The 53,599-nt window shown below is 33.0% G+C and overlaps 2 protein-coding genes across 2 annotated transcripts; both read left to right on the top strand.

Annotated features, from left to right (window-relative positions):
* The first annotated feature begins 8,505 nt into the window (after window positions 1-8,505).
* On the top strand, window positions 8,506-14,349 carry LOC134280662 (ficolin-1-like). Its single transcript, XM_062763103.1, has 3 exons — window positions 8,506-8,623; window positions 10,333-10,497; window positions 14,065-14,349. Exons 1-3 carry the CDS (start codon window positions 8,506-8,508, stop codon window positions 14,310-14,312), a joined length of 531 nt encoding a protein of 176 aa, XP_062619087.1. The 3' UTR covers window positions 14,313-14,349.
* An 18,651-nt stretch (window positions 14,350-33,000) lies between these two features.
* On the top strand, window positions 33,001-43,041 carry LOC134280654 (uncharacterized). The gene is made up of 3 exons (XM_062763095.1): window positions 33,001-33,181; window positions 41,883-42,111; window positions 42,343-43,041. Exons 1-3 carry the CDS (start codon window positions 33,125-33,127, stop codon window positions 42,585-42,587), a joined length of 531 nt encoding a protein of 176 aa, XP_062619079.1. The 5' UTR covers window positions 33,001-33,124; the 3' UTR covers window positions 42,588-43,041.
* The last annotated feature ends 10,558 nt before the right edge of the window (window positions 43,042-53,599 follow it).

The raw sequence follows: 53,599 nt of genomic DNA, 5'->3' as shown, positions 1-53,599 counted from the left end.
GACCTAGCATATTGTTTTATTATCCCCAACCCATATAAATAGAGTGTCATTTTTATGGACCAAAAAATCTTATGTTGTGAAAAACTATAATGAAAACTATACGATTCATTTGGGGATGGGAATCGAAATGTGTGCATTTTGTTTGTTCACACTATTATAATTGACGTAGAGATAAAGAAGTTATCATCTATGAAATATGTAAAAAAAAAAAAAAAAAATTAATAATAAAATTATGTGCGTATCTTCTATTTAAGCTTTGATGAAATATTTAAGAGGCTAGAAGATTGATTGATTGATATGGCAAGTAAATCTTGCTTGCATTTTTCCCCAAAATTCAAAATAATAAACAAACAAACTAAAAACCTCAATTATTTTGAAAAATAATATTTTTTAATAAAATGCTATAAATAATAAACACCTAAGGAGCTTCATCAAAATTTTATTCCAGCTTTTTCTCACTTCAAGTTATCCTCTGTTTCTTGATTTCTTTGTGTACATGTAATAGCGACACATGTACAGATCGAGATTTCCCTTTTTTTTAATATCGATTGAGAGTTCTGGAACTTGACATTTGAATTGTGATTACATTCAAGACAAGATTTTGCCTTATGTAAAAATCTCAAGAATTTTTTTTTTACAAATTCCTTATAAAACTCCGGATAATTGAACAAAGTTCAGACTCAATCACCACTTAAAAAAATACCGGTGTTATGATTCTTTCTTTTAATTTGTGAAAGATGTTTTCGTTTGATATGTTTAACTTCATACTATCATTGTATTTTAAACAAAGATGATTTTTAAAAAAGCATCATTGTTAGTGATTAATAAAAATTAAAAAAAAATATTGAAGCTGAAAAACATTTATAATTATTGCAACTTATGAAGTAACGTAAATAGGTTTGATTGTTCCTTTCTCTTCAAGTGCAAAAGAAAAATATTCTAATTCAGATTCTCTCTTTTGAACCAATAATTCAAACATAATTTAAAGTCCTACATGCTAAAAGAACGCCGACTTTTGAGTTAAACGAAATGATTAATGATTTGAAACGCATGATTTTGAAGTGTAATGAAAAATAGCGTTCGCTTCGTGATCAGGAGGCCCGGGTTCGATTCTCGTTCCCGGCGCCGCGTCAAACCTAAGACGTAAAAATAGGTGGTGACTGTTCCTTCGCCAAGCGCTCGGCATCAGAGGTGAAAGTCACGGGTCTTTCGGATATGACCTTAAAAACGTAGGTCCCGTATCACGGTAGGCGCTGGCACGATAAAGAACCCTCACTGCTCAATGGCCCTGAGTGCCGAGTATAGGTCTAAATTTGAAGCCCTTCACCGGCATACAGTGACGTCCCGATATGAGTGAAAAATTCTCGAGAGGGACGTTAAACAATATACAATCAATTAATGTATTGAAAATTAACACTTTCCACGAAATTTTACTATAGACTTTGTTGTAATAACAAAACAATTAAGCAATATCTGGCAATTAAAAATTCAGTCTTTTCATGAATATTGATGAAGGAAGTGCGTAAATAGTAGGCCTCTATAAACACACGCATGTCCACGGGAATTCAGTTATTAACATGAATTTCTCCAATTTTTTTTAGATTGAAATTACTTATTTCTTCTTTTCCATATCAAAAGTTTTATTTTTAAAGTTTGATCCAATAGATAGTTTATACTCTATTGCTGCAGGTGAGATATGTTTTTCTCACACTCTAGGATTAGCTTTTCTGTTTATAACTCTCCTCTGGAGATTCAATTTTTTTTATAGCACAAGCATTCAATTTTCGAGTAAATCTTTCAAGTTAAAATTCAGCACATTATATGTAAACTGTAATGTTTTTTTTAGGTTTTCCATCATATAAATAAAATTTTAATTTCCTTCCAAACATACTTTTTTTTTATCAAAATTGTGCTCAAAAAATCATTTGTAAAATAAAAATCAGCATTTATAAATGCATTCAGTTTTCTTTCTCTCAAGAAATTACTTTTCCTACTCTATTTCCGTGAAAGACAGGATGGAGGTTAAAGAATGTTTCTAAGGTTTAAGCTTCCTAAGGCATTCAAATGACAACTTTTAAGATTATATTTAGTCTATGATGTTTTAAGTAATGCAAAAAAACAAACGATTCTGAACAAGTTGATGTTTAACCTTAATATTTGTTTCTAACAAAAAAAAAATAACAAAACCTATTCTTTTCGTATTTTTACGTTGATTCATTAAAACAATTTCCTGTGATTTACTGTGTTTTTTTCAGCTGGTGGAAAGTAGTAGGTACTTATGTATGTATTGTGCTTGTTTGCATGTTTTGTTATTTTATGATCATCATCTCTATTTCTTATGATAAAAAAAACTGCTGAAATCAGTATTGAACCCATCCGACCAAAAAAAAAAAAGAAAAGAAATTTTATCTTACCTCATCAAGATTCATCTAATTCTCATTTCTTTCTAAGACCAATAGGTTAATTTCAAATATAATGGGCAAAGAAAATAGGGAATTGCAGTTACAATTGTAGGACTATGATCAGTGAATGATAAAACAGTGCAAGTTGTTTTTTATTTGTTTTTTTAATTACTGTTATTTTCCAGAGAGCACAAAAAACTATTTATAAATGAAACAATTAGGATGTTGTCATTTTTTAAGTTATTATTCAGAATATTTCCGAGAAAAAAGAGAGTAATTTCGACGAAAAACTCATTTACAGTATATTGACCGATACGGTTTTTTCCGTAATGTATTTTCGTAGCAATATATAGCCTTGAACACAGGGTGCAAGTAGATTAAAAAACCAACGAATGTAAAACCTTTTAGAAATTCCTTTTTTCAAACCAGATAACGTATCAAAAAAGCAAACCCCTTTGTTGTTTATTTTTTTTTAAAACAATCGTTTTTTCTCTAAATGAGCAAATGAATAATTATATATCCGTTCAACAAAATGATTATTCTTTAAACAGAATATGTAATAGAAAAAGCGCTAAGGGATTTAATTTGTTGATATCAAATAATTTAAATTAGAGGGATTTCAATAACCATGTTTAAAGTCAATAATTATAAAGTTTTTTTTCCCTCTTTGCAGAAACACTTTTGTGAATAGAACATATAATTGGGTCACGTTTTGACTGATAAAATGTGTATACTTTTTTTAGACCATTACTTTTATAGCACACTTTGATAACTAATTATTCCGCCCTCCTTAATATAATTTAAGGCAGACGGAGGACGTCGCGCTTAGAGCATCTGATTACACAATTAAATTTTCCAATTATCTCTGTTTTAATTTATGCTCTGGTCACAAATTTGTTTTCTTAAAACGTTGACTCTTTCTTATTTTTCATAAAGGTATTATCGACTATCTATATGTAAAGCATATTTTTGGGTTGTCTTAGGGGAAAGAAGATGTTTTTGTAGATAATCAATTTTCATGACGTGACATGGGACCCAAAAGAGCGCTGTAGAAAAAAGATCTTGCTATTGATCAAAAAGTCTAAATAGGCAGAATCTCCATGAAATTGGGCATTTTAGAAATTGCAATACAAGCTTATGCATCAAAATGCATTTAATGGCAATTACAACTTTGCTGCTGACTATTGCATGCAGTCAAGGAGATTACATAGAGTCTCATTTCGAATTTGCTGGCCATGTTCCCACACCAGTCGATGCTGATGCTGCTAGTAAGGAGAGGACTTTAAGTCACTGCTTTTCCTCATGTGTACAGAACAGCAATTGTTATTTTTTCGACTTTTGTCACAACAGTGTTACTGAGACTTGCTACACGTACGAAAGGAACAGAACAAATGTCATTGGGGCAGGTGGTGGGTCATGCAAACGCTATAAACTGGTGAGATTAAATTGTATTTAATTTACTGAATATTATATATCATATCATTATACAAGAGTTCTTATCTGTCTTTTTATGGTTTTCAAAATGTTGTTAATTTTTTTGTACATGGAAAATAATTATTTGATTTAATATTTAAAAAATTATTTAGATACAATTGTGCGAGAAAGACTTTACAAAACCTTGCAGATGTCCTGAAGATCGTGGCGGAGAAAGATGTCAATACAAATATGGTAAGATTTTAACTAAAGGCTTATTTTAATATGTAATATATTATAAATATAACATCCAAACAAAAAGGCTAGATTTATTTATTGAATATTTTGTATTTAAAAGATTGCAGTGGAAATCTTGTACACCTTGCGACAACTTCATATTCAGTTCTTCGAGAGTTTTCAAATGGATATACACATGAACTATTTTGCGACATGGTAACGGATGGTGGAAGTTGGATAGTAAGTTATCGTTTTACATGCCTTTTTTGTCCCTGTCAAACTCATTTAACATTAATTTTTTTTAATTAAGCTACAATTAAAGGCAAGACATGTGTAAAAAAAATTTTACATGCAAGCATTTGCTAAGCATTAAATACACTATATGAAGTGCAGACGTGTACCAAAATGGAAGATAATTTTATTTTTTCCCTATATATTTCATTTAAAATAACATTTTGTAAAATCACTGGTATAAAAATATTTCTTGACAGATTTTATTACAAATTTCTTGATAATCCACGAAATTGTTGTAGTTAATAAAAACAATAGTTCCACGTGATCACTATTAATATTTTAAATTATTGAAATTTAAAAGCGACATGAAGTTTTAAGTTGCATAATGTCACAATGAAATACATATAGTCAACGTTGATGTTGAATTTTAAGACTGATGTTAAGTGATGATTTTTTTTCCCTTAAAACTAAATATGTAATTATCTTTTAAAGAAATTCTGGTTTAAGTATCGAAATAAATAATACAATCGGACGAAAATTGACCATTTGCCAGTGATTTTACAAAATGCTGCTTTCAATGAAATATACCAGTATAGAGAAAAACTAAAATTATCTCCTCTTTTGTCACAAAACTGTATATGGAGATAATGAACAATATCCATCAAACAATACAAAATAGTAGCAGTGTAAACATGGACCTTCAAAACATCAGTGGTTGGGTCAGGTGCCGCGGATGAGTGAGCATCCCCTGCCGACTAGTAACACCAGGTGTGTGCTCCTTGTCTTGATCGGGAAATAACGAAAAAATCCGACGACAATTCAGTGTGTATATAATGGGCTAACAAGTAGTTTAAAAAACTTCAGACAGCATTTGATTCAATGATAAATCGTATTTGCTAACAAGGATATTATATCGACCATAGAGCTTACGAAATGATGACTTTAAACGAGACTTCTAATATTCTTGTTTTTTCATCAACTTGTTTGTCAATAATTTACATCGTTATAGAAATTTTACGTATATTATGTAGAGCATGCTCTTGTTTACCTCATGTATATATTCCTTTTTAAAATTAATTTTAATTCATATATCATATATATGGATGTATACGAATTTCCAAATGGTATGACTTTTTCTTTCTTTTCCTGACATTAATACTTGACATAATAGTATGTTCCATAACTGTATCCTACTAAAACTGTCAAATTCAAGTTTAATTTTCAACATGACTGATAAACAGTCAACATGTTTCTTTCTTTCAAAACTAACATTGTACATGTGAATATCAAGCAGTGCATCATGTATTTGAAATATCTGATAATAACAAACATCTATCCTGTTCAAAATCCATTCCAATTTTACTCAACAATTTGATAGATAAAAACCCACAGAACATTAAAAGTATCAGAGGTGGAATCAAGTATCGCGGAGAAGTAAGCATCGCTGTCGATCAGTTGAACCCTTCTTGAGCTCTTTGTATTCAGTCGTTTGATAATACTTTTTGTAATTTATAATACATACAATAGTCATATTCTGATCTATTATAATTGAAAACGAAAACAATTATTTAGCATTCCATTGAGCGGCAGGTTCCATTTGCAAAAAGACCATTGTACTTACTATATAATTATATTTTAACTGTCGACTTCCGGTGACAGTTTTATCTTTTGTAAAACTTCATTCTTTGTCATTTCTCGATTATTGATACGTGTTGAAGAACAAATTCGATGTGATATCGACGATATCGACACTATTATGTCGATATGATATCGATATCTATCCTGACTAGAACCATGGATTAGTAATACTAGATACAATTTATGAGATTCAGTGCGATGTCGATGTCATCGATATCGACAATACTATGTCGATATGGAATCGATATCAATCCTGATTTGTAAAATTATTTTTAAAAATGGGATACAACATAATAATACATGGTCAAAAGCAAAGTCGGTATAAATTCATTTTGACATACTGTTTTTAATTAACAAGTATAATACAAATAAGGACTCAATGTAAGTCAATATGCATTTATAATGATCCAGGATGACAGACATTGACCATGGAGTATATCGACCGAGGGCGCTAGACCAATGTCGATATTCTACATGTATCTGAGGTCAATATCTGTCATCCTAGGTCATTATAAATGTATATTGACCGTGAAATGAGTCCATATCTATTATATTACATAATTTCCTGAATCTATTTATGTACATCTTCCTTGTGTTTACAGAGATAATGATGTGCTGTTGTTGTAAAGCATAAATAAGTTGAATGTAAATGTTTCATAATTTATTGAATGTTACCCACAGGCACTTGTTTCGATAATAAATATTAAACCCTTTATAACACAAGGTATCTAACTCGAAAAAACACAGATTACCCCTTCCTCCAGAATCGCACTCATTTCCACTTGCGGAGGAAATGCACTGACAAAATGTTAATACCTAGGTCTTCTACGATTATTTATCTACACAGCCATGCATGGCATGCTTGTGATGCTTGTCTATATGTTCTTAAGTCTCCGTAAACAGCGTCAAAACTCTGCTCGCCGAGTCGAAAAGAAGAATTCAACCATGAAATGGTATGTGCTAAGTATTTCGCAAAATGTTAACAGATATCCTTGTTAATCGTTTTGCATTCTCAGTCTCAGAATTCCTCGCTATATCCTTTAAATCTTCCTCACTACAGCTAGCAATTGCCAACTTTTGTATCCATGTTTGACTGAAGCTAAAGTGAAAACGAGACTACTCGCGCGAGTCATTATTTGCTTCCAGTGGTCATTATAAAAAATATAAATTACATCGTATTAACGGATTTCACAAAGTGATGTAATATTAAGTAATAATTTAGCAAACTATCAAAAGTTATCTGTCGATATCGTAACTACATCATGTCTTGGACATAACTCATCGAATCAATGGAGAGACATTTGTAGGTGAAAATGCTATATTAATACATATATATATTATATAATAGATAGAAGAAGCTCATTATAACATAAAGCTTAAACCATCATGTTTATAATAACGCTTAGTTGTAACTTTTTTATCAGGGTTTTATGTAAAGACAACAAATATTATAATAAAATTGAATTGAAATTAGTCATGCTTACATAAATATTCAAAAAATATTTCATCCACAATATAAGAAGAGAGTATAATCCTCGACATTGACAGACCAGCTTGGGAATTTAAAACGACAACTTTTCGGTTTGATGTTAAATCCCTGTCATACCGGTCTGTGTCCTCACGGCGATCGCACGGCATCCATAATCAAAGTACTGATACAGTACTGAAAGACGGGGTCAAAATAATTTTCATGCTAGATTTCACAAATGTTATATAATTTGAGTTTTGATATTTTCTTTATTAACAAACTAAAAACAAAACTATGAATAATATAAATTCGCTTTTTCCATTTAATTTGAAGTAGAATTTTCAATAATTGCTAAGTCTAGAAACCTTTTTGAATTTTCCGAATTTCACCTGGTCCAAATTAATATTTTCCGGAAGTAAACAATGAATGATGCGTACGCAGTCGTAATACTACGCAGGAGAGTACTTTTGTTTACTTGTTTCTTTTACAATTAATATTTTGATTTTAAATTTACTAAATGCTTCACTAATTTGATTTGAAAAAAAGTTCATATCACTTTCTTCAGTTTAATACAGAATGTTTATATTTCTGCACTCTTTCATATAGCGTAGATTTAATTCATGTTATCACCACGGCTTCATTTCTGAGGGGCTCTGACAGTAAACTAATAGACGGGGTCACGTGACCCCGTCTAAAAATTGCAAAAAGCCGAGGTGGTCGCAGTAGAGTCTTCTACAGCGCCGTGACAACGCGGCGAAATCCACTGAACGCGGTAGGATCTCCTAGAACGCCAGGGGACGGCGATCACTTTGGGCTTTTTAAGAAAATTTATTTTTTTTTCAAAGTGCGTTGGCTTGGTCCCAAATTTAACGCACTTTGAAAAACTTTTTTCAAAGTGCGTAATTTTTCAAAGTGCGTTGTAACACATGTGATGAAAACGACCTCAACTTGAATTTTCAACACTCAACATACGACATGTTTTATTTTTATCACAACACACTCTAAAATCACTTAAATAAAAAAAGGTTAAACTGAAAACTCAGATTTTCATATTTAATCTGAATATGCGTTTCTTTTTTGTTGAGTATATATGATATTAAAATGTTCTTAAACATGAAGTTGATTGTTTCCTTGAAGATCTTTCAAAAACGTATGGACGGAAGTGTTGATTTCTACAGGAACTGGAATGACTATACCAATGGGTTTGGGAACATGAATGAATATTATAAAGGTACAGATATATATATATATATATATATATATGGGAAATTTAAGGAAGAAATATGAATTTTCAAAACTATGTAACTTTGAATTTGGATTTTTTTCTTCAAAGGTTTGCTAATCACTATAAAAATGAACTTAAGGAGTTTTCAATAATTGTTGTCACCATTCTTTATTTCCAAAGCCCTTTATTCAGGCTGATGAATGACTAAAGCTATAAAATCTTTAAATTTATTCTTTTAAAAAAATAATCGAAAATGCATCAAACAGAAGCAATATTTTACTAAAAACAAGTATTCCGTTTGAAAAACTATTTGACGTGAGAACATAGAGTCAGCATCAGGAAATGTCTTGAAATAAGTAAAATTTGTAAACATTCATTTTTATTTTGATAAACATAAACTTATATTTTTTTTTCAATTTGAGCTAATTTTAAATATTTGTTTTATGAGTATGTGTACACGTACGGACAAGTTGCAAGAAAATAAAATTTTAGAAGCACATTTTGTAAACGTTTTTTTTTTCTTATTTACAGGATTAGTTATCATGTTTCGGAATATTCGTGGCGATTTTCGTGGCAAGATTAGGGCTAACAAAATATGTTAATGACCTAGGTACGCTTTTGGCGTCATCGAAAGTAGATGGAGACAATGAAATTTCATGTAATTGTATGGCTAAGTGATGTAACAAGCATTTTCTAAAAATTCGAATATTATTATATATCTATACACTGAGTAAATACATGTAGTGTCTCATTAAACATTCGAATCATCTATTTTTCTATTTATATCTTCAAACTATTCCTTTATTAATACAACTGATTACAATTATTCTTTTGCTGCTACAGGTATCTTCGTTTTATTTGTTTATTCTATAGAAAGGCAGAGTAGATTTTGTGCTTATATACGTTTCGTTGTGTACTTCATGAGTATTCTACAAGGAAAAGAAAGTATGATAGAAATAACTTTTTTTCATTTGTCTTATTTGAAAATAATTTGATTGGATACAAGATTTAGTTTATTTCGTATAACATATGTTTTCTACGACACATTGAATTACGTCAACGAGGAATTAAACTCCGCATGACTTTTAAAATATGCTCAATTAGTGAAGCCGTTTTTGAATTTAAAATAAAAGTCCTACAGTCTACACTGAATGATGAAAAATTCAATTATAAGGAATAAATTCAAAAGCACCCGAAGGTTTACTGGTATAATTATTTAATTATAGGAAATGCTCTTATGTATACATGTATTCTGCAAATTTCCATCTTACGATAGGTAGGGGTGGTTCAAAATTTATCTGTTTTCCTCCAAAATCGGAGGATAAACTTACCCATAATGCAATGTGATTTTTCTAATATATGGTACAACTGGACGCCATATTTAAATACCACCGAAAAGAAGACTACTTATTAGACCAGGAAACATAATAAAATATGATCTTGATTTTATTTGCGAGAATTGTAAATCAAATTAATTATCTCCTCGCAAAGGAGTTTGAGAAGTTACAGTAACGCAATATTGTAGGTGACTGAGTATGTGTTGTTCGAAATGAAAGTGTTGTTATTTGCGTCAGTATCATTATCAAATACTGCCTTGATTTATTGATTTACTCTTTGCAAGATACGTTCCGCTTTTCGGTGCTCTTGTTTGACATAAAATCTTTATATTAAATTCATGGTTATATTTTAATTTTCATATTTACGCTTATTCTCAGGAAATCAGGCACTGTATGAAATTGTAAAAGATGGAAATTTTGAGCTAAGAATCGACATGGAAGACAAAATAGGGGAATGGCGATACGCAAAGTATTCTCATTTCTCCATTGGCGGTCCTGATACAAACTACACTCTGAGTGTCTCTGGATATACGGGGAATGCTGGTGAGTTTACAAGTATAAAGTACACCAGAATGTAAAAGATCTCTTAAACTATTGTTATTATGATATTATAATAATATTTATGTTTTATATATTTTGTTGACCTAATTTTAATTCTAAAACTGGAGGTACTGTGAGAAATGAGCTCACTAAATGATACCCCCGCCTCCCATATGTATAAAATAGCATTGTCTATGTTTTGCTATGGTAAACCCAAAATATGTATCGGATCAAAAAGTAAAATAGGAGGTCACAATGGCAATATGTAATAAAGATTCGTGAAAATTTTATCAAATTTCATTATGTGGTATGAGAGGCGTTGCGGATAAGAGATTGGTACCCCAAAGTGTAACATACAGACGGACGGACGTACAGCTAGACAGACGGACGGGCGGACAGACATACTGAATACTATATACCCTCCCGCTTTTCAAGCGGGGATATAATGATGCTCAATGCACCCAAGAAAGTGTATGTTGAGGAATATCTAGAGCAAATCTACAGTTTAAAAAGCACAAACCTGGTCTCAAGAAGATAAGTACAGTCTAGAATCAAAATTTAGATTTTGAGTATCTCAATTTTTATTTATAAAGCATGTTTAAAAGGTTCCAAGCTTGCGAAGGATAATGAAAATTGTTATACCCCCCGCTTCAAAAACGGGAGGGTATATAGTAATCGGAATGTCCGTCCGTCTTTCCGTTTGTCAATCTGTCTGATACGCTTTGGTGTACGCATTTCTTATCCGCAACCTTTCTTTATACCACTGAGTTAAATTTGATGAAACTTTCACAGTATCTTTACTACATATTGCAATTTTGACCTCCTTTTTTACTTTTTGATCCGAAACATACTTTTGTTTTCCCATAGCAAAACATGAACACTGCCAGTATATTCATATGGGAGGCGGGGGGGGTATCATTTAGTTAGCTCATTGCTCACAAAACATCTTGTTTAATTTTATATTTTTTTTTTTTTTAAATTATACAAATGTGATTTTTGAAGTGAAACATATGGAGATACCGAAAAGTATTCAAAATCAAAGTCCATAAAACAATACAAAATAGGAACAGAGCGAACAGGGACCTCCAAACATCAGAGGTAGGATCAGGTGCCATAGAGGAGTGAGTATCCCCTGCCGAACAGTCACACCTACCCTGTGCTCCTTGATCGGGAAATAACGAAAAAAATCCTTCGTCGATTCTGTGTATAAATGATTGACTAACAATGAGCATGAAAAATGTCAATAAGCATTTCACACATTGATAAACTGTATTTGCTGACAAGGTCATTTCTTTCGATGACTGCTGATATTTTTTGTTTCATCGACTTGTTTGTCAAAATTTTACTTCGTTTTAAAAAATTTTCATACGTAGAGCATGCTCTTGCATATCGAATCGATTGAGATACATAAACTCCGTATGCAGATGATGAAGCAAAACTGTTTTCAGTTTATGGTATTGAAGCCTGACTATATGCTATTTGCAGTAAATAAAAGTGACGATAAAGAAGAGTATTTGATTAAAAATAAAACATGAACAATGTAAAAATGTGAAAAAGACGTAAAATAAAGGCCCCTAGCAATTCAAGAGGTAGGAGCAAGTGTATGGAGGAAGTAAATATCGCCTGTCGACAGGTCACACTTGCCCTTTGCACCTTGTCATGATCGAGCAAACTGAAAAATCCGTGGACAATTCTATGTGAAAGTCGACTCAATAATTTGCACGAAAAATGTCAGTCAACATTTAAATTAACAATAAATTGTATTTGCAGGTATTGAAACATTGTATCGAACATAAAATTTGCAAAAGGTTGTATTTATACGGGATTATTGATATTCCTGAATTATAAACTTATTTGTCAGAAGATTGCAAGGCTGTAGAAATTGTTCGTAAGTAAATCATACTTTATGTATCTAAGTGTCGTTATAGTTGAGAAAAAATAAACTTAAGAAAAAATATTCCAAATCCCTTTGATAATGATATATTTCCAAAAAAAAAAGAAGAAGAAGAAAAGCTGATGGTTAAACGGTTTTTGTCGTTAAAGGTTGCCATTTTTATGCTTTTTCTGTAAAGCATGTAACAAACATTTTCGGGACTTGCATTGTTACCTAGTAGTTCTATCAGATATATTGTATCCAGATATATAATTGATATTTTACTGATTATAGACGACAATTAGGAGTCAATTAACAACCATGCTGTATAACGAAAGATATAAATTTGATATTTCCATCCGTACCGCGAATTTCCCTCATTCGTGCTGTAACATTCCATAATCACTTTCTTATGGTGTTTATGCTTTCAGGATTTCGTTAATACACTGACCTTTTTGCATATAATTATTCATTGTGTAAGCCAATGAAGAAAACTTATTTATTTCAAAGTTCCTAATTTTATTACTCATGGTCGAACATCTTAATATACCATTGTATTTCCGTTCAAATTTTATTACTTAGTATCGATGGGCTTGATTGGTCTATTCGGATTAATTTCATTATAAAATGATTTACCAAATTATAGGGCATTTGAACAACAACAAAATCAAATTTGTTTTAACAAGATAATTATAGTTTATTAAATTAAAGTCCTTTTTCCAATTATAAATTCACCGAATTTAAGTCACATATAATATATATTCTAATTTAATAAACCTTAATATCATTTTACTTTTATTACTTATAACTAAATATGATTATGATATTAATATTGTCTAAGTTTAAAATGTTCAGATAAAATGTCCGTTCTAAACACTATAGGTTTATTATTGGCTTGTATTTTGACTTACTTATATTATAATCATTTTATACTTTGTTATGTTAATGTTTTATATTAAATAATTTTACAACTGAGTATTCCGTCTACACTTAACAGAGCTTCTTAATGTTCACTTTAATAAATGTATTTATTTAAAAAAAAAACTACTTTATAGAATGGCATGATATTTTCAAATTATAACAACAAATGAGTCTTCACAAATTGTTGAAATAAAAATATGGTAATGAGTTGAAATTTTTGGCAAGCCCCCCCCCCCTCCCCACAATTTAAACGGTTTGGAAAGGTCTATGCAGTAGGCGTGGCAGCAGATGGTTCAATTTCCTATTCAGGGGTACATGATATCCAACAGTAAAGGATGTCTTGTAGTAATTAGAGCGAGTGGGGGTCTTACTCCTTAGAGATTATTTTGTGTGAATTTTCCTTTTAAGGGTACATCATTTCCTTGACTTAAATTCTGACGAGGTACTTACATGAAATTTACGAAACATCGAACCGAAATATGCATCATTAACCATGAATGAAAGAAATCATTTATTGTATGCATTTATTCTTCAAAACGTAAAAAATGTTAGGTTAGCATAAAAATATATATCAATGCATAAGGTTCACTGCGAGTGTAAACATTTGACAGGGAATGCTTTTTCCTCCTTGGCACCTGATACTACATTTGGAATTGACAAGGATTTGCCATTTTCATTTTTGTATTGTTTGTGAGTTTTATGACATTGATGAATGATAGTCATCTTTACCTTTGCGTTTTTTAACGATTGTGATCGTATTCTGCTATCAATTGTAGGCGACAGCTTGAGTTTTCACAATGGCTTTCAGTTTTCTACATACGACAGGGATAACGACCAACATGCAGGTGTTAATTGTGCAGAGTTTTGTCATGGTGCTTGGTGGTATTACGCATGCTCTCACAGTAATCTAAATGGCGATTACGGAAATGATTTGTATGCAAAAGGTTTAAACTGGTATCATTGGCATGATTTCGACTATTCACTTAAATCATCACAGATGATGGTAAGGATAAAAAGAACGTGATTAAAATTCAGTGTTTAAAAAGAAAACAGAAAGGTACATGTGGAACAATGGTACTTGTACGTAAATAATTGAAACTGATTTACATATTAGATATGCTATATTTTATTTGCATTGTTTACGTATGCCACGTTGAAAGGGTATAAACACAATTTCAACAGATTTTTTTTTACCAATTATAATGTTTACAATTTTTAGATAAGAAAATTCTAATGATCAGCAACAAAATTTGTTGTTTATAAAGGAGATACAGATCTGAAAATTCTTCATGATGTAAACTAGGCTCGTGTTTATGACAAAACGAGATTCAGCAAATCACTAGAAACTGTCTAATCATATTCAGAATTAAATTTTTGATGAAAAAAAAAATTTGCTTTGAACGAACATATATTAGTATATATAACCTATGTAAACAAAACATGGCACAGGCCTTGTTTACATAACAATTGAAAGTTGGGAGCTCTAAATCTGTCTTGTATCTCAACACTTGACATACAAATTTTGATGATCATTAGAAATACCTAAGTTAAATTTTGGAAAAAATAAAATTTGGAAATTTCTTGTTGAAACTGTGTCTTGCCCCTTTCAAGGTATTTTCCTCCTAAGTGAATTAAAATGTGCATGCATTAGGAAAATAAATTTCACAGGGACATCTTAATCGAATATGCAGATGTTTTAATCGAACGACAGTTAATTACGCAAGTAAATGTTTTTGTGAGTCAAAGTCAGATTTTGTCATTGTACAATACCTATATAAGACTATTTTTTACACTCTTAGTCATAAGAATCTACTAAAAGATGAAATGATTGTATGTTGTTTTATGTCCGATTAGAGAATAATTGGCACAAGTAAAAACACTACCAAATACCTGAAGGGCTTAACATTTAGACCTTTACTCGGCACTGGGGCGATTGAGCAGTAAGGGTTTCTTTTTCATGCCATCAGCTTCCGAAAGGGGGCATCGGTCTTTTAAGATCCCATCCGAAGAACCCAATACTCTCACTTTTATTTGCCAAGCGCTAAAAGATAAAAAAAAATTCCAAGTATTTTCATCGACTTAGGTCGATCACAACTGTGAGTCGAACCCGAGACCTTACGATCACTCAGTAACACCAGTTGAAGAACGCTATATACATATGTTTGAGACTCAATATGAGTGAAAAATTCTCGAACAGGACGTAAAACAATACACAATCAATCAATCAATCAATCTACGCGTACAAAAACAACAAATGCCCAAGAAAAATCAACAAGAGAGGGAAGGGCTTTAATGGTCAACCGAGTACAACAATTATAGAGTACCATGTTTGAATCATGATGAAGCTATGAATTTAAGGAAAATTTTAAACTACAAATCATCATTTACCTATCGAAACTGGAAAATGGTAGATCAAACTCTTGTGTATTGAAACAACTGAGAGATATAAACCCATCAGGTGCTAAAGGTATACTGCTGCAAAAAGTAAGGGACGTTGACGATTGAAAAGTTAAAGTCATAAAGTCATAGAGCAAACTCTGCTTATTGTTGTTCTGTTGCATTATTTTTGACACAAATGACAGAGGAAAGGCCGACTGGGATACGTATATAGCTGACTGTCTTTAAAAGAGAATATAATCGATAAAAATGAACTAGCATACCTGTTTATTTAACTGAATTCCATATGAATTTCACAAAATATTCACGATATTTGCTTTTGAACTCCATTTACGTATCTTAGTACATGCCGTCTTACCCAAATTCTCTTTACACGACATTATAAATTCCAAAGTTACTTGATGTACACATATGACGTCATCGGTGGTAGATTTTAACCAAAATGACAGAATACGGCATAACAAAATAAAAACATTTCATTTTTGTTATTGTTTACACGATTTATCATTTTTTAGAGTTAAATTTCATCTCTAAATACCAATACTACGAAAACTTGTGTTCTACTATGACGTCATAATGAAGCATTGCTTTAGTCAAGTAAAATATTTTGTATGCTTCCTTATCCCCCTGCGAAAAAAGGAAAGAAAATTGATCGTTCTGGATTCGATCCCGGTTCCTCTCACTCTTGACGTGAGACACATACCATTACACCACGGAACCGCACTTAACAGGCGGAAATTATATGCAAACATGAGATCACAATCATGTTTATATTCACGTCCTTGGGAATTTTGGTACAAAATTTCATGTATATATTCACTCCCTAGGGACTTTTGGCATAATATTTCATTACAAAAGCTAAAGATCTTCTTGAAATATCTCCTGGAAACGATAGTGTTACACACAGACAGAGTGTATAAATGTACGGCCTTGAACTTTGACCTTTTGACCTCAAAATCAATAGGGGTCTTCTTTAGGCCACTTGAGTTGTTATGCAATATTCTATTGCGAAAAGCTCACCGGATCCTCGAGATATCGCGCGGAAATGAAAGTGTTTTAACATGAAGAATTTATTGATTTATGGACTTGACCTTTGACCTTTTGACCTCAAAATCAATAGGGTTTTTTTTAGGCTATAGGAAGTTGCTATACAAAATTTCATTGCAAAGGCTTAAAGGGTTTTTGAGATATCATGATTAAACGAAAGCGTTATAGACAGACAGAAAGACGGACAGCTAGATGGACGGACGGACAGACCCAAATTAAAATCCCCCACTTTCAGTGAAATCGGGGGACAATAATCAAGTAACAACGGAGCATTCCGCAGTTTTTTTTTTCTTGTTTTGTTTTTTGGTTATTTTACGTCCTTCAATATAAAGAAAGAAGCAAACGCTGCAGACACTTTTCCTTGTATAAAATGTAGATTTAGAAATGCCGTAGACAAATTATTATATTGTATTTCAACATCAAAACATTAATTTCATTAGTTACATCAGTTTTGTATAATTCTAAATGCATGTTCACAAATTTCAGTCGGGTGAAAAAAAAGAAATTTTAAAGCCACATGTATTAAATCCTTATCTTTTTAGATTTATTGACAGCAAGTTGTGCAATCATTTAAATTGAATTAAATTTCCTAAGTAGTATATTTTATATTTATTTAAGATTTGGTAGCGTGTAACAGGTTACGAGATCATGTTTTTGCCTATTTACTCTGTGAAGCCATAATAAAACAAGCATTCTGAGAGTATTGCATAAGCAATACATGTCCCCTACCGGGTTCCCCTTTTTCTTCAGGATGTCATTTTATAATGTGCAAAAGTCATATCCAAGGTAAAACTGAAAGATTTTCAAGTTGTAAATGCCTTAAAACTAATAAAATAATCCTCATTAAGAGACAATTCAACTCATTTCTCCATCGTCTTTTTCCTCGCTTCATATTTTTGTCGACAATCGGAAGTTAGCGCAGTTCGAACCCGATCTTAATTAAGCGATTATGAAAAATATTCAAAATGCCATAATTCTGTCAAAAATCAATGAAGCGAAGCGAAATTCAAACTTGATCTGTAACTCATTAAGATACACTTACATACCAAAATTCAGCTCAATATCTGCAGGCGTTTAGAAAAAAAGTGTGGAAAACCAAGTGGGACAGACAGACGGACAGACAGACAGACAGACGGACGGACGGACGCAGAGGAAACCTATAGTCCCCCCCCCCCCCGGTTTCACCGGTAGGGGACTAATAATCTCCCACGGAGAAAAATGAAGTTCTATATCGCTCTAAAGATTATTTTAATTGCTTAAGTAAATAAAACAGGAAATATTCCCACTCAAGAAAATGCAATATTAAACGCAAAAGACGTTTAATACAGCTCGAGCCATTGCTCCCTGCCTTAAAACTGTCTGCAATTGCATAATATAATGATAATATAGAGGCACATTTAACTTCGTTTTTACTTGATACCTTTTGTTCTTTCTGTGATACGATTCTTTTGATTGCTTCAATTAATATTTTGTTCGGTTGAGTATATCGGAAAGACTCTAATTTTTGTATTCTCTGGTTTAACCCCTACATAACGATATTATGTCCATGCAAACAAATTTTCATGAAGGGTTCCAATAAATGTCTTCCAAGCCTCTTTCGTTACACTTCAGAGAAATAGCTATATATATTTACAGCAGAGAAGGAGAAAGAGGTTAGGGTAAGGCTTAGTTTATTGAAAGGTAAATAATAAATAAATTCTTTCCATGACTAAAATATGATTTTTTTTTTTCAAAGTGCGTTAAGTCTCTTAACGCACTTTGAAAATTTTTTTCAAAGTGCGTTGATTTTGTCCCAATTCTAACGCACTTTGAATTTTTTTTCAAAGTGCGTAATTTTTTCAAAGTGCGTTGCCACATAGCGTGCTTCATAAAATACGCCTGCGTGACAAGTCTTTTTGATTTAGACATCAATGAATCACACAAACTTAAAACATTCCTTAATTAAAGACGAACGGACGAAAACAGATAGCAATAGCTCACCTTAGTGATTCAGGTGGCCTAAACAAATCCTCATTTATAGCCTCGTATTCCGTTTTTACTTTATTTTGTTCATGTATGAGTTTTTTCAATACTTTTCAAACATTTAGCTAAAGCTATATATGTTATTTTCCCTGTAGAGTGTAGATTTCAATAAAGCCGTCTGAAAACCATCATTCTTCACTTTACTATATAAAAGCAAAATGAAATGTTAGCAGTGAAAACGGCGAAACACGAATTTTCATGTAGAACAGTTCTAGCATTGCTGTTAATAAGAGTTGTTGATCCAGAGGAATACGGAATAGAAATATTAAAAATGAAATATATGAAGAAAACGAACAGTTTTTGAGCTCAAAATTCCAAAAACCGAAACAAAATAGAAGCGGAGTAAACACGGTCCTCCAAAACTTCAGAGGTGAGATCAAGTGCCGGGGAGGAGTCAGAATCCCCTGCCGACCGGACATACCCGCTGTGTGCTTCTTGTCATAATCGGCACTGAACGGAAAATCTGTCTTCAATTTAGTTTGAAAATAATGCCCTTGCAACTAGTATGAAAAACGTCAGTAAGCATTTGGCAAAATGATAATTTGTATTTGTTGACAAAATCATCGTATCGACCATATAGAGCTTATGAAATCATGACTTTAAACGAGACTGCTGATATTCTTGTGAAATCAACTTATTATGTCAATTTGTCAATAATTTACCTCTTTTAAGAAATTGTACGTACGTAGATCAAACTCTTGTGTATTGAAACAACTGAGAGATATAAACCCATCAGGTGCTAAAGGTATATTGCTGCAAAAAGTAAGGGACGTTGACGATTGAAAAGTTAAAGTCATAAAGTCATAGAGCTTGTTTATTTATTATATTATCTTAACGTAAAAGTAAAATATCCAATATGAAACAGATGAGTCAGATTCTCTTGTATGTTTTATTTAATATATCATATCGACATAAGAAGGGATATAACAATTGTTAAGTGAAAATACTAGTAAGTACCGTAAATCTGGAAATTTTTACGTCGATTTACTTTTGCGAATTTGGGTCAAAAAGCTGTTGATTAATTTTTACGCTTCAAATTTTTGCGAATTGTCACTGGTTCTAAAAATAAAAATCACTAAAGATTTTCATATCAGGTTATGTTTCAAATAATATGCCCAGTTAGAATATCACCAATATACTCGCAATGTGGCAAGATATTGCAAAATCGCTCCGAAATAATTTTGATAAAAATACAAAGAATTTGCACTGAAAATAATTTCAAAATCAAATATAACAAACATTTTAGAGGTTGTGTATGCCTTTTCACCTAAAGTATAATCCAAATGAAGAAAAAATATAACTAATTCTCTCAATGTTTGGTTTTTTCTCACATAAAATTTACACGCCGCATTTACATCTGGGACTTTGTAGTAAATGCACTGAGTTTGAGTTATCGCCCGTTTTGATGCACGGTTAGATAAAATTGAGTTCTCTCTTTATTGGCAAATTAATTTATGAAAATGATTAAAAAGGGGCACACCGCCTCAGTGCTTGTAAAATCGTCGGACGATATTGTATATAATGAGGGCAATTTACACGCACGGGTAATTAACTTGTAGTTATATAGTAGACTAGTGTAAACAGGTTTCTTTTAAAAATGACCAGTGCTTACCGACGCCTATTCACTGAGTTAATCTACAATAAATACGGTATTCAGTAAATGTCGAGTTCAAGGCCGCAACAAGTGGGTTTTTTTTTCTTTTCATGTGTAAGATTTTGGACAAAGTCTGCTTCATATGACTACAAAAATAGGTCTGCTAATAACTGGGAGCAATGGGTACCCATTGGAATTTCAATGAATTGTTGTAAGACATGATATCCAAAAACCACATAGATATTGTCGATGAGAAACTCAAGCATCTTTTTGATGTCATCTCAGAGTACTTGTCAGTTGTGTATGCAATAAAAATCTTTTTTAAACAAAATAATTTGCAAATGACCTATGACATTGTAATTAAATTTACGAGTTCTATTTTTATTGAAAAAGTAGCTATCAATAGCATAAAAAAAGTCTGGACTTTAATTTATCGTAGAGATTGGGTATATATAAAGTTTGTATGAGGATGAATTTGGTAACTTTTTTGATTTAAGATTTTCCAAAAGTTTCTAGGACAATGTTGTTACACTGTACGTGTACCTGCTTTATTAGCAGGGACCAGTACATAATGAACGTTTTGTCTAATTCATTGTTTAACTTTTGAATTACTGAATGCAGAAGGAAAGATGATTTTCATTTTGTCCCTCAATAACATAATTCGAGATTTTAACACACATACGATACATTTTTCCTATTCTGACGACATAGCAAGGTCTTCTTTTTCATGTTTTGCCCATCACGATCACCAATCGTTATCCTAACCAGAAACCATACACATGTATTTATGAAAATATAACGCCGGTAAAATAATAGGGGTTCTTTAAATTTTGATCCCTTTTAAAATTAATGTTTTTTATTAGCTACAACATTTACGTCACCAGTAATAAAATATTCAGCAGGAATATAGCTGTAGGTTGAAAAAGAACATGAACAGGAAGGAGAATAGATTATGATTCAGAGACTCAATATCTAGGATCTGTAAAGTTTTTTAATGCAATTTATGTTTTGAAACAATAGTTGGTGTCGATGTATACCGGAGGTATTTATATGAAATACGGTTTAATTTTCGACTTGAAATATTGTGAAATACAAGACTTGATCATCGTGTGTTTGAGAATATTACTTGTATTGGTCTTCGACATAGAGTCCCCCAACAATCTATAGATATATCTTTGACGTATTCATGGTATTTGTCAAATAACAATGGTAATTGCCTTTCTTATGCCGTTAAGATATATCCTGGTGAGCTTGAAATCAAGATACCCCAGAGTTTGGCACATCTGATTCATACTTGGATATTTTACTTGAAAAAGATGTTAATCTAACAACCAAGCTTAAGCTCTGTGATAAATGTGATGACTTGAACTTTTCCATCGTCCTTCCCTTACTTATGCAACAATATGTTCATCACTTGCATACAGATTTTATATATCTCAGTTGATTCGATAAGCAAAAGCATGCTCTACGTATAGTCAATTACTAAAGCGGATTAAACTATTTATAAACAAGTTAATGAAACAAGAATTTCAACAGTCCCCTTTAAAGTTATCATTTTGTAAGTCCTATGGTCGATACAACGACCTTGTATTGTCAGCGAATGCAATTTATCATTGAGTGGATTGCTGAGTGCCGTATTCATACTTATTTTTAGTCCTTTATATATACACTGAATTGATGACGGATTTTCCCGTTATTTCCCTTTCATGACAAGGAGCACACGACGGATATGACCGGTCGACAGGGGATGCTCACTCCTCCATAGCACCTCATCCCACCTCCGATTTTTGGAGGTCCGTGTTTGATCTGCTGCCATTTTGTATATCTTTATGGACCTTTGATTTTGAATACTGTTCATTATCTCCATATGTATCATTTTATTTACAGCGTCAATTTCTTTGCTGGCATATTGGAGTTAAAGGAAAAACGTGTTGTTTTCGCTGTGTTTTCTTCTTTAATATGAGTTGGTTTAAAGTGAATATGATTTGGTAGATCCGTAACCACTTCTATATAAATAATACAACTATGAAATGAAATATCTTTCACATTTTGATTTCGGAAAAGTGTTTTCATTGGCAAGGGGCATAATGAAGCATTGCTTTAGTCAAGTAAAATATTTTGTATGCTTCCTTATCCCCCTGCGAAAAAAGGAAAGAAAATTGATCGTTCTGGATTCGATCCCGGTTCCTCTCACTCTTGACGTGAGACACATACCACTACACCACGGAACCGCACTTAACAGGCGGAAATTATATGCAAACATGAGATCACAATCATGTTTATATTCACGTCCTTGGGAATTTTGGTACAAAATTTCATGTATATATTCACTCCCTAGGGACTTTTGGTATAATATTTCATTACAAAAGCTAAAGATCTTCTTGAAATATCTCCTGGAAACGATAGTGTTACACACAGACAGAGTGTATAAATGTACGGCCTTGAACTTTGACCTTTTGACCTCAAAATCAATAGGGGTCTTCTTTAGGCCACTTGAGTTGTTATGCAATATTCTATTGCGAAAAGCTCACTGGATCCTCGAGATATCGCGCGGAAATGAAAGTGTTTTAACATGAAGAATTTATTGATTTATGGACTTGACCTTTGACCTTTTGACCTCAAAATCAATAGGGTTTTTTTTAGGCCATAGGAAGTTGCTATACAAAATTTCATTGCAAAGGCTTAAAGGGTTTTTGAGATATCATGATTAAACGAAAGCGTTATAGACAGACAGAAAGACGGACAGCTAGATGGACGGACGGACAGACCCAAATTAAAATCCCCCACTTTCAGTGAAATCGGGTGACAATAATCAAGTAACAACGGAGCATTCCGCAGTTTTGTTTTTTTTTTCTTGTTTTGTTTTTTGGTTATTTTACGTCCTTCAATATAAAGAAAGAAGCAAACGCTGCAGACACTTTTCCTTGTATAAAATGTAGATTTAGAAATGCCGTAGACAAATTATTATATTGTATTTCAACATCAAAACATTAATTTCATTAATTACATCAGTTTTGTATAATTCTAAATGCATGTTCACAAATTTCAGTCGGGTGAAAAAAAAAGAAATTTTAAAGCCACATGTATTAAATCCTTATCTTTTTAGATTTATTGACAGCAAGTTGTGCAATCATTTAAATTGAATTAAATTTCCTAAGTAGTATATTTTATATTTATTTAAGATTTGGTAGCGTGTAACAGGTTACGAGATCATGTTTTTGCCTATTTACTCTGTGAAGCCATAATAAAACAAGCATTCTGAGAGTATTGCATAAGCAATACATGTCCCCTACCGGGTTCCCCTTTTTCTTCAGGATGTCATTTTATAATGTGCAAAAGTCATATCCAAGGTAAAACTGAAAGATTTTCAAGTTGTAAATGCCTTAAAACTAATAAAATAATCCTCATTAAGAGACAATTCAACTCATTTCTCCATCGTCTTTTTCCTCGCTTCATATTTTTGTCGACAATCGGAAGTTAGCGCAGTTCGAACCCGATCTTAATTAAGCGATTATGAAAAATATTCAAAATGCCATAATTCTGTCAAAAATCAATGAAGCGAAGCGAAATTCAAACTTGATCTGTAACTCATTAAGATACACTTACATACCAAAATTCAGCTCAATATCTGCAGGCGTTTAGAAAAAAAGTGTGGAAAACCAAGTGGGACAGACAGACGGACAGACAGACAGACAGACAGACGGACGGACGGACGGACGCAGAGGAAACCTATAGTCCCCCCCCCCCCGGTTTCACCGGTAGCGGACTAATAATCTCCCACGGAGAAAAATGAAGTTCTATATCGCTCTAAAGATTATTTTAATTGCTTAAGTAAATAAAACAGGAAAAAATCCAGTCAAGAAAATGCAATATTAAACGCAAAAGACGTTTAATACAGTTGAAGCCATTGCTTCCTGCCTTAAAACTGTCTGCAATTGCATAATATAATGATAATATAGAGGCACATTGAACTTCGTTTTTACTTGATACCTTTTGTTCTTTCTGTGATACGATTCTTTTGATTGCTTCAATTAATATTTTGTTCGGTTGAGTATATCGGAAAGACTCTAATTTTTGTATTCTCTGGTTTAACCCCTACATAACGATATTATGTCCATGCAAACAAATTTTCATGAAGGGTTCCAATAAATGTCTTCCAAGCCTCTTTCGTTACACTTCAGAGAAATAGCTATATATATTTACAGCAGAGAAGGAGAAAGATCAGGAGTACTGTACAATAATACGAGGGCCGTTCAAAAAATATGCAGATTTGTTGCACAGAAAAAAATATATGACGATATAATCGGGCAAAATGTCACACATAATATAAAAGAATCTTTACTTATATGGTCTTCAAAATTTTATATCAAAATGTTGTAAATTGGTATCAATTTTGAGTGATTTTTCAGGACATATTAAGTCACGGAGCAGCAAAATCTTCGACGTCACAGGCATTAAAAAAAATATGTGATTTATCTCTCATTTTCTCAACATTTTCCCAAGAGAACCTGCACAGTTTGAGTTACCTTACCTATTCAACATTCAAACACAATTACTTGTCAAGCTTTATATCTATTAAACAAGTAAAGAATATTCATTTTTTTTTAAACCAAAAACTGCAGGCATTTATGAGATATAGTGTGATATAATTAGTGACTCTCAATCACGTTCTTTACAGTTCGGATAAAGTTTTCGTTGAAAATCTTCTTCCTGTCCTCCCTTATTGCCTGTTTACAGAGGTCTAACGGTCTAAAATTTTAATTTGCTATTTGTTTACTACTTGTTTTATTATGTATATTTTGGATCTATGTTGGCGATATTTTGAGCATTACACATAATTTATCAAAAGTGTGGTGTGCCGTCAATTCAGGAGACGTCATTTTCACGGTCGTTTTCACGGGAATCGCATCAGAGAAAAATCAGTATATTTCTGTAAATACATCAAATATCACGTCAGAAATCTAAATACATAATAATAGAATAATTTAAAGAAACATTTGAGAAAATTGTCGAAAAATATCGCGAAGTATAGAAAATAAATGAGTTAAATTTTTGATTCCGCATGCTTTTGCTTTAAATTTTTTGTCGTGCTCCGTACCTCTCCATCAGCGATATCAGCATATCGATAATTTTAGTGAAAAATTTTTAAAATACAGAAATTTTGCACAAAATTCGTTGGAATCTTTGAGATACATATTTCTGTGAAATTTCATAGCTATACGACGTCTGTAAGAGTAAATAATAGCACAGTCCGCGTAATTTTTGAACGGCCCTCGTATATTCGAGAAATGATATAAAATAGATGTGGATACATGTACTTAAAAATTCTAAATTTGAAATCACAAAATTTTACTGAAATAAAAAACAAAAAAAGTAATTTTGAGACTTTTCAACTTTACATTTCCCATGAAAATATAATCAGGGTTTTCTGACATCATTTGTATAGTTGCCCATCAGTAAAAATGAAACTCGTTAATTAAACACTTTCTCAAAAGTTTTTATGTAAAATCATTTTGTAAAATATTTTCATTAAACACTGAAGTTGAAGTTGATATTGAAAGATGCTCGAATTGCTGATTAACAATATCTACGTAGTTTTGTGAGAACATGTCTTCCAACAACCTGTTAAGATTTCTATGGATCAAATTATAAGAAGAGTATTTTGCTTATTCATATGAAGCAGAATTTGTTCAAAATCATATGCTTAAGGAAAAAATACACATGTTGCAGCCTTTAACTCGATATTTAGATAATTATGTGGATATTGTATTTTATCAATTCTTTAACAATAACACATGTAACTTCCAATAATATTTTTTATGCCCCCGTAAACGAAGTTTCGGGGGTATATAGTTTTTGTCGTGTCCGTCTGTCTGTCTGTCTGTCTCTCTGTCTGTCTATCTGTTTGTCTGTTTGTCCGCAAAAACTTTAACCTTGCCCATAACTTTTGATTTAGTGGAGCTATGACTTTCATATTTCGCATGTGTATTCCTTGTGACGAGACCTTTCTTTGGGTACCACCAAATTTGACCTTTTGACCACTTTTGAGTTTGACCCACTTTTACATGAAAATTTTAAACTTATACTTTGGCCATATCTTTTGAACAGTAGATACCAAGACATTTATACTTCATATATGTAATTTTTGTTGAAAGTCCTTTCATTGGATACCAACAACCTTGACCTCTTGACCTTGACCTTAGAGATTTTTTTACTTATAAAAACTTTAACCTTGGCTATAACTTTTGAACAATAAGTACTAGGGCTTTCATACTTCACATATATAATTCTGATAAAAAGACCTTTCATTGGATACCAAGAACCTTGAATCTTTGACCTTGACCTTGATGTTTGACCTAATTTAAAAATACAACATTGACAATAATTTTGGAAAGGTTAGGACTGGGCATTCATACTTCACAAATATAATCCTTGTGACAAGACTTTTCATTTGATATCAAGAACCTTGAATTGACCTTAACCTTGGTGTTTGACCTACTTTTTACAAACTTTAACCTTGACCATAACTTCTGAACAGTTGGGGCTAGAGCATTCATATTTCACATGTGTAACCCTTGTGACAATACCTTTCATTGGAATATCAAGAATCTTGACCCTTTGTCCTTGATCTTAGAGTTTGACCTACTTTTTACAAACTTTAACCTTGGCCATAACTTTTAAACGGTAAGGGCCAGTGCTTTCATACTTCCCATACGTAAGCTTTTACACAAGGCCTTTCTTTAGAACACAACAACCTTGACCCTTTGCCCTTGACCCGGATTTTGTCCTATCTTATAAATTGTTAACCTTGGTCATAACCTTGAACAGGTGTAGCTTTTGTTTACATATCGCATTTCGTGTGAAAAGACCTTACTTTGGTACCAACATATTTGATCTGCATTTAAGAAAGCTTAACCGTCGCTATGTTTCAGTACGGGGTCATCAGTGTTTCACAAACACATCTTGTTTAGTTATATCTCAGTGAGCTTCAAATTAAAGATACCACGGAATCTGGCAAATTTGTTTCATATCTGATTATTTTACTAGAGAAACGAATGCTACTCTTAACCTAACTTGACAACTAAGCTGTATAATTGGAAATTAAACGAAACTTACCTGGAAGTTGAAGTTTGATTGTAATTCTACGAAATCACTGGAAAGGAATGGAGGAATCACATGAGATAGCGCTAGCCTATCTGGCCTCAGTATTTAAATCCAATTAATAGCCGAAGATGTAAATACACAAAGGGTAGGGAAAAATAACAACTTTTACAGGGTCGGGCATGTGATTCCTCCATTCCTTTCCAGTGATTTCGTAGAATTACAATCAAACTTCAACTTCCAGGTAAGTTTCGTTTAATTTCCAATTCTACTTCATCACTGTCCAGTTCATTACAGAACCACATGAGATTTTAAAGCTCTGAGGCTATTAATGTAATAAAAACATTGAATGCAATTCAATTTATTGCTACAATGTAATCTACTTATATAAGTATATATACATCACTGTATTTCAAAACATGACATTTATTTATCAATGCACTTATATATTGTTTGTCCTAAAGACATGTTCTCCGCATTAAAGTTTTTGTTGTAAAATTTGGCGAAAGTTTTTTCCTTAGCCCAGCCCACTTGTGCCAGTATGGTGTCTATTGGACATCCCATTGAAGCTGCACAAGATGTCGACGCAGCACGTGTACTATGCGCAGTGTAAACATTAACATCCACACCACTTTTGCTAAGCACCGATTTTATCCAGCCAGCAATAGTGTCACATGATACTGACGCATGGGGCTTTTGATAGCTAATTAATAATGAATCAGTGTTCCTTATTTCTTTTGTCATGTCAATGTATTTTCTCAAATGTTGAACTATACACAAATTTCTGTCCTCATAAGCCGGTAATACGAGTTTATTCAAATGAAACCCAGGCCTGCTTTGTTTAAGTAAAGAATCAACTCTAAATTCTACATAAGAATCCGTAAATTTTAAATTTTCCACTGATAACGCTTTAAGGGTTTGTACCCTTTGTCCAGATAATAAAGCTAAAAGCATTACTGTCTTCAGCGTTAACAACTTCAAACACATATCATCAAAATTAATTGTTTTCATCCAGTTGAACACTACTGAAACATCCCAGATTTCTGAATATCTTGGAAAAGTAGGTCTCTTATTAAAAACACCCTTGAGAAATCTTTTAATTAAGGGATGCTGTCCCACTGGATAATGCATGGCATCAACAAGAGTAACTACTGACGATAAAGCACTTCTTGCTGTGTTTATCCCAGAATAGCCAATGCCACTCTCGTATAAAAAAGTTAAGAATTCTAAAACTTCCTTCACAGGTGTTGAAAAGGGATTAACTTCCCGTCCACTACAGAATGTCTCCCACTTACGGAGGTAACACTCGTATTGTTTAGTTGTTTTTTCTCTCCATGAAGACAACAAAATGTCTTTAGTTTGCTCCGATAAGTGTTTACTCTGGATTGATCTCCTGATAACAGACATATTAGTAAGTTCAACTTTTCCCATATTTTGTGTATCTGCGTTGTCCCCGGTATGCCCAACAGAGTTTTCCTCCTGTGAACAAAGATTGGATTTTCTATGAGCATTTTCATTGCAGTTGCATAATATGGTTGTGTTGGCCAATCTGGCATTATTAAAATACCTGTGGCTTCATCTAACACTATTTTCTGTAAAACCGAAGGTATCAAACTAAAAGGTGGAAAACAGTATAATTTCATGTCAGCCCAAGAAATAGAAAAAGCATCAATTGCAAAAGATTCAGGCTCTGGTTTCCACGACACAAATTTTTCTAATTGACAGTTATTGCGTGTAGCAAACAAATCAATATCTGGATTAAAATTCAATTTATCACAAGCTGATTGATAAACTTGTTTATTAAGCATCCATTCATATTCCTGTTTAAAATGTCTACTCTCAAAATCTGCCTTGCAGTTTATTTTCCCAGGAATATGAGCAGCTGTAAGCCAAATATTTTTCTCATATGCCCAAGTCCAAATTTTTCGGACCATTTTATTGCACTCTAAAGAACCACTACCTCCTTGTTCTCTAATATATGCAACAGCAGTTGTATTGTCAATTAAAAGCTTTATGTGCATATCTTTCTTATCATTACATATTGATTGCAATGCAAAGTAAACAGCTTGAAGTTCTAAAACATTTATATGATAATTCTTTTCGGATTCTTTCCATGGGCCACCTGTTGATATGCTCAGTGATTGACAATTGCAACCCCAGCCTTGCAAACTTGCATCAGTTTCAATTATCAAATCCGATTGACCTCGGGTAATTGGGGCCTTAGAACCCACAATGTTTAGTTTCCACCACTCTAAGTCATTAATTGCTAGATTTGATAAATGAACTTCGGCATCAAATTGACCCCTTGACATCTTTAAAGCCAAAATTTTCTCATTCTCTAATTGACGATAAAACAACTGTCCATGTGGTACAGCTGGAAAACTTGCCACCAAGTTTCCAATAACAGTGCTAAGATCTCTAATTGAATTTCTTTTTGATTTAAGATATTCATCACAAATTGTAACCACTTTCAATGCCTTTCTTTCTGTAATTGCAATTGTCATTTCTACTGAGTTTAGTAGAAAACCTAGATATTCTATTTCTTGGCTTGGCTGAAAAACAGATTTTTCAGGGTTAATGACAAATCCACAATTAACCAGCATGTTTGCTGTAGCAATTGCATTTTCCTGACATGCTTGAGCATTGTCACCTTGCAAATAAATGTCATCAATGTAAATTACAGATTGATGGCCATTTTGTCTAAGCCTTGAAAAAACTGGTTTCAGTACCTTTATAAATAACCGAGGGCTCATGCATAAGCCCATAGGACATGCTCTATACATGTAAAGCTTTGAATTCCAATAGAATTTAAGATATTTCTGATAAACATCTGCAACCGGTATGCAGTAATATGCATCTTTTAGATCAATGGAAGCCATATAACAATTTGGTGTTATCATCCTTAAAACTGACACCAGTGAATCCATTTTAAAATGGCGATACTGAATAAATTTATTCAAATGTTTCAAGTTGCATATCAACCTGTATTTACCATCTTTTTTAGGTCTTAAAAATATAGGAGACACAAACTGGTCTTTTTCCTCTTCACTTTCCACAATTACTTTTTTATCAAGTAATTTTTGTATTTCGTCATCAATTGCTTTTTTCTCTGTCATATTAAATTTGCATTGATGCATTGCATTAATGTTTTGAACTGGTTTACTAATAAATTCAAGTTCAATACCCTTCACAATGCTCAATATTTCTGGATCTGAAGTGAACTCAGTCCATTGATCTATAAAATGCATGATTCTGCCACCTTCAAATTGTAATATGTCTCTTTTAGCATTCAAAATAGTTTTTTCTATAAAACTTGCATATTCTTCAGATGTAGTAGATTGAAGTTTTACCTCAGTCAGGGTCTCTGTTACTGATCTTTCTTGAATCTCTTCTGCTGACTTTGATTCTTCTTTTTCCAAGAAAAATCGCTCTTGTTCCTCTGACTGAACCCAAATCTTTTCCCGTTTTTTGAAAAATCCCTTCCAACATTGCCTACTTGACGAGCCTCCTTCAGAGACTTAGGAAGGTCATCTCCGAAAAGCAAAGATGTAACCGGGACATTGCTGTCACATAATGCAGCATAATCACTTTTAAGTACTGGTCTTAATAAATCTCTCCGCTGCATAGACATAGTGGTATTCGCATGGCCTAATAAATAAATTGCATCAAGACAATTTCTTATTTCTGCATCATGCTTCTGGCCATCCAAATTTAACAACTTGTTTGCTACACTAACTATTGCACAAGTTGACTTAGTGATCAAACTCTGAACATTCATCAATCTTAAGTCACGCTTTTTTGTAAAAGCTTGTTTGTGCATTTGGCGCCAAATTTCTTTGTTGACTTTAGGCACAATGACTTTTTCACAATTCTTTGGCCTTTTGTGTGACTCTTTCTTTTTCTTTACAGCATCAATAGAATGCTGTTTAGAAAATGCTTTGTTAGTTATGTTGGCCAATTTTTCAGAAATTGCTGAACCAACATCATCATCATCATCTAAAAGAGCGTCCATTTCTTCTAACACTGAACCACTCTGCTGATCATCCAATAGATCAACTTTGGCTCCGGAATTTCCGGATTCCAAAAGACTCTTAATATCATCAGTATCATCATACTCAGAGTCATCTGCCTCCCCCTCCTCCATTAAATCAGCAGAACGCTTGTTGGAAGTGGAAGGCTGGTCAGTAACCATAGGTTTGGGGCCTGCTGCCGCTAATGCGGAAAAAGCATCCCCCATTTTATTAATGCCAGTAGCAACTGTGTCCATAGTACTTTGAATTTTAGTCAAAGCATTAAAAATTTGCTTTGAATCTGTTGTTAAATCATCATCAAATGACCCCAGTAGGGCATCCTCTTCACGGCCAGTAGCCATGATGAGTAATAAAACAATTAAATAAAAAATAACAAAATCCTTTGTTCACTAATAAACCGCGGGAAAATCACTGCTGCTTAAAATAAACACGTCTGCACTGAAGCCCAGATAAAAGCGCACTGAGGCCAGATAGGCTAGCGCTATCTCATGTGGTTCTGTAATGAACTGGACAGTGATGAAGTAGAATAAACGTGATGATTTCAACTTTTGTGTTTATGTCTCCTCCCATTTTATCGCTACTCAAGTGATTGTCCTGAATACTAGCGATCAAGATATACTACCTACTGATACCGGTAAGTTGTTTTTACACAGATTTTAAAAACCTTTATAAAACTTGTCATTTTGTATATTGTAAATGATTTTTAAAATGACCCTATCAAGAAATGTAACCTATTTGTCGTATTGTAGATGACTCGTTTCGTATCAATTGTTACATGTAGGCCTATTTTGTATTGATTTGACAACTTCATCTATAAATTGAGTTCATCCCTGTGACCGGTCAACAGGGATGTTTACTTCTAGGCACCTGATCATACCTCTGAAATTTCTAAGGTTCCTTATCCCAACTCTGGAATTCCAGGGGTCCATTTTTATGCCCTCTTTGTATATTTGTATTGCTGTATGGATTGTTGTATTGGATTTTTTTTAGATCGATCACAATTCATTGTCTTATTTTTAACATATATTTTATAAAGGAAAATATTAGAGTATACGTAATTCTGGATAAATATGCCAGAACTTCGTCCATTATTGTTTGTGTGCTTATCACAAAATAAAGGTTCGTGAGGGTTGAAATATAATGAAATCTACCAAATCGGACGTTGCCTTCTTTCTTTTAAAAAAAAGCATTAAAGTTAATTTTTGTTTCAGTATGTCTTGAAAAGCTGACGACTATATATCCTGTCTGATGTAATTAAATGCATCTTTCGTCAGCGAGTTTATTGCATCTCACCTATAAGTAAATCCCAAAAAGCCAGACTCCAGATACACAAGCTACTCTATCAAGGATGGGAATTTAAAATATATCCGTAAATATTCCGTCAATTACGACCCATTAACTCTAATTACTGTATTAAAGTAAAGGCTGCACAGGTACACTGTAACGTCGGTTTTAAAGTTCATCTTTATAACCTGTCAATCATTATGGAAAACAGGTGGTATAAGTGCGAGCATGCCCGACAAAGACTAGTTTGTTAGTTAAATTAAAGGCGATAACGCTGCACAAAGTTTGATTCAAATGTAATTGATAAACCTTGGACGATATCAGTACTGAACTGTTTATGCAGGTGCACATTGTGATAAAATGGAGTCTTCCACAGACCGAATTTCCTCAAAATTGGAAATTTTAAAAGCAGATTTGGTAAGATATTTATAATTTATTTTTCCTAGAAAAAATCACCTTATTCTATTATTTTTAAGTCATGCACATTTCTACGAGATTTGTAAATCCCTACATGTCTGAAAAAAAAACACTGGTTTTAATTAATGGGGAAAAATATTATATATACAGATATGAATAAATGTTTATTTTTGCTGTTTTTTTTAAACCAAATTTGTTTTTAGATTTGTCTTACATTGTACAACTGAAATATTTAGATCTGTATCGTTAAAATAAATCTTTCTGTAGCATCCGCCAATGGTTCAACCCTTAAAATATTACAACCGTTTAATAATTTTAGCATAGTAAATGTTACTTACATGTAGATATTATAGTTAATTCGTATATAGTAATACTTTGACTTATTATGAAACCTTAATAGAATTAAGACACATCAATAATTCCTCATTCATCTCATTCATTCTGCAAATTTGCAAATATTTTGTGGACATGTAAGTAATGTTAGACATTTGTTGCATGATAGTGAGGGAAATATGAAGACTTATTCAGCCAAGAAAAATCATATTCCCCGAGGGCTTCGCCCGAGGGGAATATGATATTTCTTGGCTGAATAAGTCTTCATGTTTCCCGAACATTCATGCAATGAATTGTTTATTATACCGAAACAAACAAAACCTTTGAAATAAACATGAACTTTCGAATTCGGCACCGCTCTCAAATTCACTTTCATTGTTAACGTAAAGTTTCTATAAAACCCTTTGGTCAACACATTGTCATCAGTTTTGTGACGTAAACCAGGCTATTGTGACGTCTACTAGTCTCGGGAGTTTTCGTTCAACGAATTAGAACTATATTGCGGGAAATTCACTTGGTGTTCCGAAGAGGTGGAATATGATGAAAAGCGTGCCGACGACGGGAAATATGAAGTTTTACGGCCCGATCACGTGAAAACCTAGAACCAATCAGACAACGCGTTGTGTAGAATATTTATAATGAGGTATAATAATAAAGCTTTAAAATCACACGTAAATCTCAAAGGAAAATACTATGATAATTTGTAATTCACAGAGCAAACTTAATATGATTAAATAGTGTAAGCCTTTTGGTGTTTTTTGTAATTCATAACCTTTAATAACATAGTTAATTATTTTTTTTAGTGTTTCTAAATATCTGAGGTTCAGCATAATTCATGATTTCTTTTATCCCAAATAACAAAAGTTATATGTTTATCACTTTTTTTCTTTCTTGTTAAATAACAAAATAGTTTTACATCTGTGGAAATCTTATGGTTAAAAAAATTCTACTTGTATATAATATATTATTTAATGAATAAAATATGTTAAGGTTCAATCACGTCATGTTTTAAATCTTTGACAGTTTTTTTTACGTCAAGTTATTGATGTATAGAGAATCTTTATTTTATGTTGTTTGAATCAATGTCTTCAATAATAAGACCTGCGTAAGGGTAAACAAAAGTGATATTGTATCTTTTATCAATCAATCAATGATAAGTTTTCATCCTTAAGTAAACAATCAAATAAATCTATTCTTTATAGCCGCCTTGTCTGACTATTGATAAAAAAGGAAGCTCTTCGTTTCACGTTGAACATAAATCACAGCTTTCAACGAGAGGAGAATGGCAATTAATTTCCCATTCATAATTCAAATGCAAACTAGGACAACATTGACGTTGAACTATTAAGAATCAAAGTACTGAAAGTACTGATAGACGGAGGCTTGGAAGAACATGATTTGTTGTCTCTTTGGGAATTTTTTATTCATGTTCTGACCCCAACATTTGCCTAAAGGTAGTTGGCCATATCTTTTGAACATTAGATACCAGGACATTTATACTTCATATTTGTATTTTTGTGGAAAGACCTTTCATTAGATATTAACAAGCTTGACCTTTTGACCTTGACCTACGAGATTCCATACTTATGAAAAAATTTTAACCTTGGCCATAAGTTTTGAATGGTAAGGGATAAATAGTGCTTTTTATACGTACATATGTAATCCTTGTAAGAAGACCCAGAACTTTGACCTTTTGACCTTGGAGTTTGACCTACTTTTATAAAGCAAATCTTGACCATAACTTGAAAAGGTTTTGGGTTAGTGCTTTAATCCTTATGACAATACCTTTCATTTTATAGCAAGACATTTGACTTTGGAGTTTGGCCTACTTTAAAAAAATATCATTTATCATAACTTTTGAAGGGTTAGGGCTTCATACTTCACATATGTATTCTTTGTGGGAAGACCTTTCATAGCATACCAACAATCATGACCTTTTGACCTTTACCTTGGAGATTTCCGTACTTATGGATTAACTTTAGCCTTAGCCTACTTTCATATTTCACAATTGTATTTCCAGTAAGAATACCATACTTTTGGTACCAATATATTAAATTTGCATCTTCGCTATATTGCCACACGGGGGGCCAGAGTGTTTCACAAATACATCTTCTTCATTTATTTATCGTGGTCTAATGTTTAATTATGTAATTTACTGAATTCCCATTTTTCATCAAAAGGACAAACCACTCTAATTGCAATAAACTATATTAATTTGAATTCTTTAGTGACTCATGGTAAGAGCTTCCTGAAATGGGAGAAAACCAAAAGTACTTTACTATATCTAACTCTTCAGGACTAAATGGAGCTGAGATACAAGCATTCAGATATATCAATGCATAGATCTAAACATGCACATTCAACTTTTGATTAACAATTCTGTTGTGTTGGGTAATGAACATGAAGAGGATGCAAATATTTCAAACATTATGAAAAATATTAAGCAGAACAAACGCCTGTTTGGCCCAGATCATGAAATGTACTAAGCTCTATAGCTTTTATTTTCCAGTGTGCATTAATCCTGACTTCCAAATTCTTACTTGACTGGTGATACCTTAAGAAAACATTTGCATCCAGGTGAAAGTTGACACATACCGCAAAATGTGCCATCCCATTGTTTAAGTTTAATAAAGTGATTACAACGCCTTAATACTAGATCTCATTGATTCAACGATACCCTAATATCCAGTATTATATGTGATTTTACGGATAATACCCAATTTCGTGGAAAATCCTTCCCGTTTCAGAGGTGGATCCAGCCATTTTTGAAAGGGGAGTTCCAGGGTTGTACTGTATACTCTATATTCTTTCATATAAAAGGGAATAGTGAGTGGAAGAAACTTAATGTGTGAGAATCTATCTATTTAATACATAAGTTAGACGTACAAATACATGTATTTTAATTTATTCTCGGAAAATGTTTTTTCTCTCTCTTCTCTCTCTCTCTCTCTCACTTGACAAAAAATAAAGGGGGCTTCCAACCCAGGAACCTACCCTCCTTTGGATCCACCAATGAACCGCTTACAAGCATTCACCCATCTTTGACACTTTTTCAATATCTCTCCAAGGTTTGGGAAACCTAATAAATTTAACTCCTTGCATATATTTTTGTGGGCATACTTTGAGGGCTTGGGGTAAAAAGCTGAGTGGAGTGGAGTGGAGTGGAGTCGTGGAGTCATAGAGTGGAGTCGTGGAGTGGAGTCTGTATTATAACAATACAGAAAGTTTGAGAACAAAACAATTTCTTTTGCATACAATATCTCCCCTTCATTGTCGTTTTGGATTCGTGTACACTGTACCAAGAATGAAACAAGAAACAAAAGAAGTCCATGCAATCAAAAACTAACGACCTTTAAATGTCAAACAGAGAATCACCTAGAAATGCTTTACTACATAATATATAAACACTATCTAAACTTAGCAAGACTTTTTGACCTTATTCGCCAATCCCAAACAGGCAAACCTAGCAAGAAGTGTTGACAGCTTTAATATCAAACAGAGAAAGAGCACTGCAGAACTGATGACAACTACATAATTATAAAGGCACATATTTTTAAAAAATAGGTTTCACTATTAAAGATATCCTCTTTGTTGGAATTTGAAGGTCACAATTTTTTTTTCTGTATCTCTATCTTTGTATATAAACATATATATCTAAATATTTACATGCATATATCCCTTTTAGGAGACATGCTTCAGAATATAGATGTTAATAGACTCGACTGACAAATACATATCATACAGCTGTGAAACATAAAATGGATAATATTTTTTGAAATGTTTGCTGAGAAACTGGTGTTGCTATGTCTGATTTTTGAAACACATTTTAAAGGATGATGCATTACTTATTTTTCAAATTTTTAACCTTTGTTTCTTGAAGAGGAACTTGTGATACTTCATTCTTATAATTAGTTTTGTCACCCGCGTGGCACAGTGATTGGAGTGTCTGCTCTGAGTCGCGCAGTAAGGAGCTGATCCTTACATTATGGGTTTGAATTCCACTGTGGGACTAAATAGAGACATGTCTTTCGGATGAGAACGCAAACATCAATGTCCATTGTACTGTGTCGCAGTAGTTACTAGCACGAAAAATACCCTTCACTGCTCAATGATCAAGTATAGTGCGAGTAGAGGACAAAAATTACGGCTCAATCTCCGTCCGCAGGTGATGGGGTCTAAATATGAGTTTAAATTCTCGAGAGGGATGTAAAACAACATACAATTAGTCACAAAATTAGTTTCACCAATATTTGATCAAGCTTATTTTATAATGTGACCAGAACAAAAATTATACATATCATAAGTAATGGGGAAAAATAGTGCTTTCGTTGTATTTTGCTGGTCAATATATAACATGCAGTCAATGGAGAATTTAAAAGAAAGTTTATCCCAATAACGATGTGCTGAAATGTATTTGGTTATTCAATTTTATTTTTAAAAAGATGACTAGGTCAAGCAGGATTTTGTCAACTTTGTGTTGTTCTTAAAATTTTATGGTTTGCTACAATGTACAAAATATTCAATGATTTGTCAAAAAATCATTACATTCAAATCAATTTTATTTTATTTTACTTGTATTATATAATGCGGTAGCTTTCAATCTCTATCTAAATTATTTTTTAAAAGTAAAACTATCTTATTTAATTGTTTGTTATTTCTCATTTTGTGTAAATATTTACAACTCTGCTTTTGGGCGTAGAGGTTAGCAGGTATTGGTAAATTGTAGGATACACTACAGAACATTACTATATAGTAGATGTAGAGCTATGGAATTCAAAAAATTACTCAGGTAATCGAACACAATCCCTCCTTTCCTTTTCAACTCTATATGCCCAAGCTATAGCTGTCTGTGATCACTGAGAGACTGTTACAATAATAGTTCATACATATTGTAGATGAATGAGAAAATGGGGGAGGATATAACCTTCAAATGTCAACACATCAATGGGAATAACTTTTTGTTTTGAGTAACAGAGACCAAGTGACCCATATGCACTCCCATCCCAACAGGCGAGAAGTGTTGACAGATTTAATTACTGCGCTTGAAATGCTTACTCATTTGTTGATTGTAAATAAAAGAACTGAATTAAGTGGTATATTGCTTTTGTCAGCAAAAAAATCTAAATGTCACCTGTTAACTTACACAAACTAAAACAAACAAATGTGTTACTATATCTGCCCCTCCAACTACAGTATATATAATAATTAATCAATAAGATATAAATAACTTAGTTTACAACACATCTTTATGATCAGAAGTAACCAAATACATTTCATCACATCGCTATAGGGATAAACATTTTTTAAAGTCCCAATGAATTCTGTCAAAATGTTTTCATCAATAATAAATAATTGCCTCAATGATACATATACTGGTTGATAGACTGCATGTTATACATTGATCAGCAAAATAAAAAGAAAACACTTGTTTTAGGGTGGGGACATTACTTTTCATATGTATTAATAATGTTATGAGTCACATTTATAAAACTATTTATGAAACTAATTATAGGTATAAAACAGCTCCCTTTTCACAAAACAAGGGTAAAATAATTTTATTTAAAGTTAATTGTGTGTCATCGTTTAAAATGCGCAATGTGTACTTTAAAATGAAAAAAAAACCAAAAAAAAAAAAAAAAAAAAAACACAAGTTGTTGAATATTTTACTTTTTGAGGTTTTCAATTCCGGTAATTATATTTATTTTAAGTCTAGTAATTAATCCTGGTCAATTGTTAAACTTCAACAGATCCAATGGCTGATATGTATTTATCAGTCGAGTCTTAACACTCTATTCTGTAGCATGTCTTCTACTTTAACCAGAAAAGGAAGATACTGTTAAGAAGATAGAGATACAGAAAAAAATGTGACCTTCAAATTCCAACAAAGGGGCTATCTTGCACTTTAATACTAAAATGAAAAAAAAAATGTGCCTTTCTCATTAAATTGCTGTCATCAGTTCTGCAGTGCAGTGCTCTTTCTGTTTCTGTCAACACCTCTTGCTAGGTTTGCCTGTTTTGGGATAGGCGAATAAGGTCAAACAGTCTTGCTAAGTTTAGATAGTGTTTACATAAAGCATTTCTAAGTGATTCTCTGTTTGACATTTAAAGGTCGTTAGTTTTTGATTGCATGGACTTCTTTTGTTTCTTGTTTCATTCTTGGTACAGTGTACACAAATCCAAAACGACAATGCAAAAGAAATTGTTTTGTTCTCAAACTTTCTGTATTGTTATAATACAGACTCCACTCCACGACTCCACTCTATGACTCCACGACTCCACTCCACTCCACTCCACTCAGCTTTTTACCCCAAGCCTACTTTGAGTCACTATTGCAGATTCCATGACAACAGTGTTTTAATGCATCCTTTTTTTGCACAGATTAGCCATAATATTACTTTAATTTACACCACAAAGTAAGATTCAAGCCACTGTTTTGGTCATGTAAACATAGAAACATGTGGGTCAGTTTGTCCCATCTAAATAGTTTGCAAAATCTTCTGAAATATGTGATAAGGAATTCTAAAAATAGATGCAGCAGAGATTCTGTACCTGTGCTATAAACAGATAAGACGCAGCTCTCTGCTGAGTCAGTGAGTGAACATTTAAAATATGTCAGTTTCAATTAAACAATGATGCAGATTTCTTTTACCTAGGTAATGTAGGGTATTAATGTGATAGGACCTTCGCAAACTAATTTAAAAGCCCTCAGGCGAGGTCAGATAATTATAGGTTCATGAGGAAAAAAAAAAGAATTATGTATTGTTTTTGGAAAATATTGTGACCGAATTAGATTAATTGCATCAAAATCAGATGCAGAGAACTGCACTCGGTGATCTGTTTTGGTTTCCCCGACAATTTAAATTCTGTGTCAGCGAGAGTTTTTATCAGCCAATGAGCGTGTCAGCAGCAGACTCTATACATCACTGATCACCTGTCTGTATACAGCGCATATCTGATATCAGACAGGCAGGCCAGTTTATCAAAATTTAGCCTGGTTCCCTGTCCCTGTTTTGCTTCGTGTACTCCTACCTTGGAAAGTATGAGCCTGGGGACTAGGCTAATCAAAGTTAACGTAATTTGCCGCTAGATGGCGATCGCAAATTCCCTTCCGCCTCAGATGAGCGGTACCAATAGAGCGGAGGCTAAGCCTCCGTCTAAAAAAGCAATCGTAAATATCTTTACACGAAATATAATTAAAGTAATCTTATATACACACAATTCAACATTTTTTCCCACTTCACTTTGTTTGATTACACCTCACATACATTAAAATGTGACATGAGTTCGAATGAAATTTTAAGATCCTGTGGCACCATTATAAAGTGGGTTATTAATTTCTCCGTCGCGACATGCGGTAAAGAAAAGGTTCAACACAATACCCTGTCAAATTGCCTTATCACAGTTACACAGACTAACTCCTTCTTTGTGCAATAATGCAGCGGTACATTGTTATCATGCCTTATTAAATGCACACGATTAAACTATAGATGAAAAAAGTCGAAAGATTTTCAAGGATTTTCTCTGTGTTATTACGTAAAATGCATTCAAAATTTTAATTCGTGTATGGGATAATTGTATTTCTCCAAAAAGCCCTTAAGCTAGAGTTTCAAACAAAATCTTTTAAAAATAATACTGATTTCATAGTACGATATTTGATATAGTACACTTATTATTAAATATTACAAATAATGACAATTATTTTCATATGTCAACTGTTGATTTTCTGAAGTAATTTTTTATAAATGGCTAAAAATGTCATAAAATAGGACAAATTATTTTCCCTCAAAAATAGACCATCTCGAAAAAAAAATGTTTTGCGAGACAAGCAACAAAACCACACCATAATTCAACATAACTTTTCTATAAGAGCGGTTTTTGTCTAGTCTAATGGTCAAATGTTGTGTACACTAAAATTGCCATATTAAAATACTTTTATCACTTCGATTATCGTTAATTCCCATAAACAAACTTGTTCGTTTCTTTCACACCAGAGGATCTCCGTCTCGAGGTTTACCGTTATTCACATTGTACATGTATAGAAATCAACAATTATACACAAACTTCAGTCATTAATTGGTCGTTTAGAGTCAGTCACCGGGAACATTTTATCCTCGTGTACCCCCCAACCTTTGAATGCAACCTTTGTGTTTATTCCGTGTTAATGATACCTGTTTTAGAATTAATTCAATTTAAACAAGGCTACAAATGTTCAGTGTTAAATTTTACAACAAAAGAAAAAAAATTTAAAATCATGCTCAAACTTATACTGACGAATATTTTCATTTCTAACACACAGTTTTTGTCTTCTTATAAATACATTAGGAACATAAAAAAATCAATGAAAAACAACATCTTATAAATTTTGCAGAAAGCAATGAGGTTACAAGACGTGAAATTGATGATGCAGCTTATAGGAATAAATGAATCTATCCAGAGTTTAGCTAAGTCACGCCGTCAGACTCCAAATAGACATCCTCGAATAATGTCCACTGCCGACTTCAATGCTACGGCCACGCCTTTAGTTAGACAACAGAGTGCTCCAACTTACAACAAGCTACACAGAAACAACAGCACAGGGTCCATTGAGTCAACTGGAGGTAAAATATTGGAAAAGAAGAAAGTGGAAAATAAATGAATTTCTTTTACAGCTTTCTGAGTTTTTATGAATATACTTTTGTAAGAATCCAGTGCCAGTAGGGAAAAAAGTAAAAAATTAATCTTTAAGATTGTTATTTCAACAGAGTTATTTTTCAATATGTACACATATAATTAATAAATAGTTTTTTGACCAGATTTATTCTAACATGGAACATTCTACTTCCTTATAGAAATTGGAGGTTCTGTTGAAGACATCAACGAAGAAACAATTGATGAGCTTGATGATTGCTTAAATTGTTCGTTGACGTCATTTCCACCTCCGATACCCACAATTCCAAAGTCTCATTCTCTCGCAGTGATGACGCCACTTCCGGACGATGAAGATGAAGTAGACGACAGTAAATACGAGGGGATTTTAGTGACAAATATCAAACTTTGGAAATATTCACAACAGAAGTGTCACCATAAGACGTGAAATATCTTCATTAGACCAACAGAGGATTGTTTCTCATATTATATGAACATCAAAGTAATTCAGTCTAACATCATGACCGAGTCGATGCACTAAACTACACTGTAAGCTAGATGAGATGGGAACTGTATTTTATTTTATAGGAACTATATTTTGAAGCACAGTTTTATGTGCCTAGTTCTTTTGAATGACCATGGATTTTCCGTAAATATATGCGTGGGTTTCTTAACTCCCTCGGGTGTTGTACGAATTGAGCTGACAGTGCATTTAGATGCAGATGCATGTGGCAAATACAAATTTTGTCTTATTGTGCTGGTAACCGCAATTGCGAATATGCAGTTGAAATCAGTATAAAAGACTTACTGCCAAGGAATCAATGCAATAAAGAACTATTAAAGATAGCTCTACGTCTTAGAGGTCATTATTAATGGTGATCAGGAAGTATCGTGTGGAGTGTAACGTCAAGACCATTGTGCAAATGTGTGATATTCTAATTAGTTGACAATTGATGTTAATTATTATTTATGAAGCAGAAATAGATTAAATAAAGAGGACTTTTCATAAGCACATATTTGATATGAAAAGATGTTATAAAATACTGATTTCTATAGCTTTAATGGAGGAAATTTTCACCTTCATATAATGCGTCGATTCAGTGGAATATATACAGATCAACACTAACACTGGATGTTTGAAACCTCAGATTTAAACACTCATTTACTTTAATAAAGCGATTCTGATGTTAAAAACATTCACATTATTTGCATTAATTTTGAACAGTCTTTAAACTTTGTCATTAATTATATAAATGATCCGAACAGTTCTTGTATGATTAATTTGAAAAGGGAAATAACGAAAGGTAATCAATCTCAAAAGTCCATTTATTTAATACAATATAAATCAGAAGCAGGCCAAACACAGACCTCACAAACATTACGCCCGTGGTTTGCTCATCTTAATGATATGGCAAAACAAAAACCAAAAAAAATCGTAGACAATCCAGTGTCTATCAGTAATAATGGCATAAAAATAGTGAGAAAAATCAGTTTATAAGATTGCATTTGCTGATAAGTTAGCATCCTTGTATATAACAAAGAACTGTTGATTTTCTTGTTTCAGCAATGTGTTTGTCAGTAGCTTATCTCGTTTTAGAGATTGTTCGTTATTATACATAGAGTACTAGGTAGTAGAATCAACTCCAATTGCAGGTAAAAAGAGTATAATGCTACATAAGAAAGGGAAGTTCACGTTTGAGAAGTTGAAGTCATCATGTTTTTATAAAGCTTTGATGTAAGGTTACCATCAATCTCTTTGCCTGGTAAATATCCAACTATGAAACAGGTGTACTAAACATGTTAAACACTGCAGTATCTATTATTTCAAGCTCACTGAGATATATATGTATATCTAGTCGAAATGAAATAAATGAAAGTAACTGTTGTTGTCTAAAGAAAAGACGTCGATATATCGAACCATCGAATCGAATGCTACAGGAAGTGTATTTAGCACATCATTTGCACATTATTTATACTAAAGCCAAATCTAATATAAACATTATATATATAACTGTTGGTGTTACCTGGGTACAATAGAAAGCCCTGCTAAATATCACAAGCTGACAAAGTCTCACGATGATGGTTATATTGGTTTACAGTTAAGTCGAACATTTTTTACACACCCACATCCGTAAAAACTTTCACTTATACATGGATACCCATGTTAAAACTAATGTCCAAATATCTCACTTCTATTCTCAATGACCGTGAAGTGTAGGGCAGCGCAGCAAGAATTCCATCGGTATCGAAAGCAAGTTTTTTAACTTGCTTAGATAGCCGAGCGGTGTGCACTGCTAGGAGACAGATTCCGAAGGTCGAGAGTTCAACCCCGGGTCGGGGCGGAAGTGGGTATATATATATATATATATATATATATATATATATATATATATATATATATATATATATATATATATATATATATATATATAAAAGCACTAAAAAACCAACAACACTGTATATCCTAAATGTCGGATCTACCAAGTAGATACAAGGTCACGGATGGAAATTTATATAAAGCACTAAAAATGACCAACGACACGAACAATAAAAATTGTCAAATTTTCGGGACGCCCTGTCCCTTCCTCAGGACAAAGAAAAAAGTTAGAAAGTCATAAGAACAAAGGAAAAAGAGAAACAAGAACAACTAGCACTACTACTAAACTACTAAACACTAGATATTTACATACTTAATTACATGATGAATTGGAATTTTTAAAAACACTAATAAAGAAAGAAATCCGGACCGCTATGAAATGCGTCCGGTCTATCGGGTATACTCGGGCGAAGTGCGATTTACATAATTGAACGAATTAATTATGCTAATTAATTACGACAATCAGTAAATCGTACATTGTTTCATTCTCTCAAAATGGCGTAACTTTACTTAATAAAGAATAATCGAAGAAAAATAATGTAGCAGGGATATTTAAACATATGAATTATGATCAATTATAAATTTTTCAAAATTTATAATTGATCATAATTCATATGTTTAAATATCCCTGCTACATTATTTTTCTTCGATTATTCTTTATTAAGTAAAGTTACGCCATTTTGAGAGAATGAAACAATGTACGATTTACTGATTGTCGTAATTAATTAGCATAATTAATTCGTTCAATTATGTAAATCGCACTTCGCCCGAGTATACCCGATAGACCGGACGCATTTCATAGCGGTCCGGATTTCTTTCTTTATTAGTGTTTTTAAAAATTCCAATTCATCATGTAATTAAGTATGTAAATATCTAGTGTTTAGTAGTTTAGTAGTAGTGCTAGTTGTTCTTGTTTCTCTTTTTCCTTTGTTCTTATGACTTTCTAACTTTTTTCTTTGTCCTGAGGAAGGGACAGGGCGTCCCGAAAATTTGACAATTTTTATTGTTCGTGTCGTTGGTCATTTTTAGTGCTTTATATATATATATATATATATATATATATATATATATATATATATATATATATATAAATGAATATGACGAAGATTTTTTTATTTTCATAATAACTTTTTGTGAATAGAACTTGTAACTGGGTGATTTTTGACTAACAATACGTTGTATACTAATTGTTAGACCATTACATTTACACTTTTGCACAATTTGATTACTTATTATTCCGTCCACCTACTCAGTAATCATAATAATTGATGTCAGAACATGGCACCTAGAGCACCTGATTACACGATTGAAATTTCCAGATATCTCTGTTTTAATTAATGGTCTGGTCTCAAATTCGTTTCGGTAAAACAAAAGAGATATGTGATTCTTTCTTATCCCCATACTTTAATTACGGTACTATCGACTACCTAAAAGAAATGCATATTTTTGGGTTGGTTGTCTTAAAGAAAAAAAAGATGATTTTTTTTTTAGATAATCAAATTTTTCGACGAGACATGAGACCTAGTTGAGCGCTGTAAAAAAAAATCTTGCTATTGATCAAGAAATATAAAAAGGCAGAATCACTTGGAAATTTGGCCTTTATATAGAAATTGCAATACAAGCCCATGCACACAAAATGCAGTTAATGACAATTACAATTTATCTTCTGACTATTGCATGCAGTAATGGAGATTACATAGAGTCTCATTTCGAATTTGTTGGTCATGTTCCTATTCCAGTCGATGCTGACGCTGCTAGTAAGGAAAGGTCTCTAAGTCACTGCCTTTCCTCCTGTATACAGAACAGCAATTGTTATTTTTTCGACTTTTCTCACAACGGTATTACAGTAACTGAGACTTGCTAGATGTACGAAAGGAACAGAACACGTGTTATTGGGGCAGGTGGTGGGTCATGCAAACGCTTTGAACTGGTGAGATTATATTGTATTAAACTTAGTTGACATTATATATATTATTTATCATATCATTATAATAGATTTCTTATCTGTTTTCATGGTTTTCAGAGTAATGTTCAAATATTTGTACATTGAAAATAATCATTTAATTTATTTTTTGTAATTATTTAGATACAATTGTGCGAGAGAGAATTTACACAACCTTGCAGATGTCCGGAAAATCGTAACGGAGAAAGATGTCAATACAAATACGGTAAAATTTTAAAGCTAATTTCAAAATATAAAACCTTATAAACATAACATCTAAACAAAAAAAAACTATATTTATAAATTAAATTGTATGTTTTTAAAAGGTTGCAGTGGAAATCTTGTATACCTTGCGACAACTTCAAATTCATTTCATCGAGAGTTTTCATATGGAGTTTCACTTGAATTATTTTGCGACACTGTAACGGAAGGTGGAAGTTGGATAGTAAGTTATCTTTTTTCATGCCTTTTTGTCCCTGTCGAACTGATTCGACATTAATTTATTTTAATTAAGCTACTTTCAAAGGCAAGAAATATGTATTTTTTTCATGCAAGTATTAACTTAATATTAAAAGCATTATATGAAATGTATAGAGAAAAACAAACAATATTTAATTTCAAAACCCATCAAATAATATAAAATAGAAGCAGAGCAAACACGGACCTCCGAAACATTAGAGTGGAAATCGGGGGCCATGGAAGAGTGAGCATCCCCTGTCGACTAGTCACACTCGCCGTGTACTACTTGTCATGATCATGAAATAACAAAAAATACCTTGTCAATTCAGTGTGTAAAAAATGGACAAACAATAAGCATGAATAATGACAGACAGCATATAACTCAATGATAAATTGAATCTTCTGAAAAGGTCATATATCTAACCTAGAATGTACCAAATGATACATTTAAATGAGACTGCTGATATTCTTGTTTCTTCAACTTGTTTTTCAATAATTTACCTCCTGTTAGAAATTGTACATTCGTAGAGTATTGAGGCAACGCACTACGAAAAAATAAGCACTTTAAATAAATTTTTCAAAGTGCTTAAAATTGGGACAAAACCAACGCACTTTGAAAATATTTTCAAAATGCGTTTACTTAATTTTGGTCACATTGAACGGGATTATTTTGCGTCAGCCATGATTTGACATGAACCCAAGTGAAATACTGTTATGACACCTTTAACCTGATAGTATCTATAATTATTTCACCTTTCCGTCTTCGATTTCCCTTACTTATTACGAAATTTGCATAGGGTGTTAAATCAACCTACGAAAAAGACAACTCATTTGATGCTGTTGTGCTCTCAATTATTTCAAATAGGTCGTAATTCACTCTGAATTTATACGATTTTTTTTCGTTCGAAGATTACACGACGGTGGGGCCCAGGAATGCTCCTTGGCAGCTGAATCCGCGTTTAATTTTAGATGTTCTAGTTGGTTCCGTTCCCATTCATTTTGTTTTAATAGATTTAAGAACAGTATCACCAATTGTTTTCTTCACATTTCATGAGCAATGAAAATTGAGTACTTGAATTTCCTTAGTTTGAAAAATACATGGGAAAAAGACGTTGAATTTTTATACCCGCACTTTCTAAAGAAAGTTCGGGTATATTGTTGTTACTCATGTCCGTCTGTCCGTCCGTCCGTCCGTCTGTCACACTTTTCTTCCCTGAACTCCTCTTACATTTTACACAGTAGCCTAATCATCTTTTGGGAGATGGTTGGTGGTGTCATGTAGATGTGCAGTAAGGTTTCGGAATTTTGATTTTGCCCCGGGGGGTCAAATGGGGGTCGAAAAATGACGTTTTTTATGCAAAAAGCCCCGTCTTCCCTGAACTCCTCTTACATTTTACACAGTAGCTTAATCATCTTTTGGGAGATGGTTGGTGGTGTCATGTAGATGTGCAGTAAGGTTTCGGAATTTTGATTTTGCCCCGGGGGGTCAAATGGGGGTCGAAAAATGACGTTTTTTATGCAAAAAGCCCCGTCTTCCCTGAACTCCTCTTACATTTTACACAGTAGCCTAATCATCTTTTGGGAGATGGTTGGTGGTGTCATGTAGATGTGCAGTAAGGTTTTGGAATTTTGATTTTGCCCCGGGGGGTCAAATGGGGGTCGAAAAATGACGTTTTTTATGCAAAAAGCCCCGTCTTCCCTGAACTCCTCTTACATTTTACACAGTAGCCTAATCATCTTTTGGGAGATGGTTGGTGGTGTCATGTAGATGTGCAGTAAGGTATCGGAATTTTGATTTTGCCCCGGGGGGTCAAATGGGGGTCGAAAAATGACGTTTTTTATGCAAAAAGCCCCGTCTTCCCTGAACTCCTCTTACATTTTACACAGTAGCCTAATCATCTTTTGGGAGATGGTTGGTGGTGTCATGTAGATGTGCAGTAAGGTTTCGGAATTTTGATTTTGCCCCGGGGGGTCAAATGGGGGTCGAAAAATGACGTTTTTTATGCAAAAAGCCCCGTCTTCCCTGAACTCCTCTTACATTTTACACAGTAGCCTAATCATCTTTTGGGAGATGGTTGGTGGTGTCATGTAGATGTGCAGTAAGGTATCGGAATTTTGATTTTGCCCCGGGGGGTCAAATGGGGGTCGAAAAATGACGTTTTTTATGCAAAAAGCCCCGTCTTCCCTGAACTCCTCTTACATTTTACACAGTAGCCTAATCATCTTTTGGGAGATGGTTGGTGGTGTCATGTAGATGTGCAGTAAGGTTTTGGAATTTTGATTTTGCCCCGGGGGGTCAAATGGGGGTCGAAAAATGACGTTTTTTTATGCAAAAAGCCCCGTCTTCCCTGAACTCCTCTTACATTTTACACAGTAGCCTAATCATCTTTTGGGAGATGGTTGGTGGTGTCATGTAGATGTGCAGTAAGGTATCGGAATTTTGATTTTGCCCCGGGGGGTCAAATGGGGGTCGAAAAATGACGTTTTTTATGCAAAAAGCCCCGTCTTCCCTGAACTCCTCTTACATTTTACACAGTAGCCTAATCATCTTTTGGAAGATGGTTGGTAGTGTCATGTAGATGTGCAGTAAGGTTTCGGAATCTAGATTTTGCCCCGGATGGTCAAATGGGGGTCGAAAAATGATGTTTTTTATGCAAAAAGCCCCGTTTTCCCTGAACTCCTCTTACATTTTACACAGTAGCCTAATCATCTTTTGGGAGATGGTTGGTAGTGTCATGTAGATGTACAGCAGGGTTTTGGAATTTTGATTTTGCCCCGGGGGACTAATGGGGGTCGAAAAATGATGTTTTAAAAATGTCTTAAATCATATCTTTAAAACTAAGCGAAATACAAATTAAAAAGGATGGAGGTCAAGGTCACAGGAATGTGCAAGGTGAAGTTTTTGATGCAGTTGAGTAGCTTCACTAATACATATCAGCATATTATGTTTGATAAAAATATCTTGAATGATTTAATGAAACTGAGCTGAACACTTTTTCTAAAAAAAGAGAGGTCAAAGGAAAGGTTGGGGCCAAAATGTTGTTGCAGTTGAAAAGCTTACATCAGTATGAATTTACTATTGGCATATGAAGTTTGATAAAACTATAATTAATGGTTTATTTAAAACTTAGATAAACACATATTTTAAAAAGTGAGGTCAAGGTCAAAGGAAAATTCAAGGTCAAAATAAGTTGATGTATTAATAGCTCTCAGCAGTATGTATCAGCATATGGAGTTTGATAAATATATCTTGAATTGTTTATTCAAAACTGATCTAGACATTAATTTTAGAAAAGTGAGGTCAAGGTCACAGGAAAGGTCAAGGTAAAAAAGAGTGAAGCATTGTAAATCTTACATCAGTATGTATCATCATGTGAAGTTTCATTACACAACTTGAAGGGTTTCTTTAAAATAAAGCTAAACACTAATTTAAAGAAAAGTTAAGTGAAGATCAAAGGAAAGGTCAAAGTCAAAAAATATTGCTGCAGTTGGATATTTACATCAGTTTGCATCAACATTTGAACTTTGATAAAAATATCTAGAAAGTTTCTTTGAGCCCAATGGAAAGACAGATGGAAGGGTGGAGGACGGACATGACAAAACTATACATGCATTCCTAATCATGGTGTGGCATAAAAAACTTGAATCTACATTATATGAGGATGTTTCCATCTATCAAGATTATACAAGCAAATTCAAAGAATTGTGGTCCTCTGCTTTCTGTGTTTTAGTGAATGGGATGCTATAATTTATGGCAGATTGTGTGTCAAATATGCACCCCATCATATATCAATTTTTGAAAATTGGGTCAAAGGGGAAAAATCATAGCATTCTCTGAAACATTTTGTTGTATATGTCGAATATGAAAGTCCTATCCCTTTTGAATTAAAAGTTATATATACAACATAATATTTTTGAAAAGTAGGTTAAACTTCTAGGTCAAGGTCACAGAGTCAAAAGTCATGATATATTTAGAAAAGTCTTTTCACATGTAATAAACATGTATAATTTGAATGCCCTTTCTTTTCTGTTTCAAAATGATAAATTAAAAATGTTATTTTTTGGAAAGTAGGTAAAACTTTAAGGTCAAGGTCTCACTTGGGTTAAAAAATCATAGTATATTTAGAAAGTTTTGTGGTAATGTACATGTGAAATATGAAAGCACTATCTCCTATTATTCAAAAGTTATGACGAAGGTTAAATTTATTGTGACAGATGCACATACTAGCTGTCAATAAGATGGACAGACTGACAGACAAATGAGATTTAATGTCCCCTCCCTTTCCCCAAAATGGGGGACAATAATGCCCTTGCTGTTCTTGAGAAGAAAATTTATGATGGAAAAAATCCCCTGCATATTTCTTAACGCAAATCAATATTGTGTTTTTATGTCATTTTGTTTGTTGTTAAACATCCCTCTCAGGAATTTTTCACTCATATGGAGATACCACCACTTGAAAAATAATGAGGACAAATTAGATTTGAGGTCAACATTCATTTTAGGAGTTTTCAACCATTAAGGCGTAAAGAAATATTAACTCGATCCTTCCCCTCACCCCTTCCCAGACCCCTGTTTGTTCATGTATGCAAACTACTACTTGTTTTTACATTTAAAAAAAATGTTTATACAAATAGTTTAATGTGGTCCATCTCTGAATGATTTTCATTCCTAATTCTAGGAAGATAGGTTGACACAAATTCATGAATAAAATGTCAAGTAATGTTATCATTGATGCACTTTTATTTAATTTAATGCAGTCATATTGTGAACATTTCCAGCTCATTAGGAGAGTGGGGATGACCTCTAGGGATTCATAACATTTATACCATTAAATTTACATAACATAATAACACAAGTAACAAAAGTATGTATAGTCAAATGGAAAAATTTTCCTACTATTTAGGAGTCACATGATCATTTGTCATTACAGGGACAGGGAAGTGGATTGGGAGATCGCCCCCTCACCCCCCCCCCCCCCTGGAATTTGCAGGACTATAATATATACTGGAGGAAATAAAAATGACTTTGAATGCCCTAAGTGTCCCTCCACCCTAGAAAACAGACCCAACCATAACTTTTTTTTTTTTTGCTTCTCAGGAAATTCTGGTCTGGCCCTCCCCCCCTCCCTCCCAGAAAAAAAATTCTGGATCTTGTAACTGAATGTAACGTTGATAACGGGGGATAACTCTTCAGAATGTGAAATTCGTCTATTGTAGCATCGGATGACCTTTGATCCTTTAAACTTTTCAGACTATACCAAAACTTGTACTTACCGATTGTCATTAATTAGGCCTTGTCATCTTCATGAAATATAATCCAGTTAAAACACAAAATGAAATAATTCCTACTGACATATAGGCCTATGCAATGATGCACACTAGTAGCCTACTGCACGTGCAGTGAAATCTAAAATGATAATGCCAATGGTAAAACTAGTACTTAAGTTGGGAACGTGACGCAAGCCCAATGTGATGCAGGTGTTCAGATTCATGTATAGTACAAGAACAAATTGAAAATTATCATTTACAAAAAATGTTTTATTTTAACTTTGCCATCTAGGCCTATTTCCAAAAACAGGCAAATAAGGTGTGTTTGTGTGTGTGAGTTGATGGGAGAGGGGTGGGGGTTGACTAAATTGATTGTGTATATGGCAGCTTTCAAGAAGTTTCTGCCTAATCAAATATAAATAAACTTTGCACATTTTGAAAAATTCATCAAAAACGCTTTACACTAATTTGAATAATATTATTTTTTGTTAATCTATATTAGAAATTAGATTTAAAAAGTTCCAATTACCGTACAAGTAGAATTTTTAGCGAGGATTTAATTTTGGCATTATTAGCGAGGGTGCTGACATCGCTAAAATTGAATATTGCTAAAAATTAATTGCATATTATTTGTGATAGTTTCTTAAATTAGCATTTTAAAATCGCTAAAATTTACTTCTCGCTAAAAATAAAATACCAGATTTTAGGTAGAAATCGCTAAATTTGCGTTTCGCTAAAATTTCCACTTATACAGTATGTGCCAAAAATTTATACACCCCTCCCCCCCTTTATCAAACCTAATTTACATCATTAATTTAATTCTGTTGTTTAATTTCCGACTGGTAATCAATTATGAATATGAAATACCAATAAGATGGAGTCCCATGGGTCACATGGTCACTAGCTGCAGATCTGTAGCGTTATGGTTTTATATACATGCATTAGTCTTTGACCATAAAGCTACAGATCCCTTTAATGCAAAAAAGGTGCAATTTACGGCGCAATATGTTTTGCGCACTTCTGGGGAGAATTTCTCCACTTTCCAGCATCGGTTAATTTACTACCTTTCACTCCCTAATTCTAGGCACATTGTTTAACTAATCTGTATATTTTATCCATCTTCAATCCTTTTATAGTCGTCTCTACACGTGATAAACTCGCTTGATTAAAATTATTTGTTAGATTGCTGAAAATTCACATCAAGCGAGTTTTTTGCCTGTAGAGAAGACTATAAATCATTAAATGGCTGGGAGGTGGACAAAATATACATATTGGCTACAGAATGTGTCTAAAATTAGGGAGTGAAAGGTAGTTGATTGACCAATGCTAGAAAGTGGAGAAAAACTGCCCAAGAGTGCGCAAAAAATATTGCGCCGTAAATTGCACCTTTTTTGCATATGGGGATCTGTAGCGT

Source organism: Saccostrea cucullata, unplaced genomic scaffold (assembly GCF_032062105.1).
Source record: "Saccostrea cucullata isolate Sc308-1 unplaced genomic scaffold, CSIRO_AGI_Scuc_v1 ctg842, whole genome shotgun sequence".
In the NCBI taxonomy this organism is placed as follows: Eukaryota; Metazoa; Mollusca; class Bivalvia; order Ostreida; family Ostreidae; genus Saccostrea; species Saccostrea cuccullata.
This window is presented reverse-complemented; position numbering and strand designations above follow the sequence as displayed.

Excerpts from the sequence above, each read along its gene's own strand:
- LOC134280662 (XM_062763103.1), top strand. The coding sequence starts at position 8,506 with ATGAAGTTGATTGTTTCCTTGAAGATCTTTCAAAAACGTATGGACGGA. Across the intron at positions 8,624-10,332 it reads CATGAATGAATATTATAAAG|GAAATCAGGCACTGTATGAA; the intron begins GTACAGATATAT and ends GCTTATTCTCAG. Across the intron at positions 10,498-14,064 it reads TGGATATACGGGGAATGCTG|GCGACAGCTTGAGTTTTCAC; the intron begins GTGAGTTTACAA and ends TATCAATTGTAG.
- LOC134280654 (XM_062763095.1), top strand. The coding sequence starts at position 33,125 with ATGGAGTCTTCCACAGACCGAATTTCCTCAAAATTGGAAATTTTAAAA. Across the intron at positions 33,182-41,882 it reads AAATTTTAAAAGCAGATTTG|AAAGCAATGAGGTTACAAGA; the intron begins GTAAGATATTTA and ends TAAATTTTGCAG. Across the intron at positions 42,112-42,342 it reads GTCCATTGAGTCAACTGGAG|AAATTGGAGGTTCTGTTGAA; the intron begins GTAAAATATTGG and ends ACTTCCTTATAG.